Below are 72,089 nucleotides of genomic sequence, written 5' to 3'. Positions count from 1 at the left end.
TCTGAATAACAAGTCTGCCCAGCAAACACATTTCTAATGCATCTGCTTTAATCCTGTATCATCCATTCCTCATACGGTGACAGCTTTCAAGCACTGAGTGAGTTTAAAAATCAATGCTTACACGTGTCTAGAAAACATAAGCTAGTATTCTGGAAAATGAGACTGTGTTTGTAAAATAAAACACATTATCAGCCATGGACTTGCAACACAAATGGGAGCAGGGACTGAAATTGACACTGAAGAATTGCATCTGGTGAATGCTGCCGCTTACAGGCCATAAATGTTTCATATGAATTAATAAAATAGCCTGTTGTTTTGTCACAACCATCTTTTTAAATATGCTCATTTTTTAAAAGTGGTTAAGCTTCGGTTTCTCAGAAGTCATGTGTGCCATTAAATGGTGACGGCTGGCTAGTTTTCTTTCCGTGGCTCATTTATTTACATTGGTCACGCTCTCAGTGATCTCAAGTCTCTTGTGTCTTGCATTGGCTTACTTATGTGATTGCCACCCACGAGAGACCACCTTGTGTATCTGATGCTGCCAAGCAAATTTGACCTTTACTTAGTTATTGTAAGTAACAAATGATGCTCAGTGTTTTTGTTTGGATTTGTGTGTTTTTTGGACACAGACTTTGTTTTGGTGTTTGCCCTTATGGATTGTGTAATTGAACCTCTTTGCCAACTCCTGTATGAGCTTCTGACCTGTTTTTTGATCATTATTTTTAACAATGAATGTGTTTATTTTATTTTTTATAATGCCTGGTTTAATGGCAGCTCTCCCTTTGCATAGCCATTTATGCCTTACTGGGTAGTAACCATGCAGCAGTCTAACAGCTTATCTTTTCCTGAAGTAACGCTGGAAACTAAGGGGATGTGTTGTGTACTCCACTGCATCCAGGTGTGCAAAGGGTGACCAGAGATTTCAGTTTGACCAGGGCAGTCCCGATTTCAGGCTATGTGTCCTGAAATTATAACAATATGTCCCAGTTTTAACAGGCTGCACATCTAAAAAAGTTTGATTGTGCAGCAATAATAGCTCAGCCAATACAGAACTCAAACCACCAATCACACAAAAGAAAAGCAACACACTGTATGCTTGGTACAGCTGTCAACCACAAATGGTAATTTACATTCCAAAGAGGCTTAGATGTAGCCTTTTGGTGTTTCCATCTGCTGGGAAAAAACTAGATGTTTTTAATCAGAGGCTGAAGCAAGTGTTCTCTTTTTCTCAAAACAGTGCCAAATGATGCAACTAAAGCTTTGTGTATTCTAGAAAGTTGATTCAGTTCATCTGGACATGACATGAGGGAGATACGTTACATCACTCATCCAAGTGACTTCCTCAGTCTCAGTTGACTGCAGGTTTCTCCAACCTTATAAACAGTACCTTTGCATATTGAGCGAAACTAGCACCATTGACTAACAATGAGCCGTGTGATCAATGATATGCAAATTGTCCATTGATCAATGGCCATGAGAACCATTCACAGAGAGTTGGCGAATGGCTGATATCACAGCATTGTAAGATGATGAAAGATGTACCCTTAGGCCCCCTCCTCGGTTCAGAGATGGTTGTTCCTTTTTCACGTAAATGGCCTCCTTGACTCTTCGCTCAAACCAGCGTTCCTCCCTGTCCAGGATGTGCACATCTTCTTCACTGAAAGAGTGACCACTGTCCTGTAGGTGTAAATAGACTGCAGAGCCCTGGCCTGACAAGGTAGCTCTTCTGTGTTGTGCCATCCGCTTCACCAGTGGTTGTTTGATTTCCCCGATGTATAATTCACGGCAATCCTCTTGGCACTTAACTGCGTAAACTATATTACTCTGTCTGTGCCGGGGCACCCGATCCTTGGGGTGGACCAATTTTTGTCGTAGCGTGTTTTGGGGTTTGAAACCACAGAGACCTGGGGCCTCATGTATAAACGGTGCATACGCACAGAAATGTTGCGTAAGAACGTTTCCACGTTCAAATCGCGATGTATAAAAGCTACACTTTTCCACGGTACCTCATACCCTGTCGTACGCAAGTTCTCCGCTCGGTTTTGCAGACTGGCGGCACCCAGCGTCAAAGCAGTGCCACTGTTCCTGTGTGGTTACCCTTTCTTAGATCCACATCCACAATGGCGGCTTTAGCAAATACACTGAAATTAACCGCATATCGTTCAAAAATGTAATGCATTTGATTGTAATTAACCTGTAACAATATAATGGTCCACAGAATGGTCAAACTATTCTAAATACCATAACTGCTTTAGCGTTGTTACTCTCACTGCACCTTTTTCTTCTTCTTCTGTCAGCTGCTCCCGTTAGGGGTTGCCACAGCGGATCATCTTTTTCCATATTATTCTCACTGCACCACTCGAAGTATTTATATCACTGTATCTGAGTGTGAATCACAGATTTACAGCGATTGGAAAGAGAATTATCGATATACAGCATCAAGCACTCGCTGCCTTAGCCATTTGCTATATGAACTGCTCTCATCCGGCCAACGCTTCACAACCTTTCCTGTTCGGACCTCGCGGTTCACAAACAGTTTCATCCCAAGAACTATACAGGCACTTAATAAGTCCATCAAGTGCTCCTTGTAGAACTGTTTGTACTTGCAAGTTACCGTGAGGTAATTGTACTTATGATACAGTTATAATATTGCACAACCTGAGCCACTTTATAAAGCGCGTATTTACAGATGATGACGATATCATTTTTAAGATTAGATGCAGCAAAATATCTTTATTATATTATACAGATAAAACTTTAACTACACGGTGCCACAGCGCTAGCGAGCTTGAGCTTTGTTCACAGTTTGTTCCTGCCTCACGCTGTATTCATGCTGTGGCTGGCGCGACACTGGAAGGATAGATGGATAGAATACTTCAACATTACGAAGATATTTCGAAGTTCCTTAAAAGCCTTTTCACGCCGACTTTGATATGTGGCAACTTTTTTATTTCGGGCACTGTGCGACTTTGTGAACTTGAGCTTTCAAGTTTCTCTGACACGCTATGTCACTCGATCAGCTTCCTTTTGTTCCTTATATAACTGTTTAAACCAACAAATAGTACGTTTTTCTTTGCCTCCATTTGGTATTCACTGAAATTCTTCTATTTTTCCTCGTACTTTTGCCATTGCCTTTTCACAGAACGCTGGGCTTAAGGGCTATTTATATTGATTTGCATATTCAAAGAGGCGTAATTCTGGGAGGAGTTGGGGCGGGACAGCAAGCGTGTGCACGTGCATTTATTTCCACGCTGAGCAGGATTTATGTAGCGGAAGAATGCGGAAGTTGGCGAACGCACAGATTCCTGCATCTGGATTTTTCTGTGCGTAAGCACATTTCGGCTTTTGTGCTTTCATCATGTTATAGTGCAAATTCTACGCACAGCGTTATGCATGAGGCCCCTGGATTGCTTAGAGCATTCTTTAGGCGTCTTCCCTGCTTTCACAAAAGTCCAGCTGGGATAACCACTATTACTTAGGGCCTTTTTGATTTGATGTTCTTCTGCTTCCCTGGCCACTGTGTCTGTGGGTATGGTGTTTGCTCTGTGTTGTAGAGTCCTGTAGACACCTATTTTGTGCTCTAGTGGATGGTGAGAGTCAAACCTTAAATACTGATCCGTATGCATTGGTTTACAGTACACATCAACTTTCAAATGTCCCCCATTGCTGATGGAAATTTCACAATCTAAGAAAGATAGCCTGTCACGTTTCATGTCCTCCCTGGTGAACTGGATGTGTTTGTCCACTGAGTTGATGTGTTCAGTGAATTTTGGTACCTCCTGAGATTTGATTTTCTCCCAGGTGTCGTCCACATACCTGAATCAATGGCTCGGTGTTGTCCCACGATAGGATAATAGCGCCCTCTTTTCCACTTCTTCCATGTACAGATTGGCCACAATAAGTGAAACTCACAGCGCACCCATGTTTCTGCCTGTAGTACTGGCCTTTATATAAAAGATGGGGATTGAAGACACAGTTCCAAGAACAGAAACACTGTTTATAAGGTTGGAGAAACCTGCAATCAACTGAGACTGAGGAAGTCACTTGGATGAGTGATGTAACGTATCTCCCTGGAAAAGAACTATGTCCAGATGAACTGAATCAACTTTCTAGAATTTCCTTACCTGGATTATTGAGCATGCATCGAGACAAAGCTTTGTGTACTCATTGCAAAAGCTTTTTTTTTCGGTCGTGCACAGAGGAAAGTCACACATTGATGGCCACCTGCCCACTTCCAATCCACAAAAAGCTATTGAGAATCATCCATTCATCAGGCAAATATTCAATTGCACCAAGTCAATAAATTAAGCTAAAAGCTGGTCCTGATGTTTACAAGAGGATACACTGTAACTCAATGCTTATAATAGTGCAATAACATTTAATATGGACCTCTGAAAATGAACTAAATACATTGGGTTTCTCCAAAAGGAAACAGTGAAGGTTTATGCACTATGAGATGCACTGAGCTTGTCCACAAATGTAATGTATTAAATGCTCTGAGATGTTAAAAGGAACTTCACAAATGTTTATGAAATATAAAATTTAATTTAAAAAAACTAGAGGGCTTTGCCCCCTACTCGCTTCGCTCACCCACCCCCCCCAATACACCCCCCCACTGCCGCTTGCGTTGTGAAAGGGGGGTCTGAACGCACGCTAAGGAGATGCAGATGCGGTGCGCGTCGATCATTTAAAAGCCTATACAGAAGCTGCTGCTGGCGTGCTGCATAATCTGCATGTTGTGCTGCGCGTCGATTATTTAAAAGCCTGTACAGCAGCTGTCCTTTTGTCTCACTTCCTTGTCTCGTGGGACGCTAAAGTGTCTCTGAGAAATTTTTTGTAAGTAGGGCGTGACGTGCAAGTAGTCTCGTGGGACTTCAAAGTGTCTCTCCAAGAAGATCACATCTCGACCCAAAAGTTTTTTATATAATTTTTTTGCAGAAAATGCTCTTTTCTTCTGCCATAGTTTGACTCTGATGATGATGAGACAAAACAGGCATGAAACAAATGAGGATGGGCATTACCCGTGGGCATGAGATAACACACATACATATGTGTAACATGAGTGTTCCAGTTTGGGACTATGAATATCTAATCACCCTATGCGTGCAAAATATCCTTATCAGGACATGAAACAGTGACAGCAGGTACATCAGGTTGCCATGAAGAACCAGTGTTCAAAGAAACACAACAAAGGAACCAACTGAATTATAGATGTCAAGATCATCATAAAACAGAAAAGCAATGTAACATAACTACCAGATTACAAGTAGGCTACAGTTATGTATCAATGAGAAGATGTAGGACAGAGATTTAATAACCAAAGAGCGAGATTCATCAGTTTTCTGGTCCTACTTAGCCCAGCTCTGACTGGTGCTGGCCAGTGCAGGTTTAGACATTGTTATCAGAAAGTCACTAATTGCAATCACACTACTGGCCCCCAAGGTGACTGAGCAGCACACATAACCATAATGACCATATTAATGTATTTTATATGATCAGAGGTTTACATACTGAATATGTAAAACACAACTGGGTTCAAGACAGACGCTATATAAATGCAAGCCTGAACTTATTTGAACTCAGAGGATGTGCCAGTGCAAGTCACGTATCAACCCACCCATTCCAGTGATGAACCCGAGAACTGCAATGCTTTTTTCTTCCAGCCTCAATTGGCCAGATCAAATGGATTAACAGCTTCAGCTCAAATTCACAGCTTTTTTTGGGACATCCTTATTTGCATCAGAAATAGATATGTACATCTTGGCACTCAGTCCGCGAAAAGTAATGCCTGTGCCAGGATTCTGAGATTAAAGAACAGTAAATCCACCATGGAAAATAGAAAAAAAATAAGCTTTTCATTGGCCTTTATGCCAAAATACAGCTGGCAGAATGAAATGTGCGTATGTGGAGGGGAGTTCTTTGAGTATACCTCCACATTTTACACATTGAGTTGCCAGTTTATTAGGTACACCTATCTAGTAGTGCCTCATTTGGCCTTCAGAACAGCATGAATTTACACTGCCACCACTGGCCTTGACCCCAAACATGATGGCTCCACGGACTCATGTTGCTTGTGTCAAATTCCGATCCATCATTAGCAGGAAGCAAAAGAAACCTGGATTTGTCAAACCAAGCCCCTTTTTTTTCTACACATCAATGGTCTAGTTTTGCTGTTTCTGTGCCCACTGGAGATGCATTTTTTTTGTTTTCCTCTGACAATACTGGTGCCTGTTATAGTGCATTCAAGATAATGTCAGGTAGGTGGTGCAATGAGATGCTATTCTACATATCAATATTGAATTGGTATGATTTGCCTGGTTGTGTTCTATGGGTTTGTTTCTACATTTCTCACCATTCTTCTTTGATCCTTCTGATCCACAGACTGTATTTGTCCACGAAATCAACTATCATTACTAGTTTCTTGCTTTTTGCACTATTCTTGATAAGGGCTTGATCTAGTTGTTCATGAAAACCCAATAATAACAGAAAGTGCTGGAACCAACATGCCTTGTGTCAACTATCATGTCACTTTCAAACATCACTAAGTTGCCTCGTTTTTTTTTTTCATTCCAATACTTTGGTGAACACTAAATGATGTTAGAAATACTGGTCTGCCAGATTTACACTACACATATCACTATTGCATGATATGTCATGTGTTGGAACTGTGACTGTCGAGACTATTGGGCGGGGACCAGGGAACCATTTAAACACAAGTCCAAGGGTTTATTAAATCAGGCCAATTACTGTATTAACTGCTATGTCTTTAGTAACAATATCTTTGGCCTTCAGAGTCGCTTACTCTGAATCATTTTGGCCAACCTCTCCTGGACCGTCCTTTTCTCTGTAGGTCTGGATATGCTCCCTCCCCCAGTCCTTCCAGTCAAAAGGTGGAGTTCCTCTCCTATCTGCAGCCAAATCAGTATTGCTGAACCCTTTGTTTTCTTCTTTCATGATTACGGTGGCTGGCATCCTAAAGAAAATGGCATTACTGCCACTTGCTGTGCATAAGTGAGTTTAAATATAGTGTCATACAAATGAGCCAGAGACACAGAAAAAAGTTTGGGGCAGCCACCCATATGTTATGTCCTGGCTGCAAATGGGTAAATGGTTGAGTTGTTTACAGAACAGAATCCAAAACAGAACTGATTGTAGGATGAGAATATGGCAACTTTAAAGGCAGGAAGTGACGTAATCAGGACCAGAACCGGAAGTGATGCCATCATAGGCGCCATATGTGAGCGGTATTTCCCATGGATGGTCTGTAGAGGATTGAGAGAGAAAGTCAGTGTAGCTCGCCATACCCTGGTCTGGTGTGGTATTTCCATTATTCAGGCCACCTACCACCTATCTGCTTTAACTAAAAATTTCATAATAGCACTGCACACCTTATTTAACCCCTCATTTTCTCTAAAACTTTACTTACTTCAAATACTTCAGTCCTTCCTTTATACTCTAATGCTGTGTTCATGTGCTATTGAACAGACAGTAAATACGAGTTTCTGAGTCACAAAGTTCACACAAATGTCCTGCAAACTCGGCTTAACAATTTGGACAATTCATAAAAAAACAAAGCTATTTGAATTCTCTGAGTTGTGACATAACATTTACCTTTCATCTTAGTTTATTGTATAAAATAAAAAATATAACATGGCCAGCCAGAAATGCATTTTTTTAGTTAAATTGCATTTGAAGAGAAGCAATACACATTTAATGCATTTAGTTTGCTCTTTATTTTCTTTAAAAAATAGTTTATTTCTTTTTGTGCAGGTCAAGAAACAAATCAACATTAGCTTCACATTTCTCCGAAAAATCCAACTAGAAATTCATGTGAATGCGCTGAAGTGGAAAGGTGAAATGTCACAAGTTGGAGTTTTGAAAATGGCAATAGCATGTGCACACACCATTACCCAGTGTTTAGGACAATCGATTAAAATATATTTTACAAAACACATAGTTCATTACCATATCCCTTCATAACAACCACTGAACCCTTTTCAAGTTTTCCCCTTTGTTGTCTTGCGTTACATGACTGGAAAAGGCAGTCCTACTTGTTTCTTCCAGGTATCTCATCAGGTGGGTCCTTATTTGTGTGGTTTTCTTGGACCTTCTGGGGCTTGGCATTTTCCTGCAGACTTCTGGTCCTTTCCTGAAACAACAACAACATTTATTTATATAGCACATTTTCATACAAAAAAGTAGGTCAAATTGCTTTACATAATGAAAAAAATAAAAATAAAAGACAAAGTAAGAAATTAAAATAAGACAACATTAATTAACATAGAGTAAGAGTAAGGTCCGATGGCCAGGGAGGACAGAAAAAACAAAAAAAAAAACTCCAGACGGCTGGAGAAAAAAATAAAATCTGCAGGGGTTCCAGGCCACGAGACCACCCAGTCCCCTCTGGGCATTCTATCTAACATAAATGAAATAATCCTCTTTGTATTTAGGGTTCTCATGGAAGAACTTGATGATGATGATCATGCAGACTTTTGGCTTTTAATCCATCAATTTTGGAACATCACGGTGCTTTGAGTAGATGGTGGTTGCGCAAGCTGCCACCACAAAGAAACCGGAAAAAGAAACAGAAGAGAGAGTAGGGGTTAGTACGGATTTTAGAGCCACCATGAATAGTTTTTATAATGAATTGAATATACAGAGTATCAGGATTAAATTAAAGTGAAGTTATGAGAAAGCCATGTTAAAGTAATGTGTTTTCAGCAGTTTTTTGAAGTGCTCCACTGTATTAGCCTGGCGAATTCCTATTGGCAGGCTATTCCAGATTTTAGGTGCATAACAGCAGAAGGCCGCCTCACCACTTCTTTTAAGTTTTGCTCTTGGAATTCTAAGGAGACACTCATTTGAGGATCTAAGGTTACGATTTGGAATATAGGGTGTCAGACATTCCGATATATAAGATGGGGCAAGATTATTTAAGGCTTTATAAACCATAAGCAGAATTTTAAAGTCAATCCTGAATGACACAGGTAACCAGTGTAGTGACATCAAAACTGGACAGATGTGCTCAGATTTTCTTTTCCTAGTTAGGATTCTAGCAGCTGCATTTTGCACTAGTTGCAAACGATTTATGTCTTTTTTGGGTAGTCCTGAGAGGAGTGCATTACAGTAATCTAGTCGACTGAAAACAAAAGCATGAACTAATTTCTCAGCATTTTTCAATGATATAAGAGGTCTTACTTTTGCTATGTTTCTTAAGTGAAAAAATGCTGTCCTAGTGGTCTGATGAATATCCATCCATTTTCCAACCCGCTGAATCTGAACACAGGGTCATGGGGGTCTGCTGGAGCCAATCCCAGCCAACACAGGGCACAAACCAATCCCGGGCAGGGTGCCAACCCACCACAGGACACACACAAACACCAAGCACACACTAGGGCCAATTTAGAATTGCCAATCCACCTAACCTGCATGTCTTTGGACTGTGGGAGGAAACCAGAGTGCCCGGAGGAAACCCACGCAGACACGGGGAGAAGATGCAAACTCCATGCAGGGAGGACCCGGGAAGTGAACCCAGGTCTCCTAACTGCGAGGCAGCAGCGCTACCAATGCGCCACCGTGCCGCCCCAGTCTGATGAATATGCAATTTAAAATTCAGATTACAGTCAACAGTTACCCCTAAGCTTTTTACCTCCGTCTTGACTTTTAATCCTAATGCATCCAGTTTATTTCTACTAGCCTCATTGTATCCATTATTGCCAATCACTAAAATTTCAGTTTTCTCTTTATTTAGATTTAGAAAATTACTATTCATCCATTCTGAAATACATTGTCTTGATTGGGAATCAAGAGAATCAGGGTCATCAGGTGCTATTGATAGGTACAGCTGTGCGTTATCAGCATAGCTGTGGTAGCTCACGTTGTGCCCTGAGATAAACTGACCTAATGGAAGCATGTAGATTGAGAAGAGCAGCGGACCCAGGATAGAGCCTTGTGGAACACCATATAGGATATCACGTGTCTTTGAGTTGTAATTACCACAACTAACAAAGAATTTTCTCCCTGCCAGGTAGGATTCAAACCAATTTAAGACACTGCCAGAGAGGCCCACCCATTGACTAAGGTGATTTCTAAGAATATTATGATCAATGGTGTCAAATGCGGCACTCATATCTAGGAGGATGAGAACAGATAAATGACCTCTGTCTGCATTTACCCGCAAGTCATTTACTACTTTAACGAGTGCAGTTTCTATGCTGTGATTTGTTCTAAAACCCGACTGAAACTTATCAAGAAAGCATGTTTATTGAGGTGGTCATTTAACTGCATAATGACTGCCTTCTCTAGAATTTTACTTAAGAAAGGCAGGTTAGAGATGGGTCTAAAATTTAAGAGCAGAGGAGTCAAGATTATTTTCCTTCAGCAGGGGTTTAACTACAGCAGTCTTAGGACAGTCTGGGAAGACCACCGTATCTAATGACGAATTTACTATGTCAAGAACATTATCAATTAGCACTCCTGATACTTCTTTGAAAAAACTTGTTGGTATTGGGTGAAGGACGCAGGTGGAGGGTTTCGGTTGAGAAATTATTTTATGTAAATCAGGTAAATGTATCCTGGTGAAAGAATTTAATTTGTTTATAACGGAATACTGGGGTTTAGCAGGATCCTCAGTGTTGGGGAGATATACTATGTTATTTCTAATATCATTAATTTTTTGATTGAAAAATACAGCAATAGCCTCACAGGTTTTACTGGAAGTACTTTGGAGACATTCTTTTGAGTTACCTGGGTTTAGTAGACGATCAATCGTCGAGAATAAGACTCTGGGATTACTAGCATTGTTATTTATAATCTTAGAGAAATAGCAGCGCCTCTCAAGAAGGACTGTGTTATTGTATTCTGTTATTTTAACTTTTAATATTTCATAGTGGATAGTTAGTTTAGTTTTCCTCCATTTACGCTCAGCTCTATGGCATGTTCTCTTTAAATCAGACACTCTTTGGGTCTTCCATGGTATAACAATGCTAGAGGATTTTTTAACTGTCTTTTCAGGTGCAACTATGTCAACAGCAGCCCTCACTTTAGTATTAAATCTTTCCACCTTACTATTTACATTATCCTTGCTATTATAGTTGGCACTATAAACAGACTGATTGCTTAGAATGTTTGCAAGTTTTAAAGCTGTTGATGAGTCAAAGAAGCGTTTTTTAACAATATGCTTCTCATGAATGTTTTCTATCAATATTTCTATATTAAATAGTAGAAGAAAATGGTCTGATAGACCAATATCAATGACCTGATTTACATCAACGTTTAGTCCTTTAGTAATCACTAAGTCTAACGTATGACCTGCTGTATGTGTAGGCTGATTAACGAGCTGTCTCAAATCAAAAGAGTCCAGGAGGTTCATGAATTCTTTTACTTTTTGGTCACACTGATTATCTATATGAAAGTTAAAGTCGCTGACTATTAAGAGTGTGCCATAGTTCGTAATTAAAATTGACACCAAGTCAGAGAATTCCTCAAAGAAAGACACATTAAATTTAGGAGGTCTATACACGGATAATACTAGAATGTGAGAATCTCCATGAATAACAACGGCAAGATACTCAAAGGACTTGAAAAGCAGACAGAACACACTTGGAGCCATCTGGAGCCATTCTACTTGTGTCTAGGTTTATTCTATGTGCCCTCTATTGAACATCTCATTGGGGTGGAAGCAACAGTGACAGAACATAGAAATTTGTGTGAAGGTAGTAGTTGTACCTAATAACCCAATACTCCACTTAAAGAATTATGCTCAATCTGTTGTCTTGCTAGGCTACAAACAATAATCTCTATACTGCCTTTTAGTCATGTATTTTTCTCTTTATGATAATGTCACACTGAACAAATCATAAATAAGGGAGATGTATCCACCCATGTTTAGGGAACCGCCATTGTCATCAAAGAGATAACTATCCAGCACCATAGCTCAAATGGCCTTCTATCACAGCCCAGAAGATTTCTTCATTTTTTTCTCTTCTCACAGATGGTGAGATAAAGAATATTATTTTTTATAAATGTAAAGTATAATGACTATTGAATAACTTATGGGTACTTGTGAAATGGAAAAAAGAACTCTTTGTGGCTTTGAAATCTCTTTATAATAGATCTTATAAATGATCTTTGTTTCTCAACCCTGACATGATGCTGGTAACCCCAATACTATTTACTCCTCATAGCCTTGATGTTAAAATGTGCCCTAAGGAGAATTTCCTTAATAACTATGCCCACTTTAGGACAGGTGGTTTCCCAGTTACGCACATTAGCATGCATTCTATTCTGTTAGACATTCCTGTTGGAGCTAACTTCGCATTTAATCCCATAATTGCTTTTGGGCTCATATTCTTCTGAGGACATCCTATTGACTCACTATCTATTTTTGTGTATTTCGCTATTTAGTAATAGCAGTTGTAATGTCATTGGCACTCTGTAGATTTTCCAGATTTCTCAGATTTTCATTTTGTTTGTGTCAATTTAAATAGCAGAATGCACACTAGTCAGAAACAATTGACGAACTTTACTTTACAGTATACGGGGCTAAAAACCCCAAACCTTTATCATTGTTTGTGTCCTTATTCACAGTGGCGTAGCCAGCAGGATAAAGATAGTCTGAAAAGATGACAGAAGGACAGGACTTGAACGCAGTCCTCAACACCCTGGTCGCGGAGCTCCAGGCCGTCAAGATGGAGCAAGCGATGACCAAGACGGAGCTCGCGGAGACAAGGAGGCGGCTAGCAGTGGCAGAAGCAGTAAGGCTGGAGCCCGCAAGGCCTCCACCCCCTCCGATGCTACCTCTCACAAAGGACGATGACATTGAGTCGTACCTCTCTATTTTCGAGAGAACGGCCACCCGAAATCAGTGGCCACGGGCAGAGTGAGCGTCCATCTTGGCACCTTACCTAAAGGGGCCCACACAGCGAGCCTATCACGACCTTCCCAAGGAGGAAGCCGCCCAATACGACCTCCTGAAGACCGAAGTCTACCAGTGATACTGGTGCTTTGACCCCGCACTCCCGGCTAGGGCCCAGGCATTTGAGTACTGGGGTAAGCTAGGGCGCTGGCTACAGCCAGATAAAAACCAGGCTCACCAGGTGGTAGAGCAAGTGGCTTGCGAGGGTCTTATATATGCGATGCCAGATTATCTCGCCCAACAGGTCCAGAGGCACCCGTTTAAAGACATGAACGGTCTTCTGGAGGTTCTAGAGAGACAGCTGGCGGTGACCCAAGTCGGGGGGTCTGAAGGTTCCACTCGTGGGTCCCGGCATGGATGTGTCGCTGTCTCCGAGCCCACTCGCCGCGCCATGGAGGCTCTGGCCAAGCCGAAAGAACGAAAGCTTGCACTACCATGGTGTTTCAAGTGCGGGGAGCTGGGACACATGCTGCCAGCCTGCCCTCTCAACCAAGAGCCAATGGACTGCAGCTGGACCCGAGAGGAAAGGTACTGTGCACTGTCTAATCCCCTTGCAGTCACAAATACGGGAGTGGTGTTGTTAAATGGGCACTCAGTGGTGGCAATGTTTGATTCTGGGAGTAACATTACCATTGTTATGTCTTACCGCGACAATGGTTTGCTCAACATTTGGGCGTTAAGTGTGTGCACGGGAAGACCAGGACTTATAGGTCCGCAAGGTGTTATATCACCTGGGAAGGGACTCTTAAACAACTGATGGTCGCTGTGATGCCAGAGCCCGGCTTTCCAGTCATCTTGGAACAAGACTGGTCAGAAACTAAAAGCGGTAGGACTGTCACCACTCCAATTCCAAAACTAGGTCTGGTTATGGAGGGTCAAGAGACCCTCCCAGCTGTTCCCACGCCGTGCACTTCGGCGACTTCTGATGACGTAGTAGGTTCGTGGGAGCTCTCTTCAGCGCCGCATCTCGACCCGGAAGTAGACCCGGGTGGAGTTCCAGGGCAGACGGGTGCTCCCATGAGCCCACTTGCTGATGTACTCGCTGGCTTAGTCATCTCAGTACCGGTCTACACTGGCGTCATTTAAACATGAACAATGGAACAATGATTCCTTGAAGTTTGCCAGGAATGCTATCGTGTCTGCTGATGACATATTGTCTATGGCTTCCACACCACACGAGCCCTACTTTGTTCTGGAAAATGACTTACTTTATCGAGTTGCAGAGCATGAAGGTGAGGTGTGGAAGTTGTTGTTAGTGCCGCAGACTTACCGGCGGGAGGTTTGCGAACTAGCTCATGCCCACCTTCTAGGCGCCCATCTCGGGGCCGAAAAGACACTGGAGAGGATCAAGCTCCGGTTTTATTGGCCCAGGGTCAATGAGGAGGTCCGGCGTTTCTGTCACTCCTGCCCGGTCTGTCAGCTGCGCCAGATACCTCGAAGGGACAGTGCTCCTCTGATCCCGATCCCCCTGATAGATATTCCCTTTGAGAGGATCGGTGTCGATCTGGTTGGCCCCCTGGAACCTTCGGTGCATGGTCACAAGTATATTCTAGTGATGGTCAACTACGCGACTCGATACCCCGAAGCAGTTCCCCTGCGAACCACTTATACGAAAAACATTGCATGGGAACTAGTAGGACTGTTTTCCCGGGTGGGCATACCCAAAGAAATCCTCACGGATCAGGGTACACCCTTTACCTCGGATACGTTCAGGGAGGTTGCCAAGCTACTCTGGATTAAGCATCTTAAGGCATCCGTCTATCATCTCCAGACGGATGGACTGGTAGAACGCTTCAACCAAACACTGAAGCAGATGCTCCGCAAGGTAGTTAGCGCGGACGGTAGGAATTGGGACCAGCTTTTACCACTGGTGCTTTTTGCCTATAGGGAAGTGCCGCAAGCCTCCACAGGGTTTTCCCCCTTTGAGTTGTTATACGGACGACAACCCCGGGGCCTATTAGATGTATTAAAAGAAGGCTGGGAAGGGGAGGCACTTCCCTCCACCAACCTATTGGAATATACTGTATCGCACAGTTATGCGATAGATTGACTAAAATCAGACCCTTACTTAAGGATCACATGTCTAGGGCTCAAGCAGCGCAGGTTCGGAATTATAATCGGAACACCTCCCTACGTGAATTCCAGCCAGGGGATTCCAGCCAATGGTGCTTGTGCCCACCTCACACTCGAAATTGTTGGCTCATTGGCTGGGGCCTTACAAAGTTAAAGAGAGAAAAGGTCTTGTCGATTATTTGGTGAGTCAACCAAACCGTCGACTGAGTGAGAGAGTATATCATATCAACCTCCTGAAACCGTGGAGAGCTAGGGAGAACGATTCGCCTCCCGGCCCCACTCTCTCCCTTTTCTCAGAAAAGACACAGCTTAACTTTGGTACTAATTTTTTGTCCCACCAACAACAGGAGCTCGAAAGAGCAATCCTGTCCGTTCCAGAGGTGGTCAGCGAAGCACCTGGCCGGACCTCGTTGATTAGGCATGACATTGTGACAGACCCGGGTGTGGTTGTCAGGGAACGACCCTACCGCCTCCCTGAGGCGAAACGTGCTGAAGTGGAGCTAGAGGTTCAACGAATGCTTGACATGGATATCATTGAGGAGAGCCATAGCCCCTGGTCCAGTCCTATCGTCCTCGTATCCAAGCCAGTCGGGTCGTGGAGATTTTGCAACGACTTCAGACGCCTTAATCAGGTCTCGAAGTTTGACGCATATCCCATGCCCCGGGTGGATGAGCTCCTAGAGAGACTAGGGACGGCCCACTATCTGACTACTCTTTACATGACGAAGGGGTATTGAGAAATTCCTTTAACGGCATCCGCAAAAAAGAAAACTGCCTTTAGCACCCCTAGCATTGGCATTATAAGGTACTCCCATTCGGGCAGCACGGGGCACCGGCGACCTTTCAACGTCTGGTAGATAGAATGCTACGGCCCCACCAGTCCTATTGTGCCGCCTACCTGGATGACGTGGTCATCTATTCCAGCACCTGGGAGGAACATGTAGTGCAGGTTTACACCGTTCTCCTAACGCTAGCGAAGGCCGGGCTTCGTATCCACCCTCGCAAGTGTTACTTTGGGATGAGCGAAACCCAATATTTGGGCTACCTAGTAGGAGGGGGGCTGGTGAAACCACAGTGTACCAAAGTAAAAGACATCCTGGAATGGCCCCGTCCGATGGTCAAGAAACAGTTGCAAGCCTTCTTATAGCTAGCAGGCTACTACCGCCGCTTTGTGCCTCACTTCTCTGAGAGAGTAGCACCCTTGACGAACTTGACAAAGAAAAGGGCCCCTTTACATGTGGTGTGGACCGATGAGACGGAGCAAGCATTCAGTGACTTGAAACGGGCCCTTACTTCGGCACCTATATTGAGAACTCCTAACTTCTCTCTACCCTTCATTCTCCAGACTGACGCTTCGGACACAGGTTTAGATGCCGTGCTGAGCCAAAGCATCGATGGTGTCAAACACCCTGTGATATACCTGAGCCGGAAATTGTTGGACCGGAAGACGAGGTATGCAGCGGTGGAGTGAGAGGCCTTAGCCATCAAATGGGCAGTGACTCACCTGCGGTACTACCTGTTGGGCTGAGAGTTCACCCTAGAGACGGATCATGCAGCACTCCAGTGGATGGCCCTTCATCGGGATTCATGGTTTTTGGACCTGCAGCCGTTTAAGTTTACTGTCGTTTATCGCTGGGGCACCCTGCAAGCCAATGCTGATGCACTCTCCCGTGTGCACGACCTCTCGGTTTGGGTCGCCTGACCCGATGGGTCTGGGCTAAAGGGGGGGTCCTGTCACGCACGAGCGCTTGGGGAACAGCTGAGCGACCCGGTTTGCTTCGTAAAACGTCCCGCGGTACTAATCTATCTTTCTTTATTTCCTTAGAAAGGCAGAGACGTCGCAACCATAAAGGGTGCCTGGAAAGCTCTAGAAAGCGCACACTTCCGGGTCTATTTCTCCCCTCTGCTGACCCGTGATGCTCCCAGAATCCACCACAACACTCCCAGCATCCTTCACGTTAATATCCGGTCCGTCCCCATAAAATGTCCGCCCTCCCTCCCTTTAACGTCTTTTGAGTTTTGAAAGAAACAATTGACGAACTTTACTTTACAGTATACAGGGCTAAAAACCCCAAACCTTTATCATTGTTTGTGTCCTTATTCACACTGTATATCGTCTGCATACAACGGCGTAGCAAGGTTCACAGGGGCCCGGGTGCAATCATCATTGAATGGGCCCCCAAACCTGCGCGCTTCGTGCGCTCGCAAAAAAAAAAAAAAAAAAAAAAAAAAAAAAAAAAAAAGAGGCCTGATGGGCCCTCCCGAGGCCCGGGGCCAGGGTGCATTGCACCCCTTGCCCCATTGTAGCTACGCCACAATCTGCATAACAGTGGAAGTTACAGCCATATCTGCGAATAATCTGACCCAAAGGAAGGATATAAAGTAGAGAAAGTAATGGCCCAAGGACTGAAACCTGAAGGACACCATGCGACACAGGTGAGGTGGAGGATTTATTTATATATTTATTGAGACAAAAATGAACCTTTTTGGCATCAGTGTTCCCCATCATATATATTACATAATGGACAGGCTTTAAAAAGTTGAGAAGACAGAAAGCAAAAGATTTTCAGCAAAGCAAAAACACAACCAGGAAGAAAGTCTGCAGCTGCTTGAAAGAGACCCAGGAGCTGAGGCTAGTTTCCCAAAGCATACTGTATATCCCAAACCACACTGGAGAGGTATAATCCCAAAAATAATGTTCAGGAGAGGCTCAGTCCATAAAAACTCAAACCTCAATCTACTGTATCTGAGAAAATGGCCAAGCAGGTGAAAACTGTTGTCCAATAATACTATTGACCACACTTTCAAAGAAAAATGAACATAGATTATTGGGTATATATAGAGTTGTATGGTTTTGTGGAACCAGGGCACCAGTGAGCCCCAAACTCCAAGCATGATGACACAATACAGTCCTGGGTTAAAATCATAGGGTGTTTATTCAACACAATACCTCTCAAAAGTTGACAAAAGCACAAAGTACAGTTACTCTCTCTTCTCACCACTGTATTGTCTTCCTCAGTCGAGTGTTGGCTTTCTTCCTCCCAGCTCGGACTCACCTGGACAAATGAGTGCGGTCCTCTTTTATTGCAGACCTGGGGGTACGTCTGGTGCCAGAGCTGCTGCCCGTTATAAATAATTCCAAGTCATATGGAAGTCCAACATAGCAAGGCGCACGTCTCCCTGCAGTGCCCTCTTGCAGCACCCTCAGACCCCAGCAGGGCTGCTCTGCCGGACTACAATCTCCCAGCATGCCCTACTGGTTTCCGACTGAGAAGTGAAATCCAGGACCTCTGCCATTTACAGTCCTGGGGGAATCTTCTTCTTCCAGTTGACTGTCCATCCATTCATGCTGGCCATCTCTTCTGGGTGTGGCACCTTTCTCTCTCCTGGCTGGGATGCTTGTCTGCCTGCAGGGAGCCTCCCGTCCGGGTAAGGAACTATCCCTCAAGGACTTTGTTAAATGGTGCGACTCAAACCACCTACACCTGAACATCAGCAAAACCAAGGAGCTGGTGGTGGATTTTAGGAGGCTCAGGCCCCTCCTGGACCCCGTGATCATCAGAGGTGACTGTGTGCAGAGGGTACAGACCTATAAATACCTGGGAGTGCAGCTGGATGATAAATTGGACTGGACTGCCAATACTGATTCTCTGTGCAAGAGAGGACAGAGCCGACTGTACTTCCTTAGACGACTGGCGTCCTTCAACATCTGCAATAAGATGCTGCAGATGTTCTATCAGACGGTTGTGGCGAGCGCCCTCTTCTACGCGGTGGTGTGCTGGGGAGGCAACATAAAGAAGAAGGACGCCTCACACCTGGACAAACTGGTGAGGAAGGCAGGCTCTATTGTAGGCATGGAGCTGGACAGTTTGACATCCGTGGCAGAGCAACGGGCGCTCAGTAGGCTCCTGTCAATCATGGAGAATCCACTGCATCCACTAAACAGTGTCATCTCCAGACAGAGGAGAAACTTCAGCGACAGACTGCTGTCACTGTCCTGCTCCACTGACAGACTGAGGAGATCGTTCCTCTCCCAAACTATGCGACTCTTCAATTTCACCCGGTGGGGTAAACGTTAACATTATTCAAAGTTATTGTCTGTTTTTACCTACATTATTATTACTCTTTAATTTAATATATTTTTTTTTGTATCATTATGCTGCTGCTGGAGTATGTGAATTTCCCCTTGGGATTAATAAAGTATCTATCTATCTATCTATCTATCTCCTTTTCTGGTCGGGATGCCTGTCCAACCCATGTGGCACTTACAATGGCTGGATCTTTTGTCCAGATTGGCTCTAAGTGATATTGACCCAAGAGCTGTTTTTTAATTAATAATCATTTTGGAACCATCTGTAGAATTTAGTTTTTACTTTGATATTATATTTTTTTTTTTTTTTTTTTTTTTTTTTTTTTGAATTCATTCTAATATTTTTATTTTATTAATTTTCATTGTAATCATTCCATACAAACAGATCAATTTATAACCCAACAAATTTGAAGACAAATCAAACCCCACCCCTGAGAAGGAGAGCTTAGCTAAAGGAAAATTGCTTTAAGCTTTTTAATAAGGCAACATTAGACAAAAGAAGGGGAGAAGTAAATATCTATATAAATAAGAGATGGAGAAGGGAGTTAAATGCAATAATAGTTAATTCTCTTATTCTAAAATAATATTGATTAAATCCTGCCAAGTTTTGAAAAAATTTTGTACAGATCCTCTAACTGAAAATTTGATTTTTTCCAATTTCAAATAATATAAAACATCAGTTTCCCACTGACTTATAAGAGGAGAATTAGGATTCTTCCAATTTAACAAAATAAGTCTGCGTGCCAAGAGTGTAGTGAATGCAATCACCGTTTGTTTGTCCTTCTCCAATTCAAGTCCATCTGGAAGGACACCAAACACAGCTGTTAGTGGGTTAGGAGGGATTATGATACTAAGGCTGTCTGAGAGGCACTTAAAAATTTTTGTCCAAAATGATGTTAGTTTGGTGCAGGCCCAGAACATGTGACCCAGTGAGGCAGGAGCTTGGTTGCAGCGCTCGCAGGTTGGATCCTGGCCTGGAAACATTTTGGACAGTTTTAAGCGAGACAGATGAGCTCGATATATAATTTTTAGTTGAATAATTCTATGCTTTGCGCATATAGAACTCGAGTGAATTCTCTGCTTTGCTACCTTCCACTCCTTTTCTGATATATTGATTAAGAGATCTTCTTCCCAATGTCCTCTTGGATCTTTGAAAGGTAGGGACTCTAATAAGATTTTATATATTGCGGAAATAGTGTTTGTTTCCTCGGAATTGAGCAGTATTTTTTCCAGCATTGTGGAGGGTGCAAGGTGGGGGAAATCGGGCAATTTCTGTTTAACAAAATTTCTAATTTGAAGATAGTAAAAGAAATGTGTAGCTGGGAGGTTAAATTTTGAACGTAATTGTTCAAAAGATGTAAATATGTTGTCTATATAAAGATCTCTGAGCATTTTAATTTTACTTTAAACTAGAACGTGGTACCAGACAAGGATGTCCCTTGTCGCCACTGTTGTTTGCAATCGCTATTGAACCACTGGCGGTTCACTGCCGAAATTCTCATCAGATAAAGGGGATTGTCAGAGAAGGACTGGAACAGAAAATCTCTTTATATGCAGATGATATGGTCTTATATATATCGGACCCAGAAAACACTGTCCCTGCTTTTTTAACAGCACTAACAGAATTTCAAAAGATATCTGGTCTTAGAATTAATCTGAATAAAAGTATACTCTTTCCAGTGAACTCACAAGCATATAATAATAAATTAGACACCCTACCTTTTACCATAGCAGATCAGTTTAAATACCTAGGGGTAAATATCACAAGTAAACATAAAGCTCTTTATCAACAAAATTTTGGCGTCTGTATGGAAAAAATTAAGCAAGACTTGCATAGATGGTCAACCCTTCATCTCACTCTAGCCGGAAGAATTAACATCGTTAAGATGAATATCCTTCCTAAACTTCTCTTTTTATTTCAAAACATTTCAATATATATCAATAAATCGTTTTTTAAACAGTTAGATTCAATAATAACCTCATTCATTTGGAACTCAAAACACCCACGTATCCGAAGAGCGACCCTACAAAGACCTCAGGCAGAAGGTGGCATGGCTTTACCTAATTTTCAGTTTTATTACTGGGCAGCAAACATACAAGCCATAAAAACCTGGACACAAATAAATGCATATACACAGGCTTGGTCTGCAATAGAAGTAAAATCCTGTAGTACTTCTTTATATTCCCTGCTCTGCTCTCCAATAAATGAAAGTTATCGCAAATATACTAATAACCCAATTGTGCTTTACTCACTCAGAATATGGAACCAAATTAGGAAGCATTTTAAGATGGAAAATATTTTATCAGTGGCACCTCTGCAAGGGAACCACCTCTTTCAACCTTCGCAAGTATATCCAGTTTTTAATACCTGGATATTATATTTTTTTATGTTGATCAAAGAAAAAAGTCTCAAAAATACATTAAAGGAATACTCCACCAAAAAATGACAGGCAATTTCTTATTGGGATGGCAGACTTAAAGGAGGCTTGATTTTTAACCAGAGATTTTGAACAGTACATCTAAATCTACTGGCTAAGGCAGAGGATCAACTGATTGACTCCCTTACATGTTAAATAAATGAAAAAGGCACCAAACATTGGTGTCATGTTTCCTTTTTATTCCCTCACACTCTCTTCTACATGTTCACACGACCAACACAAGGTTCTGATTGAATCCTGTATTGAAAATGTACTGTATAAGACAAAAAAATTACAGAGAAGGCAAATATTTTTCCACAGGTCAACTTTAAGGAAAGTTACATTTTTTTGACTTCCTTTAAAAAGATGTGAAATATTTAACTTTTTTTTTTACAATGACTTGAAGTACAATTCAAAATGATAAAAAGGTGTTGAAAACTTGGCCACTAAAACCAGGAAGATTCAGACTATTGAATTTTCAACTCGCTTGTAAGAAAACCTTTCTATTGAACCTGTCAGATTACGCTCCCTGTCAACACAGGCTCTGTTGTGCCATTTCTGTTTCTGAGGTGTGAAAACAAATGTCATGGTCATCCTTACAAGGCACAGCAAAACGCAAGGTACATTTCAATTGTGTTTGTTCTTGCTTGATATCTTTTAAACAGTGTGGCGTACGGCCGGGACGCCTCCACACTGGAAGGACCCCAGGGAGAAAGCATGTTCAGAGCAGTACCACCCTGGAACACTAGATGGCAGCTTCCTGGCTTGCAGCGGTGCCTTGAACTCCCACAGGGCTCCATGGGAGCTGGAGTTGGATACAGCCCTGTTGGGATTCATGGGCGTCGCCAGGGGTACTGCAGCAGCTGCTAAGCCCTTATGGGCAATTCTTCCGCCACACCTGAAAGTGCTGCCAGAAGTGGAACAACAAGCACCTGGACCACTTCTGGGTGTCTTATAAAAGGGGCCAGCTGACACTACTCGGGGAGCCAGAGTTGGGAGGTGGAGGACCAAGGTTGCTGGGAGCGGAGTGGAGGCAGCAAAGAAAAAGAGAAGGAAGAAAAGAGAGAGAGAGAAGGGACAGAGCAGTATTGCTGGGCTGGGTGACTGTGTACTGCGCTCTAAAGTGGGGAGCAGGAAAGACAGCTGCCCCACGAAGAAATAAGCAGTGTGTTGTTTTTGCACGTGTGCCTGCCTGTGTCAGGGTTTGGGGAGCTGTACATTCCTGTGGTTTTCATAACAGACACCACATCAAGCGTACATGTCACCTTTAAAATGTTTCCGCTGCTAGTATTAAGTGTAGCAGTATCACTATGTCAAGGTGACTTCAGGACACATAGGCCATGTAGGATACAGTGCTCAACTAGAAATTACTGGATTGGGAAAAATGAGGAGAAAATTATTTATTTAACTATTTTTAATATAACAGTTTATTTATTTATTGAACAAGAGAGTGGCAAGTGGTGATTCTCTGACTGCTATAGTAACATCTGTCTGACAAGCAAAAAGGGGTTTTATATGTCTGATGTACATGGCTCAGATCATACGATATGAACTGACAATAACACTAAGAACAGAAAAGTCACAAGCATCTTGGAACTGGGGCCTTACGATTTGAGAACACTTCATTATTATATCACACAGCAAAATTAAGAACCCAGTGTTGGTGTGTAGAGTTGACTACTGAGTTGCTGTTTCATATTTTATAGCAGTGTTGTTTTATAGTATTATGAAAATACACCTTCTAAGTGTAATTTACACTTCTGGAAGGTAATGCTATGTTCCTTTTGCTCACTGAAATGGCAACTTCTGTCGTGTGAGGAGTGAAGGTGGTTTGTTTTTAATGCACTGATTTCTACTGGGATACGTGATACGAAAGTGAAGATCTGCAATGTCATTTTTTAAATTGTCTTCTGAAGATAACTGAATAGTTTTCTCAAGATCTTCAGAAAACAAAAACTTGTTTTCTTCAGATAACTGAATACATTTTCTTAAGATTTTGCAAAAACTAAACTTAACTTTTGCTCCTGGCAAAATTGCTAACATAAATTACAATAATTGATAACAATGTTAGCAACTGATCAAAACCTCCTGTGATATGTACAAAAATGTAAGTCTGTTTGCCTCCTGCCTTTTTCCTAGCTGTGTAATTAGATGAATTTTTGCATATCTGCTTTGTGTTTCTTTCTGCCAGACTCATTCAGCTAATGTATGTTTTTATTAAGTAAATTATATTATTAAATTAATAATTAAATTAAATTAAATTAATAAATACTGTTTATATCAGCTGCAGTGGGCTGGCGCCCTGCCCAGGGTTTGTTTCCTGCCTTGCGCCCTGTGTTGGCTGGGATTGGCTCCAGCAGACCCCCGTGACCCTGTAGTTAGGATACAGCGGGTTGGGTAATGGATGGATGGATGGATGGATATATATATCAGTATAACACAGTGGCATTTTTGGCATGAAGACTCTGGTGGAGTCATACCAGAATTTTATTATATGTGCGCAGATTTTTCTAACATAAATATTAACTCACCTCATAAGGTTTTTGCTCATGACTAGCAAAACAGTCAAGTTCACACACTTGTTTCCTTCACAAAAATCAATCAGACAATGGGTTGTTTGTGCCTGGTCTGTCCTGCCTGGCATCAGATCATTGTGATACCATCTGACAAAATATAACCATATAGATTTAAATATTGAAGTGAGAGCCTCACACTCATCCACTGATCTGAATATTCTATTGGTTATGAACTGCCCAAATTGAAACAGCAGCACCTCACATTTAGAATTGTACGGCTTTGAAGAGGAAAAGAACAAGCCACAATAACCCAGAAAGAGCGTGCAGACTAAACACACTACATGACTTGAACACAAGACTTGGTAGCAGCACTGACCGTTGTGCAGCCATGTGTTAGAAGGACAGCATGAGGCCAGCAAACAGTTAAAAAAATAATTTTCAACATTCATATACCTGATCTTTCTTCACCAGGACTCTGTGCTTCTTTGAAACAGGGCCATCATACTGTTGGCTTCTTTTGCACAAGGTAGAAGGGCCACTCATAAAACTTCCTTGCTATATCTTTGTATCATTTTTGGCTGACACTTTGTCATGTGTAACTAAACAACTTGGGTCTCAACTTACACCTATGGAACTGGATTTTAGATTTTCTTACTAACAGAAAACAAACTGTGCGCATGGGTAAAAACTTCCCTTTATCAGTAACACTGAACACTGGGGTACCGCAGGGCTGTGTACTGAGCCTTCTCCTTTACTCCCTCTTCACAAATAACTGCAAACCTACCTATGATACTAACATCATAATAAAGTTTGCAGACGACACCACAGTGATAGGCCTGATCTCCACTAATGATGAAGCAGCCATTAGAGAAGAGGTCAAGAATTTGGAGAGTTGGAGTCAGAACAACAACCTTGCACTCAATTCCAAGAAAACAAAGGAACTGATTCTGGACTTCAGTACACTGAACTACAGTGGTCATCATCCCATAAGCATTAACGACAAGACGGTGGTGACAGTCCAGAGTTTCAGATTTTTGGGAGTCCACATCAGCCAGGACTTGTCATGGACAACAAACACGACAGCAATGGCCAAGAAAGGTCTTCAGAGGCTTCACTTTCTGAGGAAGCTGATAAAAGCACAACTCCCACAACAGCTGCTGGTTAACTTCTACAGGTGAACCATAGAGTCTGTGATCATATACTGCATTACGGCGTGGTACACTGGAAGCAACTCTGAGAACAGGACGACCCTCCAGCATATCATTTAAACAGCTTAGAGAATTACTGCTACTCAGCTACCATCACTGGATGGTATGTTCAATACCCGCTGCAGCAGAAAAGCAAAGACATTTGTAAGGATCCAACCCCCCCTGGCCATAGCATTTTTACTCCTCTTCCCTCTGGCAGGCGCTTCAGAGCCCTGCATCTCCACACTTCCAGGCTGAAGAACAGCTTTTACGCCAAGACAATCAGCCTATTAAATGCACAGCGGTCACTGCCCCTTCCTATAACAGAGACCACCACTGAACTGAACATCTGCCTTAACCACACATAGTCACACTCTTATACTTGAGCAATGTGGAACTCATGACCATTACATTGATTTTAACCTTCACTGTGATGTCATTTATTATTTACCTATTTATGCTTACATGTTTACCTTTACTTTTACTCTGTGTATATTTGGAACTGTTAATTAACTATGTTAACTGTGCGTCTCATAATGTAATGTTTACTTAGTTTATTATCTACTCTTATATACTTTTATCTAAGACATCTATAGGCTTGCTCCAAACAATATCACATCAAATTGTACAGTGACAATAAAGATATCTCGCATCTTGCATCTAATGTCATCTTAAGTGTAGTTGTATAAATCAAAGTGATTTTAAGTCTACTTCAAATAAAGCTAGAGTGGACTTGACTCACATGCAATAGTCATTTGTGTGCATGTGTGTGCTACCCTATATTGTGCAGCTGGTTATACATTCAGGATACTTGCCTGAGCTAGTTTTATAATGTACTGTAGTATGACTTGTGAAACTCATTTGATACTTGCTGTGAACATTTGTCAGGTACTTCATCAAACTCTTTAAAGCAGCAATATACCATTATACAAATAGCAGAAAATGCCTAGAAAATAAAACACATAACTACTCAGAAACAACAAAAACAACAAAATACATAAAAATATGTAATACCGTAACAGTGGCAAGTGTTGAGTCTCTTTAACTAGATAATGACATTCCTAAGCTTATATAGACATTGCTAAGAAATGATAGCTAAATAGTCCTGTTGAGTGTGAAAAGAGCTAAAAATGTAAAGTAATAAACTTATTACTATATCAAATGTACAGCATTATTTAGGTGAGGCTCAAAGAAATCCTCAATTCTATAATAGCAATATGTACTGTAGATGTATATGTATTATGCATTACGCATTTTTATATATATTACTAAGGATGGCAAGCATGGGTTAATGTTCCCAGCCACAATGGTTTAAGTCCTCTTACCCAACAGGGAGGCCACTATGATAGAAGGACAGGGGAGACAACCTGCATGGATTATTTGCTCCCCCAACACACTAGGTGGCAGCCTCCCTGGGCTGAGGTATCCATATGGACATTTGCAGAGCAGGCTGGGAACTGTAGTCCTGTGGGGCAGCCCTGTTGGGTTCCATGGGTGCTGCTAGGGGCACTGCAGGGATTAGTGGTCCCTAATCTGTGAGGCGTCTGCCTTGCCCAGAAATTCTTCATATGAAGAATGTCCTGACACCGGAAGTACTTCAAGGTTCAGTATAGGAGGAGCAGCCATACCTCGCTTCAGGGAGTCATAGTCAGAAGGCAGTGGACAACACACACCTCGAGGAGCAGAATCAATCAATCCTATTTTTCAGCTCCTGGGCAAGAAGGCCGTAAGGCCTTTCAAGACTTGAGCAGCAACAACGCTACTGTAAATCTGCTACTGAGGACACTGAATGTACAGCTGCAGAGACCTAGAAGAAAAGACCTTGGGTAAGTGAATTTCCCTTTTCTCTTGAGGATGACAGCAGGACCCAGAATAAATGTTTAGATTCTGTTGATAAATTATTAGAGACAGAACAGACTGGCCATACAGGTGGCCTCCCGGACTCCAACTCCCACAAACCCTCAGTATATCTGACTGAGCATGCACAAAGGTGGCACGTGCCGACTGATACCCAGCAGGTAGTCAGAAAATCCAAAAGTTCCTTCTGACAGCAGGAGAACCAGCCTAAATGCCAAATGGACCTACGAGAATTGGAAAAATTACTTAAACTTTTGTGAATGCTGCAATCAGTTCTAAATACCCTGGAGACTGCAGTTAAGTGGATTGAATACACAGCAGAAGTACCAACTGAAGTGGTCGAGAAATATTTATGGAGTCTGGGAATACTGTAGGACTGTTGTCTGGCATGGATTTGGACAAATAGGTAAGTGATCCCTTTATAGTACATCATAATGGAACACAATGTAAAACAGTCCCTGATAAAGCTGATTGGAACCAAGCTGCACTTGTTCCAAGACCAGTGCTAAATGTACTACAAAAGTTTCTCACATCTGAACCTCAAGTCTCAGAGGCGGCTACTCAGACTATTGAGGTCAGCGTGGCCATAGAAAAGTGGATACAGGGTGAAGGGGTCTTGGACACATGTGAAAGGGACAGAGTAGCGGTCACTCCAACAGTTTTAAGAGAAGAATCTTCCATACCTGAACCTCAAGTCGTTGAGATTACCACTCAGACTTCGGAGGTCAGGATAGGTAAAAAAACTGACGTTCAGAGCATAAAGGGCATTTCTATTAATATGGAGGTCCAAATAGGTCTGCCTCCTACAAAAGAGACTATGTGCTGTTTAGAACTGGGTGATTCTGGTTCAGTATATCCTCACGGTTTGGTAAAGGCCACAAAGACAGTAAGGGGCTCCTCTTTATAATTCAAAGAGGGCCAAGTTCTACAAAGAAATATGGGCAGCCTGTCCATGGATAAATTCTCACCCAACAGTTGGAAGATTACCAATCCAGAAGTCCCCTCACGTTCATGTGGCCAAAGATCCCCACCTACCCTAACCACATCGTCTTGGGGCAAGCAAGAACAAGATGGAGAACCCAAACAAAAAAAGCAGAAAAGACACCAGAGGGGGAGAACCCTTTGAAGCTCTCTCTCTGTTTCAAAAAACAGACTAAAAAGCACACCAAACACAGAGGGAGGTGTGTTGAGTGTTAGGAACTGGGGCACTGCTGGAGGCACTGTGCACTATGGAGGCTGCCAAGGGCTCAGGTTCAAAACAGCAAGACCCATTCCTACAAAGGCCAGAGGCTGTAACAAGTGACAGCTGCATTATATATCAACTACATGTGGTTTGTTTTGCCCCTACAGAAATCGAATGCGTGGACAATTTAAACCCCCTTCTTTAGTGAATCGGATTGCACCTACATGCTGAGGGAGGGGCAGTGTAATGGGCAGCCAGCGTAGCCTGGTGTCCCTGCTGGGATGGTTCAAGGTCCTTTACCCAGCTGAGAGACCAGTATAACAGAGACAAAGGGGGAGGCAACCTATCTGGATTCCTTTCTCCCTGACACACTAGGTGAGTGACTCCCTGGGCTACAGTACCCATATGGACTCCTGCAGGGCAGGCTGGGAACTGTAGTACTATTTGGCAGCTCTGTTTTGCTCTGTGGGTGACGCCGGGGTGCACTGCAGGGATTAGTGGTCCCTAATTTTGTGAGGTTTCCACCTTGAAGTACTTCTAGGTTCAGCATAAGAGGAGCAGCTTTACCTCACTTCAGGGACTCAGAGTCAGGAGTCAATGGCCTACACTCACCCGGAGTGGCAGATGGAGAGGGAAAGGACTGCATATACTGGTTTTGGTTTGCCCACTTGTTAAGGTACTAGGAAAACAAACAGACTTTATTTGAACCCAGAACTTGATGTGATTGTGTCATGGGTTTTGGGGCTCAGTGGTGCTCCCTACTGGTGATATATAATATATAACTACATTTTAAAAGTTCTTTCACACTTTTGTGACCTGCCAAGTTTTCATCTATGGCAGAGCATTACTGAATACTTTTGAAATATTAAATAACATTTCATATCCAAAACTAAATACTTGCCATCCCCTAGTATAGCTTATGGGTTATGTAGGGTGGACCCCACATCACTTAAAACTAAACATGCAGTGCAGTAGATCATCCATGTTGTCACTAATACATATAGCTACATAAACAACAAAGGTCTGTACCACTTGCAAAAATCTTACGCCACAAATAAGTGCAACACCCTGAGGGACCAGTGTAAATAATGCAGCAAGAACCACTTAAAATTTCTCTGCTACTGTAAGTGGTGCAATCCAGTCTCACACAGAGAGCATCAGTAACAGAGCAGGGAATATTCATGATTCATTTCTTAATATCTCTTTTCAGTACAGGTATCTGCCATAACGTCTTGGGCTCAGAGAGGCTTTCTATTTTAAGCCATAGCAACAAAACTGGGAATGCAGCTGTTAAGGTTCTTACCTGGCAAAAAGCCTGGAAAAGCTAGTTTGTAGGAGATATGATCTGTCTGTCTTGGGTTCCGCTGCGGTTATTCTGGTAAACATGCTCAAATTTCAAAACTTTGATATCCAAGGTAGTTATGACCTGTGTTTGCCAAATCTACATTGGAATAATACTGCAGTAGAAGTCACAATGATGTGGCTCTAAGCGACATGCTGGATACAAAATCTGAAAAAAATGGATATTAGAACTGTTAACAGAAGTTTTTTTGGCCTAAACATTGTTGCAGGTATAATTTTGGTTAGCAAATATTTTCTAATTGTATCTTTAGCTAAAGGTTAGTCAGCCATTCATAGAACGTGTGTTTTTAAATTCTTTTGCAGGAAATCAAAAATGTGAGGTTCAAGTGACAGTTCAAAACAACAACATTTATTTATATAGCACATTGTCATACAAACGCTGTAGCTCAGAGTGCTTTACATGATGAAGAAAGAGAAAAAAAGACAAAATAAGAATTAAAATAAGAGGACACTAATTAACATAGAATAAAAGTAAGGTCCGATGGCCAGGGAGGACAGAAAAAACAAAAAAACTGCAGACGGCTGGAGAAAAAAATAAAATCTGCAGGGGTTCCAGGCCACGAGACCACCCAGCCCCTTCTAGGCATTCGACCTGACATACTGTAAATGACATCAATCAGTCCTCATTGTATTCAGGGTTCTCATGGAAGGACTTGATGATGAAAAAAAGAGTCCACTTGTTTTTTTTTTTTCAAATAATAAGTATACTGTTGGGTAACACAGCCTTTGTGAATGGAAAAAGTCTCCCCATTTAAGGGTCCAAATAGTATTACAAGAAGTTTTAAATCAGGTCACTCTCTAAACTCTCTTTATAAATTATCTGAAATTACTCTTTATTGTGTTTACAGACAGTTAGTTACTTTAACTGCCTTGTAACAGCACTGCACAAAATATATTTATAATTCAATTCCTTGTGTGTGGCATGGTGGTTATCTCCATTATGCCATAGTTCAGCCTCGGCACTGAAAATTCACTCTGGAGACAGAGAACGTCATGTCATTGGAGGGAAAGAATTCAGAGCTTGCACAGCAATTGACAAATACAGGCTAGAAGTATGAATGTATGTGGACTCTTCTGTACCTGTAGCATTGGCACTGGAATCAGAGGAACTCCTTCGCTATAGATGCCCTTTGCTTTACTCTGATCAACTACTTCTTGCGAGACCCTTGGTGCATTTGGGGTCAGTTCTAGCCAACCAGGCTGAATGATACATACTTGGAGTTTGTTCTAATGAATGAGGGGGTTTCCTCGGTAAATCTTTCATGCTCAGATTTTTCAGTGCCCTCTGTTATCTGCCCACAATCTATTCTCAAATGATTTCCCTTTTCCTGATTTGGAATGGTATTTAAAAGAGAGCATGACTGAGGCTTGTCACTTAATTTTTGACCTCTGTTCCTGCAACCCATTCTCAGAACTCTTAATTCTGTATATAATATAAGCTGCACAGAAATAAAACAAACAAAAAGTAAAGATCCCTGTATTATGTTTTCCCTAATCCCCAATCAAAGTCCTTATTTTCTATTTTGTTTTTCTTTGTAGAGGAGCCACCTTTTTTTCACTTGTGCTATGCTTGGTATGGCACCAGGACTGTGATGTCCCATAGCAGTGTGTGCATTTGTATTTGTAGGGGATAGAAGTTGTAGCATAAACAGATGAAGGGTGACGGCGGTGGGACTGAATCAGCATCCTTTTGGATTAAAGTCCATAGCACTACCAAGCCATTATCAGACGTGTGCTTTATAATTTGTTACATCAGCGTTTACTGTGATAACAGCTATATGACAAAGATGGATGATTGTGTTCTGCACATGTTTGTAGCACACTCTACATCACTACTCCCTGTAAAAGGTGCCATATAATCTAGATCAATATTGTTGGTAATTTTTTAAGTGTTTTTTTTTTACAACAAGAGGGCAAGAAGTCAGAAAAGAGAAAGGCCACGGCGCTCCTCACAGTTGCAGTTTACAAGTTTCGATACTTGCTATCAATCTAAATTCACTATCCAAATATCAAGGGATGAAAACAAAAGCCAAAGTCAAAGTAAAAAATCCGTAGCTAGTGGAAAAACAAACTGACAAAAGTGAAGCCCATAAGCAAATGTCCTGAGTTTGAGCCAGTCTCTCTGTGTGAGCGACGCAGACCCTGAGTGAGTTCTGGCCAAGGACTGTAGAATAACCTCTTTAGGGCTTTTTTTCTAAGTGCTTTGCATCATGGAAAGTGACAAAGAAGATCGATTGATGAGGATGAACATCAAGAATGTTCATTGTGAAAGAAACTGTAATTATTTGGTCTTTTATTTCTAAATTTCACTGTAAAACACTATCTGCAGATGTTTTATAAATTAAAGAGTGCCTGACTGATGACAAGGAATGCTTAGTGACACCCATGTTTTACAGCTTGAGGACTATTCTTAGTGCAGACTTTCCCTCACTATTGAGGTTCGTGATGGAACACCACAGAGTATTTTGGGCTCAGATTAACAACGCGACCAGGGCTTGGATTGTCTTTGCCAGAATGCACATTCCTGCAGTTTCTGTTGCATTACTCATGAAGGATATCACTGGCATCCATGGTTCAATAAATAAATGTTGGAATTCCAACCCTATTTTTGGCGGACAAGCATTGTGCAGACAATAGTAAACAAAGGAGGCTGAGGCAATTGGCGGAATGAAAAAAGGGTTTTGTTTCTTGTCAGTTGTCACTTGCCTGCTTTTCACTCTTCTTCTTTCCCACTCCTCTTTTACCATTACCTTCATACCTTACTGTCACACTCATTTAAACTATGTGCTCAGTTCTGGAGAGATCCATAAAGCTCCTTGCAGGTGTAACGCCTGCTCACAAATACTCTCAAACAGTCAAGATGCCCCCTGTCTCATCTGTTCATCTATCGTTCTATCTAATATTCTTGTATACTTCTAGCTCAATTTCTCTCTGGCTTTCCTTCAACCCCATTTTCATCAGCCAGCTATGGTACTGAACCAATTTGTCCTTACTATTGTTGTAATATCCCGGTGTTGTGTTCATTTAAATCACAAGACTTTGAAGTGGTTTCAGTTTCAGTGGTTTTGTGGGCTTTTAAGGCAAGAAGAAAGGGAATATCATTAAAAAAAGAAGAAGTCAGATACACGTGTCTTTTGGATAGTGCATCAAAACGTAGACATTAAATAAAAGCTTTATTCTCTCTCCTGTCCATTTTATTTTTTGTTTTGAAGAACAAAGAAAAAAAGTGCAATCTGGTGAAGAAAAAACAAAATATCAATGTCAGAAAAAAAGAAAGTAAAATTCTCATTTGGGCTACAGAAAGAAACATCACCCCAAGCCATAAGACACATAAACCTCCAGTAACATGAAGAATCAGTTCTCACCAACATTCTGCTTCAAGCGATTTAATATTTGTAATATCCAAAGGGTCTACTACTGGGAAACAAAAGGAAGAATCACTGAAGATAAGCAGTAACAATTCCCCCTACGAAAATGCCACAAGTAAAGAATGCATTTTGGGAAATGTCCAATAAATCAGTTTCAATAAAGCAATTTGCAAATTCTGTGCATCTCAAATTCTTGTTTTTACAAAGTCTTGCAAATTTATGTGCGTTGTTATCCATCCATCCATTATCCAGCCCGCTGAATCCGAATACAGGGTCACAGGGGTCTGCTGGAGCCAATCCCAGCCAACATAGGGCACAAGGCAGGAACCAATCCCGGGCAGGATGCCAACCCACCGCAGGCATTGATATCTTGTACAAGATTATATTCCCTGTGTTGTCAGTTCCAAGGTATTTTGTTTGTTTCTCACAGATGACAATTCTATCACACACCCCAATCTCTAAATAGATGTTGTCAGACAGACGGCCAGCAGCCCAACCTGGCCAGGGTGACCAAGAAGTGGAAGGAAGGGGGAAGGCAGCCTCCTTGGGGCACTGCTTCCTCCAGAGCGCTAGATGGCAGCTCCCCTGGATTGCAGTGGTGCCCCAGATTTCCACAGGGCACTATGGAACTTGGAGTTCTTTACCTCAGCCCTGTTGGGTACTGTGGGTGCCACCAGGGGGCGCTGTAAAAATGTAGGTTTCTGCCTAACCCAGAAATGCTTACAGACCACGTGGGCAGAAGAACAGAAGCACTTCCAAGTTAGACACTATAAAAAGACTTGCCAGCCTCACTTAGACGAGCCAGAGTTAGGAGGTAGAGGACAAAGCTTGGAAGGAGGATTGGGGGCAACAGAGGAAGAGAGAGAAAGCAAGAGGAAGAAAAGGAGTGTGATAAATTAGTTAGCTTGTGTACTGTACTGTGAAGTGGGGAGCAAGAGAAGAAACGCTTCCTCGCCTGAATAAAATGTGTGCTATTGGGAAAGACTTGTGTCTCAGCCTGTCTGTGTCAGAGTTTGGGGAGCGGTACAGCCCCTGGTGATCCACAGTGTAGTGTAATTCATGAGGTCACTTGCCATGTTGTGCAGATCATAACCTCCATATCATCCTATTCTCTGATGTGCATTGCTCAGAATATGCCATCACCCTTTGCTTTGTTAAATAGTGAAAAAGCCATTTCAAGTAGACGGATTTTTATAATCCAATAAATCATTCCTCTAATGAACAGTACTGCATATAAAAGTTAGTGCTTAGGAGCTAATTTAAAATGAAAACCGGCAGATACAAATGATGAGAGTAGTGAAAAGTGGAATTGCGATTCTGTTACCTTAAGTGAATAGCACATCTGAAGTAAAGATGTCTACTACCACATTAATGATAATGCTAGTCTCTCTCTACAGATGCACATGAACTAAAATTCTATTTCAGTTATGCTTTTTGTTCATTTTGAGCTCCTGTTTTTCAATAAAATCAGTGTGTGCTTCATCGTCAGATCTCTTCTCACCAGCTTAATAAATGATCCATGGGCCCTACACCTCAGGAATACAATACCTCTGCCTGTCTTTATGAAGACATGACAGACTCTCATGGCCTTCCGGTCATTCCAATCAGCTTAACTAACTGGAGTCAGCATCACGATGAAAGCTTCAACTCAAATGTGTACACCCTGAAGTGGACCACTAGAGCTACGTGCAACAGTAAGCATCCCGCCGTTGAGAAATTTATAAACTGACAACAGCTTTATATTTAGAGCAGCTGCTCTGGTGTCAGTATGCAAACTATGAAAAGAAGGATCCAGCATTTTTTTTAGGTTACAGAGTGAAAATCCCTTTAAGGATCTCTTAGTAATATAAGGAAAGCCCACTTTGCATGGCAATGTTCTTACTTGGCCTGTCACAGTCCTCTACCTATAGGAAAGTAATGGATACAAATACCTAGGCCTGCTCAATAGGAGAAAAAGTCATAAGCAGTATGCCCTACCATTTGTGGTTTGACTCGCTGTCCACCCTTTCAGTGAAACAGTTGAGAAGGTGAATGGTGTGAGATACTAGGAGGCTCAGTCCTCTTCATTAAGGCACATGCTCCCAACTGAGATTATCATTTGTCAAATTTTTAAAGTATCTAAAATTTTAATTTATAAAAATTAACTATGAATTGAAATGTAACAATAAAATAACTTTTGAGTAATGACAATGCTACAAGGTCAAAATGAAAATGAAGAGAATGGCTTTTACTCTCTGAAAAGAGAGTGCATTTATCTGAGGGTGAATCAAAGTAGAAGTAAACAGCAATTAACATAAAAACATCAGACAGACAGACAGACAGACAGACAGACAGACAGACAGACAGACAGACAGACAGACAGACAGACAGACAGACAGATAGATAGATAGATAGATAGATAGATAGATAGATAGATAGATAGATAGATAGATAGATAGATAGATAGATAGATAGACGGCATGCTGAAGCTGGCATCCCAGCCAGAGCAGAATTGGATGTTTACCTAGCAGGGACGCCAATAGCATGGAAGAACAGGGGAAGACGATTTATACAGGACATTGTCTCCCCCAATACCCTAGGTGGCAGCCTTTCATTACATGAAAGAAGCAGCCCCCTTCATCCAGGGAAAGAAAGAGCCTTGAGCATCATTCTGTGTGCGGTGTGTGCCTATTGAAATCTGTTTGTGAAGGTAGGTAAAGGATTAAAACCTTTATAATAAATCAGGACTTGTGTCTGTGCCTTTGTGTTGGAAGAGTGAGAGGCTGCAACGCTCCCTGGTGGTCATGATAGATAGATAGATAGATAGATAGATAGATAGATAGATAGATAGATAGATAGATAGATAGATAGATAGATAGATAGAGTAGATAGATAGATAGATAGAGTCACAAAAATGAGACATACTCAGATAAAGGTTTGGGGCAGCCACCTGTATAATATGGTATCCTGGCTGCAAAGTCGTTTTTCATCAAATAAACAGCACTGATGTGCATACAACTGAGTCCAAAACAAGACTGAGGAATTAGGAAAAAGGGCAGGCTTTTAAAGGGGAAGACAGGAAGTGAGGTCATAAGGATCAGGCCCATGTTCTTTAGCCATTGGTTCTAGCCCGGACGCGACGTCAGAGGGGCCGGAGCTGGTAAGGTCTCCTTCCATTGGCTCGGTCCCGGAAGTGACGTCAAGAGAGCCAGATGGAATCTCCCGGGAATGGTCTACAGGAAAGAGAGAAAAAGAGTCAGTGCACTCTGCCAGCTCCCGGCATGTCTCAGAACTGCCATCAATCAAGCCCTTTAGCTGCCTCCCATGCGCATGTATGTGACAATAGATAGATAGATAGATAGATAGATAGATAGATAGATAGATAGATAGATAGATAGATAGATAGATAGATAGATAGATAGATAGATAGATAGATAGATAGATAGATAGATAGATAGATAGATAGAAAACTTTGCAGTCACAGTCAGTTACACATGTGTATTGTTATTGTTATTTTGTCCCAGTAGTGTTTTTTGACACACTTCTGCTGCAAAATTAATTGGCTGAAAATACTCAGTGTTAGTGTATCAGACAAAGGATGTGCAACGTTGTGCATAGTGGCACTCAGTTTTGTTTTAATTCTCTCCTTTGCTGCTACCTTACAAGGGGTCCCGAATGCGTCCCATAACTGAACCTGCCTTTTTAATTAGCCATTCTTGAAGTGATGTTACCAGCACAGCACACTGCAGCATAGAAAATCACACTGGTCATCGCAGAGTTGTAGAAAATGTGAAGGATGTCACTTCCCACATTTAAGGAACACAGTCTCCTAAGGAAAAAAGCCTGCTCTTCCCTTTCTTATATAGTCCTACTGGGTTACAAGGCCAGTGCAATTTGTCATTGATGTGGATCCCCAAGTACTTGTAGGAGTGAACCACCTCTACATCAACTCCCTTGAAAGTGATCGGACATAGAGGCTCTTTGGTGTGGCAAAAGTCAATAACAAGTCCTTTGCTTTTGCAGGAAAAAACAAAAATCTCATTGATGACACATATGTTTCTTCCATCACATACACTTAAAGACTAACTTATCCTTAAAAATACCACGGTCTTCCTGAGCAGTCTTAGAGGACACCTATATTTTGGTGACCCCCCCACCTACTTAAAGGATGAGCTCCACCCTCATGCATCCAAAAGAGTAAGGTCCCCTAAATGGCACCCATGGCATAACTCACATTCTGGATATGTTCATAAGATGGGAATGGAATAAAACTGGGAAGTTTGAGCCTTTTTTCTGGTCATGCACTCTTTTGCTTCTTCAGTGTTTCCATCCATCCATCCATCCATTACCCAACCCGCTGAATCTGAACACAGTTGTCACGAGGGTCTGCTGGAGCCAATCCCAGCCAACACAGGGCACAAGGTAGGAAACAAACCCTGGGCAGGGCACCAGCCCACCACAGTCAGTGTTTCCACTCACAAAATAAATATGCATGAAATTTGGCAAAAAAAAAAATTTGTCTTCTTCTTCTGCTCCCATTAGGGATCAACACATCTTGCTCCATATCTTCCCGTCCTCTACATCAAATAATATAAAATGGACTTTAAGATGGTGGACTTTAAAGTTTGGGCTTTGGACTTTAAAGTCCAAGGCTGATGGTTCAGTTTCTGCCTCTGACTCAACTGTGTGATTCTGAGCAATCCCTTAATGCACTAGTAAAAATAATAAAACAATACCATATTCTTGTAAGTCACGTTGAATAAAGATATCAGCCAAATGGGCACAAATAATTATACTTTGTTTTACCACTTTGTCATTTTCTTATCATTATTGTCTTTTATATCTATTATTCCTATTTATACATTTATTTCAAATAACTACTGGCAATGTCAAAAAGAGTAAAATGTGTGAGATTTCTTTCTTATGTTAATTGACCTTTGTTATGAAAGAGGTTGAGGTGAGTGGAGCAGAAGCGCTTGAATTAATAGGTTGACAGACTGACAAAGTGAAGGTGGCTCATGAATCACTTAAATAAGTGAGAACATTTCTGCAGTGCATAACATTCAGGTGTGACACTGAGCCCTAAATGGACTTCAATTCAGAAGGTAGGTTCTAGAACCTTCTCAGTCCATTTCAGAGTTTAAGGAGCCAAAGGCTGCTTCACCAGGACTGGGCAAAAGGCTGAAAACAGGCCTGGACAGGACAGTCCATCACAGGGACCACTCTCACTGTCTTTCACGCACACACACAAAGCAATTTGCAACTGCCATTTAACATAATCTAAATATATATATATTTTTTAAATTATGTAATTAAATCATTCTTTGCTTGAGCATGTCTGGCCATCGTAATTTTTATGAAATTGGACATACAAAGCTATTCAGTTATGACAAATGTTAGGGAATAACAGAAGTAAAAGGCAAACTTTATTATAGTGAGTGACCATTATGGACATTAGGTAAATGTGGTACACTGATGAGGCACTTGTGTAACATATACTGTAAGCCTGAAAATAGAGCCCATCCTCATTTGTTTTATGCTTGCTTTATCCCATCATCAGTGGGATCAGGGCAGGGGAAAAAACAACATGTTCACAGATGAACATCATGATTTTACACAATAGTTGATGTGGAAACAAATAAATGGTAGAACTGCCTGTCTGTTATTATTCTGTTCAAATTTATCAGAAGTTCTTAATCAACCTTTCCCCCTCAAAGTTTTGCTGTGCTATTATAAGTATGTTACTTGAAACGCTGAAAAATGTGTTTCCAGAACCTTCGCTCCTGGCAAACAGACAACCACCAAGCCTGCAGCAAGTAATTGTCCAAAGCTCCCTCTGTGAACCAACAAAAAACGAAATATCTCTCTGCCTACAGAAAAGATGTAAAATGTGTGCTCACATTTATAATACAGACCGTGTAATTATACCACATTGCCCGACTAGAACATCGCATAAAGGGATCATTTTCCTGCAGATCATCTAATGTAGTCTACCTAATTTTCTGCATGAAATGTCCTGACACTGCACTCTCTGTGGGAGAAACTGGACAAACACTCCGCCAGAGAATGAACTTACACAGGTTCCACATTAAACGTAGCAACACAGATGTTCCTGTAGCAGCCCACTTCAACAGCCATGGACACTGTGAGAGGGACTTTAAAGTCACAGTGCTTATGGGCAACTTCAAAACACAGCAAGAGAGAAAAGAATGGGAAGTTAAACTCATGCTAAAATTTAATACATTACAACATGGATTGAATAGAGACAAGAGTTTTATGGCCAGATATGAGGATTGTTTGCATCTTTCGACTGACCCAGACAACCTGTCTACAGATCCATATTGCATTGAAAAACTCATCAGAAACTTCAAAAGACTTTGTTATTATCAAAAGATCTTGACCATCCATTGTTTTCCTCTCTTGCTAAATGAATCTTAACCTAAAGAGGTCTATTCATTTTTTACATTTAAGATGTCTCACTTAAAGGTTTTCCAATGTTGTTATTTGTCCTAATGCCCTTATAAACACAGGGAACTCCAGTTTCTGTATTACATCTTCCTGAAGAATGGGCCTGAGTTGCCTCGAAAGCTCACATATTGTAATCTTTTTAGTTAGCCAATAAAAGGTGTCATTCTGCTTGACTTCTCACTACATTCATAATGGCTAACACGGTACAACACCATAGAACTACAGGTATGTTACTTCAAAGAGAAGATGGGGATTGTTTCAAATATATTGTGAGGATGTTTGTTTAGTCGGAGCAATATTTTGCTAGACAAGCATGCTTTCAAAATCAGGATATTTAGATATTCTTTGGTTCTTTATCAAGATGCATAGCTTGACATGGTCACTCTAGTAAATTATACAAACAGTAAAATAATGAATCATTGTAATCTGTAGATAATGGTGCTGTGAGGGTGGTTTAGTGTAAGGTTAATACTGAGTAAATGTTGATTTGCTCTTGTGCTGCAATGCCACAAGGTGTTCCACTCTTATCTAGGTAATCTTTTGCTTTCCTTACTTGCATTTATTTACATTTAGGAGGATAATTTATCTTACTTGTTAAAAATTAAACCATCAGGGGGGACTGATGTGTTGATGCACTTTGTGACACATGTGCACATGGGGGACATTTTGCAGTTTCAAATATTGTTATTTGTCAGCCAGACCAGAGGCTGTCACTCTTACCTGATCCTTTCTGCTCTAATTCCACTGCAGCCCAGCCGAAGACCCTAACTCTTAATGACATCACCATTGATCCACCCACTGTTGACATCACTTCCGGCCCTGACATCATTTCCGTTACCCAGAATTCCCCTTCTTGCCACATCAGTTTCTGTTCCAGCTGTCCTGAATCCACCTCTTCCTCCTACCCACCATATTTATAGAGCAGTCTCAATCTGTTAGTCAGTTCAGTTGTGAACTCCACTCTGGTAAAGATGTGTTTCTTTTCATTTGCTGATTTTTCAGTATACGGGGTGGCCATCTCCAAACCTTTTTCTGTCTGCTGCCTTATTTTTTATCACAACTTGTTCATGTTTGCTTATGTTGAAGCTGCTGGGAATGCTTCATAAAGTAGAAGCAATTTGGTTGATACAGAGGTTTCTATGCATGTTTTGCTGGACTTGCAATTAAAGGATTGCAGTCCCGCGCACGGTCAAGCAACTTGTGACCACGAGACAGTAAACTACTTCGTAGTTGAAGTCGCACAGAATGTTTCTTCATTTTAAGATAGAGGAGTTCTGCAATGCTTTCCAATGAGAGGTTTTAAAATTTTAAAACTGTGTACAGCCCATTGTGTTCAAGATATCTCAATGAAAATTGAACTGTCTTGACAAATTTCCTTGAAGAAAAGTGTTCCATATTTCAACAAATTCCTCCATGGGGGCTCGAGTTGTTTGATGCAGACAGGCAGATGGACAAACAGACAGAGAGACATGGCTGTTTCAAATGTGATAAGCAAACACTCCTAAAAAGAAATTAAAAGTAATATAAGAGTCTCAATCCTGTTTAACACAGTTCAGGGTTGTGAGAAGCTGGAGCCTTTCCTGGAAGTATTATGTGCAAGGTAGGAATCAACTCTGTATGGGGTGGCCCACTTATAGACACTCAGGGCTTATTTACGATCACCAGTCATCCTAACCTTCACATCTTTAGCATATGGCCAGAAACTCAGAAGGCCTGAAAGAAACCCCACTCAGACATGGAGATGACTTTACATGATTGTCTACTAAATGCGGAATTTGAACCCTGGATGCTGGATCCAGGAATGTAATACTACAGCAGTAATATGGAGGTGACCTGAGACAGGGTATAAATGGCTGCACTTATGCTTATGCAAGCATGAATTAGAAGGAAGAGACTAAATGCTTGCTGCCAAGAAGGAAAACACTACTAGGGTCTTGAAGTTGGGAGTGGGTGTTTGTGAGCTATAAATGTAATGAATTATTATTATTATTATTATTGACAAGTGGACAAGGAGCAAAACTGTCACTTTAATTAGAATAAAAGAGAAAATGGTGGCTGGGGGCCTTTTGTTCTGGATTAATGTTTTACCAAACTCTGCCTTCTCCCTTATTATTTTCACTAACTGTTAGTCAGTCAGTTTTAATCTATGTCTGTCACTATATCTGTATTCATCTCTAATATCTGTTTCACAAATATCCTGCACCCCATCTTCGGGTTGTGATATTCAAATCTTCATTAAATATTTATATTTTGCTGTCTACAATACATCAAATGGCATAATATAAATGATTATATATTACTCTGCATAGCCTTGATTATAAGTAGCAGATAATTAATTTTCATTCTTACACTACCTTTTGTTTGCCACACCATGTTATTTAACTAGAAATCATGGCACCCAATGCCAGTCCTCTTTCACACAGCCTCATAATAGATTTTGTCCAAAGGATAGCATTTCATCTTGTAGCAGTAGTTTGTCTGGGTAAATTAGGCAGTAAACTCCATTGCCATTGGGATTATAAAGCATCAGGGAGTATCATCAAAAAGGAGCGAAGGGGTCTTCTTCTAGCCTTTCTAGTGCTATTTGCCCTTGGTCCTGACTACCTGAATCTGTTGCTTGGTGACATTATTCAGACAATAGTCAAATGATATTAAGCATAAAGAAAACAGAAATGGATGTTCAGCTTTCTTTCAGTGCATGAGCATTGTGCTTGTTATAATTTTAATTTGTGGATAATCTAAAGCAGGGGTCTCCAACCTTTTCTCCCTTGAGAGCTACTTTTACAAAATGAAAATGGTCGAGAGCTACTCATTTTATTCTCATAGCTTATTTCAACCCAAACAAACTGAACAAACTTGTTTTGCCTGAACATTTACAAAATGTTGGTGTCCACAACTCACATTTTGCATTAAAACATCAAAAAAAATATTTAGTTAACCTGCAAGTGCATTTTGTATGTCTGTATGCATTTTCTAGTGTATCTCACACTATTGAATTAAAACATGCATGCTGTCAAAACATCCATCCATCCATCCATTTTCCAACCCACTGAATCCGAACACAGGGTCACAGGGGTCTGCTGGAGCCAATCCCAGCCAACACGGGGCAGGAACCAATCCTGGGCAGGGTGCCAACCCACCGCAGGACACACACAAACACACCCACACACCAAGCATACACTAGGACCAATTTAGAATCGCCAATCCACCTAACCTGCATGTCTTTGGACTGTGGGAGGAAACCCACGCAGACACGGGGAGAACAGACAAACTCCACGCGAACCCAGGTCCCCAGATCTCTCAACTGCGAGGCAGCAGCGCTACCCACTGCGACACCGTGCCGCCTGCTGTCAAAACAAAACAATGCAATTCCAAATACACAGATATGACTTATTCATTTGTCATTTTATTACATGTCACTGTTTCACTTCACAAGAGTATTCACATGTCCAGTTGCATGTGTGATGTGTTTTTTAGTTAGTCAGATGACTGGCACTGCATGGAGTCAACAAGAGAGGTGTATGGTGGAGTGTAGCCACTTAAGGTCACTCTAATGAGTCATTTAAATGTTCATCTCTCAGTCTTGTTCTGAACTTTGATTTCATGACATTCATGTCAGAAAAGGCAGACTCACAGAGGTATGTAGACCCAAAAAAAGCAGACATTTTCAGAGCTGCTTGGTGAAGATTCTTATAGTTATCTGGCTCTGCTAAGCTCCAGAAATGCTGAGAATGCAGTTGAGACTTTAACTGCACATTATTTTGAAGGTTTACTGATATATAATATATAAAATCCAATGTCTGTCTGTCTGTATGTCTGTCTGCTTTAAACGAAAGAACTATTTAATGGATTTAGGTCGGGTTTTTTTCTATAATTTGCTTAAACGTTCCTGTTGATTTTCTCTTCTCTTATTTTGCTGTGTATCATAGTTCACTTGCGCAAATCCAAGAAACATGCAACGGGCCAAGGGGAGGGGAGAGGCCTTCCTCAGTCACTCACCATTTTTGGGGTGTGTTCCTTAACTCCACTTAGCTAGCGAACGAGAGAACAATTGAATTCAACTTTGTTTAATATAAAATAAAGTGTTACTTAGGTCCTGATGAGTTTGAGTCCAGATATTCTCTTAAGTGTATGCCACATTGAAAAGATAGATTGCAATTCAGATTGTGGATCGTGATATGATTTTTTGGAAAGATCGCCCACCCCTAATTTGACTAATCAAGTTTTCAAATTTATGTAGGATTCATTAACCCTTTGGAGAGCTACTTGAAAAGGAGTTGTGAGCTAGCGGCGTGTTGGAGACCCCTGATCTAAAGAGTAAAAAAGCTAAGGTCAGTTATCTGAGTTAAAAATTAAAAAAAAAAAAACTAACATCTAAACAAAAACAAAAATCATAGAGAAACAAGTTCAAATTCCATAAAAATTTTGAAAATTTGTCAATTTGATGTGCAAAATCTTTCCTTTAATAAATGAAATTCAGAAATCAAATTTTATGTGTTGCCATCTTTTCTAGGGGCAGTAGGCAGGGCTGGCACATGCCATTCTGTTCCTCTTGGCAAAACAAAATTGTGCTTCCCATTGAATTAACAATATCATAACTAATAGGCCACAGCACATAAAAAGTAAATACTGTAGCTCTAAGGCATTGTGTGCTATGAGACACCTTGAGTTCTAAAAGACTTCTTAGGTTTTCATGATGATTCAATACACACACCCTTCACCAATGTAAATCTTTCAGTAATGTACAATCTCCTGATTATGCACATCAACTGACAGTCTAGGAGGAAACATTTCCCACAAAACAGACTGAAAAAATATTTACACAACAAAAAGGCATTATTACTTTAATGAATGTTACCTACACATATAAAATGCTAAGGCTAGTGCGTATGTCACATGATTATTTGGAAGCAGCTGGAGGCTAAAACTTTGATCTTGGTCGATTGAAAGCTTGCGACCTGCTACTTTATGGTGATTCAAATATTTTGAAGTCGCAGCAACCTTGGCAAACTAAACTGTACTTGTGAGCTTCTTATGGCAAAATGATACGCAAATGAAGCAGCATGGCAGAAAGAAAAAGCAGACGAGAGACATCTGCTGAGCGTCAAACAAGTCGTTTAGGTCAATGACATAAAGGAGAACACCATAATAAGAACATGGAAAAGAAGAGAAGTGTCATCTGTTGAGTATCATGTGCAGAGTACAGAACGCAAAAATGACAAAGATGGAAAAAGGCATATGCCCGAAGATCTGTGTGTTTCAATAGCTACATAAAATAAGCTTGTCTTTCAGACTTTTCTGACCGCAAAGATCTTAGCAGCATCTTCTATTCCCACTCTCTGCACCAGTTCTTTCTCTATTAAATTGTATCCAGTCCAGTAGTATTTCACTGTAGTGAGGAGCTAGGTTTTTGTTAATTTTTATGTCAGTTTTAGCTTTAAGAAGCTGGGTGGTCCTGAAGCCACCAAGATGAGAAGACTGAAAGCCAAAGTGCACTATTATGTGAGACAATGTATTTTAAAAATGAGTCTTTGTGTTTTTGGAGTGTCTACTCTTTTAACAGTCCCCTCTTTTTTCATTTACAGCCAGACGGTTTTGCCCATTTTCACTTGCCAACCAACAGTGTCCCACCCACTGATCAGAATTACCACAAGTGCTTTAGATTCACTTTGGGCGACCTAAGCTGGAATGACACATTTCTCAGCCATTGGCCATGACTGGAGAGAGCTTGGTTAGATGACATGCTTTACCGTCCAGTTTCTAATAGGATGCACAATATTTTAAATTGGTACATTTGGTTGCCACCCCTGAGGCAATTGACTAGTTCACCTATGATAATGGGCTGGCCCTGGCAGTGGGATGACATCACAGATTGTGAACTATGTGATTTGCAAAAAGGGTCATGGCTACAAACAGTATGGTGCTAGCATGTAAGCCAGCACACAAAATGTTTGTAATCATGAAAAAATAGTAAACAAAATGACTCCTTGAAGTTAATCTCCAAAACAATGTGAAAAAATCACTAAGTTACTTCATGTCCCTTTAAATTTTAGCGTGTGTTTCTTTTTGTCCAATGTTAATCTCATTTGTCTCCATGACCCCCAATACATATTTAGTTCAATTAAAATAACACACACAACTGGCTTGTAATTACTGTACCAACAAATTTCTTAATAGAAGAAAAAAAATGTAGATAGCTATAAATATTAAACAGCAACTATTACACAAAGCATTCAATAAATGTACATAGGAGTTCATAAAGCCAACATTTTCAAGAACTGTGTCTAACAAATGATTTTTTTCTCTCTCAATATCCATCCAATTAATTCAAAAAACAAAGTTCGCAAGATCAAACTGAAAGTCACTTTTAGTATTCCACTTCTTTGATGATTATATCAAGTCCACATCTCAGCATAGAAAAAACAATCTTCTAAAATCAGTCCCATTTGTCCGAAAGTTCTTCTAGTAGTTTCTTCCTCTCAACTTGCCACTCATAAATTGGCGGTTGGGGAACAGCCTGCATACATATCAAGTAAAATTATCTTTTAAAATTACATTAAAAACAGCAAAAAAAAAAAAAAAAACTTCCATGTAATTTAAAATCATGAATAGGCCTTCCTTTTATACAAACTTCTTTTATTGCCCTCTGTCTGTTTTTAACTTATTTTACTTGGTGATGCAGCATTTATTCATTTAATTGTTATTTTACTATGGAGCCCCAGAGAGGACATGGTGTAATGGGTAGCCAGGATGCTTACCTGGCTGGGACACCTCCGAAAGGGAAGGACTGGGGAAAGGAGCTTGCATGGGGCAATACTTCCCCCGGGACAACAGAGGGCAGCCCCCCTGGCTTGTTACAGTGCCAAGGAGCAGGAAAGCTCAACCCTGCTGCTGCCCATGGCCACTGCCAAGGGGTGTGTGGAGAACAGGTGAGCCCTCCTGTGCAGGGCTGCTGTCACACCCAGAAGTGCAGCTGGAAGGTGATCATGGAACAGCTGGAGGACTTCCGGGTGCTCTATAAAAGGAGACAGCTGCCACAACTCAGGAGGAAGGAAGACTGAGCTTACTGGGAGAGGAGTGGAGGCAGCTAAGAAACAAAGAAAGAGGAAGAAGGGACTGAGTATTGTGTGCTGATGCTTATGTACTGTGCTGTGGGGAGCAGGGTGAAACACTTCCCAATTTCAAATAAAAGGTGTGCTGTGTGGCAAAGTTGTGTCTGCCTGTCTGTGTCGGGTTAGGGCAGCTGAATGTGCCCTAGGGGTTTCTCAATGGTTTAATTTTTTTTTTCAGGGAAACTGTCTCGAGTGCACCACATAGCAGGTGGTGAGCATGAGATAGTATCCCAAAAAGAGAGTTGGTCTCTGAAGCGGAGCTCCATTGCAGCAGCTTTATTTTTTCTCTTATTTCTTATTATCCCGAGGTATCCTGTATTTACCCAACCTGAAGAGTTTCTACTACAGTATATAAACATGAGTAACAAGAAAGGGGGTCAGAAAGAAACGGAAAAGAAACCTAAAGATACACCTAAGTCTAGACAGGCATCAAGCCCGTGCAAGGTACGGCCTTTCAGAGACTGACCTGGAACAGGCAGGCGAAAGCACAGACATCCCAGGACCCCGCTCCACTGCATCATCTGCTGTCGAGAGTGAAAATGGGAGCGAAGGTGCAAGTGATGCAGGTCACGATTGCGCGCAGATTCCAGAAGATCACTTGAAACTAGAAATGGCCTTGCAGTCCGCTTTTTCATCTACTCCTCTCGAGCCAGAAGCATCGGCTGTAACAGGGGTTGCCACTTTACCCGCGGAGCGTGAAAGCCGAAACGATTTGTCCAAACTGAAGGAAATGATTGCAACAGTGGCCACAGCCATAAATGAGCTCAAGAAAGACATTCAGAAAAATATGAAGAAAGAAATAAATGGCTTGCTCAAGACAAACGAAAAGCTGCAGCTGGAGGTGCAAGAGCTGCGGCAGGATAATAAAGACTTGGAAAAACGTATACAGTGATCCCTCGCTATATCGCGCTTCACCTTTCGCGGCTTCACTCCATCGCGGATTTTATATGTAAGCATATTTAAATATATATCGCGGATTTTTTGCTGGTTCGCGGATTTCTGCGGACAATGGGTCTTTTCATTTTTGGTACATGCTTCCTCAGTTGGTTTGCCCAGTTGATTTCATACAAGGGACGCTATTGGCAGATGGCTGAGAAGCTAGATTGCTTACTTTTCTCTCTCTCTTGCGCTGACTATCTGTGATCCTGACGTATGGGGATTGAGCAGGGGGGCTGTTCGCACACCTAGACGATACGGACGCTCGTCTAAAAATGCTGAAAGATTATCTTCACGTTGCTACCTTCTGTGCAGCTGCTTCCTGAAAAGACATGCTGCACAGTGCTTCGCATACTTAAAAGCTCGAAGGGCACGTATTGATTTTTGACTGAAAAACAAACTCTGTCTCTCTCCCTCTCTCTCTCTCTCTCTCTCTCTCCCTGCTCCTGATGGAGGGGGTGTGAGCTGCCGCCTTCAACAGCTTTGTGCCGCGGTGCTTCGCATACTTAAAAGCCAAACAGCCCTATTGATTTGTTTGCTAGAAATTGTTTTCTCTATCTATGTGACATTCTGTGCTCCTGACATGCACTTCTTTGAAGAGGAAGATATGTTTGCATTCTTTTAATTGTGAGACAGAACTGTCATCTCTGTCTTGTCATGGAGCACAGTTTAAACTTTTGAAAAAGAGACAAATGTTTGTTTGCAGTGTTTGAATAACGTTCCTGTCTCTCTACAACCTCCTGTGTTTCTGCGCAAATCTGTGACCCAAGCATGACAATATAAAAATAACCATATAAACATATGGTTTCTACTTTGCGGATTTTCTTATTTCACGGGTGGCTCTGGAACGCAACCCCCGCGATGGAGGAGGGATTACTGTATATAATTGTTTTGATGCAGCCTTTAAAAGTATACTGGGAAAAATTGAGGAACACATTCAGGAAAATGCGTCTAAACTGAGAGAACTTGCCGATCAGCTGGAAGACGTTAAGCAGACATTCACGACTCGAATTGAAACAGTGGAACATTTGGCATCTACAGCCGATGGAAAAGCTACAGCTGTGAATTCCAAATGCAAAAAACTCGGAGACAGACTTGCGGCTCTGGAAGATGGATGCAGAAGGAATATTAGAATCAAAGGTCTACCTGAGAATCGTGAAAGTCCAAACCCAGTGAAACTTGTAGCTGAACTATTCTCAAAAATAACTGGAGAGGACTTTATATCAGATACAGAGATAGCGGCAGCTTATCGCATACGTGGATCAAATACCTCTAAACCTAAGACTCTAATTGTCCATTTCGAGAGATTACAATTTAAGCTTAATGTAATGGCAGTTCTCAGACAGAAACAAGGGATTGTATTTGAAAGTAACCACATTCATATTTTCCCTGATTTCTCACCCTCAACAGCTGCTAAACGTGCAGCTTTTTACAACATTAAACAGCGGTTACAGAAAGCCGATATCAGATACAGCCTCTTGTATCCTGCCAAACTGAAAGTGGATATTCAAGACAAATATATCTTCTCCACCACGGGGGAAGCCGATCCCGACACTTTTTTGAAATACGATAGTGAGTCGCATCCTGTTATGACATGGCAAGAAGATATTACCTACTGTTTGATCCGCTTGCAATGATACCATAATCATACATCCTTTTCTCTTCTCAGCCACTTTTTGTTTATGTTTTAATTACAATTACATGCATATGTGTAGAAAAAATTTGAGTAGTTTTTTTTTTTTTTTTACTATTCTAAAGGAGACTGTTTAACATCATACCCTTGGTTTATTGTTATAGTTATTATTGTATTAGGGTTTACTATGCTTATTCAGGGCTACTTTTGAACACCATTCCTTGGGTTTACTGTCTTAATATTTCAAGACTGTTGAAGATTATATTTTATGCTTATAGTATTTAGACTTTATCGGCAATAGATATCTCTACTTTTTAATCCTCAAATGCCGCTGCTGGGGGGCTTGTTTTGTTTTGGACCTGCTCTGTCTCTAGGTATGTCAGAGGACTGGGACTTTGTGAAGTGGGGTCCAGCCTCACATGGGGAGGCAAAATAGGGGGGTAGGGGGATAAGGGGGTGAGAGAAAGAGAGCAAGCTATATCTAATCTATCCTTTTAATCCTTATAATTATAATTACCAACGTAACAATAGGCTGCATGGCAATAAATCGTGGGAAAACTGGAAATTAAAGTTTAAGCTCTCTCACTTCCAGTTAAGACTACAAAATTACATGAAAAATTCAGAATCAATGTCTCCATGATAGGACAGTTAACTTTGTTAACTTTGTGAGCTGGAATGTTAAAGGCCTGAATCATGAATTAAAGAGAAAGTAAGTATTCTCTCACCTAACAGGTCTAAACACTAAAATAGTATTTTTACAGGAGACCCACTTACTAAGCAAGGTTCAGTTCCGGCTGCAAAAAGACTGGACTGGCCAAATGTTCCATTCCAGCTTTACAAAGAAAACTAGAGGTGTGGGAATTCTCATACATAGAGCAGTCCCATTTGTAGCATCTGATGTAGTATCTAATCCTGATGGGAGATATGTGATTGTCATGGGCAATTTATTTAACTGTAAAGTGATTTTGATAAATGTTTATGCACCCGATGTCGATGATAGGGAATTCATGCAAAATGTATTTGCATCCATTCCGGATGTGAACACTTATAAAATTATAATGGCTGGGGACTTTAATTGTGTTTTAAATCCACTCTTAGATAGGTCTCCTGACACAAGAAGAATGACATCTAACACTGCAAAGACAATTACAGTTTTTAACTGACCACAACTTATCAGACCCCTGGAGATTTCTAAACCCAAACTCAAGAACATATTCCTTCTACTCACCAGTGCATTATTGCTACTCAAGAATTAATTATTTTTTTATAGATAATAATTTCTTGCCTACGATTAAATCTTGCAAGTACGACGTTATTGTTATTTCTGACCATACCCCTCTGATCTTGGAGCTGAAATCATTATGCCCCACATACTCATCTCGCAGATGGCGTCTTAACCCACTTCTATTAGCAGACGAGAACTGTACAGAATTTATATCAAAACAAATCACTTTCTTCCTAGAGACAAATACATCCTCAGAGGCCTCTCAGGAATACTCTGGGAAATTCTAAAAGCCTTCTTAAGAGGACAGATTATTTCATATCTTTCCCACAGAAATAAATTAGAAACCAAGAAGGTACCAGAGCTAACCAGCAAAATTACTAGAATAGATCAAGAACATGCCAGGTGTCCAAGTGAGGCTCTTCATAGGAAAAGACAGGTTCTGCATTCAGAACTCAACCTCTTGACAACTAAAGAAACTGAACAACTCATTTTTAAATCAAGACATCATTACTATGAACACGGAGAGAAAGCTAATAAGGTCTTAGCTCAACAAATCCACAAGCAAGAAGTTCGCAATGCAATCCTAGCAATCACCAACATGAACGGAGATAAAATCATTGACCATAAAAATATAATGCACACATTTAGAGACTACTATAAATCCTTATATTCTTATATTCTTTAAAGAAGACAACACACAATCTAATGCATCTCTGGATACATTACAGATACCACAAATAGATACTTTTATTGCAGAGGAATTGGATAAACCTCTGGCGCTATCATAATTACTAGATGCTATAAAGTCACTTCAGAGCAGGAAAGCAGCAGGCCCTGATGGCTACCCTGTCAAATTTTATAAGAAATTCTCCACTCAACTAGCTCCCCTCTTATTAATAACATTTACAGAAGCTAGAGACAATCAAATTCTACCTCAAACTTTTTGCCAAGCATTAATCACTGTCTTTCCTAAACAAAATAAAGTCTTATTACAATGTGCATCATACAGACCAATTTCACTTCTGAATAATGATGATAAGATACTCTCCAAAGTCCTAGCTAGAAGGATAGAGAAAGTGCTGCCTTCAGTAATATCATGAGATCAAACCGGATTTATTAAAGGCAGACACTTAGCTTTCAATCTTTGACGCTTGTTCAATGTAATATATTCACCAGCAAAGTCAAACACCCCGGAGATATTATTATTGTTGGATGCAGAAAAAGCATTTGATATGATTGAATGGAACTACCTTTTCACTACATTAGATAAATTTGGGTTTAGCCCGAACATTTGTGCACGGATCAAACTACTGTATACTAATCCAGCAGCTTCAGTTAGTATTAACAACATTTGTTCAGACTACTTTAAACTAGAATGTGGTACCAGACAAGGATGCCCCTTGTCATCACTGCTATTTGCAATCGCCATTGAACCACTGGCAGTTCACTGTCGCAATGCTTATCAGATAAAGGGGATTATCAGAGAAGGACTTGAACAGAAAATTTCTCTATATGCAGATGATATGGTTTTATATATATCAGACCCACAAAATACTGTGCCTGCAGTCTTAACAGCACTTACAGAATTTCAAAAGATCTCTGGTCTCAGAATTAATTTGAATAAAAGCATGCTATTTTCAGTGAATTCTCAAGCATACAATATTAAATTGGACACCTTCCCTTTTATTATTGCAGATCAGTTTAAATACCTAGAGGGTAAACATCACAAGTAAACACAAAGCTCTTTATCAACAAAATTTTGCCATCTGTAAGGAAAAAATTAAGGAAGACTTGCATAGATGGTCAACCCTTCATCTCACTATGGCTGGAAGAATTAATGTTGTTAAGATGAATATCCTTCCTAAGCTTCTCTTTTTATTTCAAAACATTCCAATATACTGTATATCAATAAATCATTTTTAAACAATTAGATTCAACAATAACCTCATTTATTTGGAACTTAAAACATCCACGTATCCAAAGAGCGACCCTCCAAAGACCTAAGACAGAAGGTGGCATGACTCTACCTAACTTTCAGTTTTATTACTGGGCAGCAAACATACAAGCTATAAAAACCTGGGCACTAAATAGATGAACATACACAGGCTTGGTCCGCAATAGAAATAAAATCCTGCAGCACTTCTTTTTATTCCCTGCTTTGAGCCCCAATAAATGCAAGTTATCACTAATACACTAATAACCCAATTGTGCTTCACTCACTCAGAATATGGAACCAATGTAGAAAGCATTTTAAGATGGAGAATCTTTTATCTGTGGCACCTCTGCATGAGAACCACCTTTTTCAACCCTCGCAAACATAAGCAGTTTAAATATCTGGAAAACATTTGGGATTAAATTGCTTAGAGATCTTTATATAGACAATATCTTTGCATCCTATGAACAATTACATTCCAAATTTAACTTTCCAGCAACACATTTCTTTCACTACCTTTAAATTAGAAACTTTGTTAAACAGAACCTGCCCGATTTTCCTCATCTCCTACCTTCGTCTATGCTGGAAAAAGTATTGCTCAGTTTCGAGGACTCAGACAGCATTTCTGCAATATATAAAATTACTTTACAGTCCCTCCCTTTCAAAGATCCAAGAGGACAATGGGAAAAGGATCTCTCACTCAACATATCATAAAAGGAGTGGAAGGTAGCATTGCCGAGAATTCACTCGAGCTCCATATGTGCAAAGCATACAATTATTCAACTTAAAATTATATATCGAGCACATCTGTCTTGCTTAAAAGTGTCCAAAATGTATCCAGGGCAAGATCCAACCTGCGAATGCTGTAATCAAGCTCCAGCCTCACTGGGTCACATGTTTTGGGCCTGCACCAAATTAACATCATTCTGGACCAAAAAATTTTAAGTGCCTTTCAGACAGCCTTGGTGTCACAATCCCTCCTAACCCATTAACAGGTGTGTTTGGTGTCCTTCCAGATGGTCTTAAAGTGGAGAAGGACAAACAAACTGTGATTGCCTTCACTACACTATTGGCATGCAGACTTATTTTGCTAAACTAGAAGAATCCTAACTCTCCTCTTTTAAGTCAGTGGGATGTTTTATATTATTTGAAATTGGAAAAAATCAAATTCTCACATAGAGGATCTGTGCAGAACTTTTTCAAAACCTGGCAGGATCTAATCAATAACACTTTAGAATAAGCTTTTAAAGCACTGAGGAAGCAGATTCTCTCCGCATTTCTTTTTCTTCGTCATTTATCTTTATCCGCCTATTAAAGTCATCAATTTATTTATTTTTACTAGCTTTAAGTTTTACTCTGTTGGCCATGCTCTCTTTCTCAGGGGTGGGGGTTGATTTGTTTTCAATCCTATTTTTTGTAAAAATGTATCGATTTTATTATGGAATGATTACAATAAAATCAATAAAATGTATAAATAAATGCAAAAAAAAGAGAGAGAGAGAGTATCCCAGAAAAGAAAATATACCATGTCTCATCAGGGGCTCTGTACTTTACCTCTAAGTGATCAACTATTGTTTTTAATAATGTCACTCTCATCTGATGTCAGTTTCTACACTCTGTTTTCTTTGTTTTTTTAAAGAAACCCTCATCGTGATTCTGTCTGTTTAAAACTTGCTCACCGACTAAGTCGGTGTTGCCAGTTGTGCTTTTTTTCAGTGCTCGCCGTTTCTCTCTCTCTCTGCTCATGTATTCCCGCCTGTGTATGGATACTCCCAGCTCCTCTGCCTTTCATTCTAGACACATCCCTGAATTATACATTGGCCCGAACCAGACATCCAGTACTGTTGAAGTAGTCCCACAGAGAGAGGAGAACTTAAAAGGCCTCAATAAACACTTCAAATCATAATAATAATAATAATAATAATATCAGAACAGGCAGGACAACCACAAATGGATGTGGTGAGAGAGGACATGCAGGTGATGGGTGTAACAGCACGAGATGCAGAGAACAGGAAGATATGGAAAAAGATGATCTGCTGTGGCAACCCCTAACGGGAGCAGCTGAAAGAAGAAGAAGAAGAAGATCTTATATTTCTAAATGATGACACCAAAAATGAGAACAAATTACAAGAGCTACCACCTTGAGCAAGTGGTGCATTACATTTCAAAGGCTAGCCTTTACTAACAGAAAAACAGGGAACAAGAGTAATAAATACAGTAAATAACAGAATCTGCTCTTCAATGCTGTACAGTCTAGACTGAGAGTCTTTTTTGATACCTTCACTTGTCTGTACAGGGCAGCCTTTCAGAGAGACTTGATTTTACAGCAGGCTCTTTTTTCCAGTACAAGCTGGCCAGCTCTCTTTCAGCTCCGGCACTTTCTTATTATCGTTTGCCAGGGACGGCTGGCAGAGCTTCCCACACACCTGCTGCTGTCCTGCACGTCTGGGGGCCTGAATTTCCAGTTCAGTGAGCAGAGTAAAGCAAGTATTAGGCATGGGGCCAAATTTGAAGGCCACTAGAAACAAACAGGGGCTGACTTGTCTGTTGTACACATACATCCCTGAGAAAAATGCTCATTTTACAGCCAACTGATGTTTCTCCGGAACTGTAATAAATTCTAAGCGAATAATCATAGTTACAAGATAGATTAGTTTGAACAGATTTCTTTCACAAGTATAAAAGTGCTAAATTCTGTGTCAAAATCATAGTATAAAAGACTTTCTCAGTCACTTTTTAAATAATATCACAGTTTGAGGATGCAACAGAATGGCTGCCAGCACAGACACCCATTGTTAGGTTTCTTAGGCCCCCTTATCTTACTATTCAAATTCAAAAATGCATTAATTCTCTGACTGAACTCAGTATAAAAGTTCAATTTTGGCCCAGGATGTAATTTCTTCTTTGCATCTTATGTTTAAGTGACATCCATCCATCCATCCATTTTCCAACCCGCTGAATCCGAATACAGGGTCACGGGGGTCTGCTGGAGCCAATCCCAGCCAACACAGGGCACAAGGCAGGAACCAATCCCAGGCAGGGCGCCAACCCACCGCAGGACACGCACAAACACACCCACACACCAAGCACACACTAGGGCCAATTTAGAAACGCCAATCCACCTGACCTGCATGTCTTTGGACTGTGGGAGGAAACCGGAGCGCCCGGAGGAAACTCACGCAGACACGGGGAGAACATGCAAACTCCACACCGGGAGGACTCGGGAAGCGAACCCGGGTTGTTTAAGTGACACAAACAATTAATACAGTTAGTTATTGTTGCCTTTATATAACTTACAGAGTAAACTAAAACCCTGCATATAAGGTTGACTGGTTTATACTGATTGTTTTTTTATGTCACCCACAAGTGGCCCCTTATATTGGGATGGTACAATTCATCCAAGCGTGTGTCCATTCATTTCACCCCAACCAATGTCTTTCAAATGCATTCTCTTCTCGATCACCTTCAAAGAAATTCCATCCCTGAAAGAAGGCAGGGATTTGGTGCGGTATATATTTCCCCCTTCCTAAAAGAGACATTTCTGCAAATTATTCACCTTTATTTTCTAGCTGGTATATACTTCTTTTAGTCCTATGTTTCTTAAACTATGGTCAAGGAGGCATCTGTGGTGAGTCACCACATGATTGAGTAGTAAAATTAGCAGAGTCCCTCTAGCATACCATCTTCTGTTTACTGCACAAGTCTGTGAATTGAGACATGGCTTATAAACAACACCAATGACAGATCACAGAGAGCCTTCGTTTCTGTGACACAAAAACATAATAAACAGTCTCCACAACTCCACTACCACCTCTCCCACATCCAGTGAAGCGATCAAACTGAGATGAATGAAAGGCAAAGACACATAAGAGAAACAGGGAGGATGAAAGGATTTTCAGGGTGTTAGGGGTTCATATGTTGCTAAATGTAGTTTTAGTGGCCATGGGTACCTGGTCTGTGCCTCATCACGTGTTCACCGTTGCTGCATACATGTAATCCAAACTTGCAACAGAGGTGCAAAGAAGATTTCATATTAAGCTTAATGTGTTTCAGTGAGGAAAAATTCCTTCTTGTAACCTGTATTTTAAAAGTGGTTTAATAAATTTCAATGTAATGGAGGTGCGAATGACATGTATGTTGGACCACTGAGAACTGGTAGAACAGTAGAAAATATCTAAAGGGTGAGACAGGTTCTAGAGTGCAGAGCCTTCAACATTCTACATGGTCAAGGACCATCGGTATCATTAAATATTTCAGACTGAACTGTTCACCAAATTCTTCATCAAGATTCATCTTATTACCAGTAAAGAATGCAAATAGAAAAAGCTTTTAGGAATAATTTAACTATCTACCTTTTTACTCAGTTTTTTGAAATGTTAAATAAAAATGTGGATATGCTAAATAATTTTAAACTGCTACTGGAGGAGCATATTTGAAAAATGTTATAAAAAATGTTATTTAAAACAAGGTAAATAAACTACATTGATTCATTATTTTTTGAATACTATGTTCCTTAGTCAAGTGACTAAGTCAAGTGACCATTCATACTATCCTTTCAAAAATCACCATATCCTCCCTCCACACAACTTAAAAAGAAGAATTTATTTCTCTTAGCCTTACTGAAGTTTACAATACATATTCACACTGGCAATGTTATCCCTCAGGAATCTATTCCCAGTTTTAAATAATAATTATTGTTTTATTAACAAATAGTTGTGCTGTTCCCTCTTTTAGACAGGTTGAAATCTACAGTAAGTAAATAATGTAGACCTCAGTGTTAACATTTGCAATGGATCATGCAGTGCACATGTCTCTGTAATATGTCATTTTGTATGGGATTTGTGAAAGCAGTGTGTGACTGGCACCCACAACCAGCTGGATGGAAGGACTGGGGGAGAAAGAGGATTCACAAGGCACTACCTTCCAGGGATGCTAGAGGGCAGCCCTCCTGGGTGGCTGTGGCACCATGGATTTCTGCAGGGCACCCTGGGAGTTGGAGTTTGGTACAGCCCTGTTGGATTCTGTGAGGGCTGCCAGGGGGAGCTGCAGAGCCCTACATTGGACTTCCACCACAGCTAGGAGTGATTCCAGGTAACGCTGATGAGCCACCTGGAGCACTCCCAGGAGCTGAATAAAAGAGCCGCCCCATTCTATTCGGAGAGCCAGAGTTGGGTGGAAGATGGCGAAGCTCATCAAGAGGAGTGGAGGGGGAGAGAGAAGAAAAAAGAGGAGGAAAGAGAAGAGAACAGAGGAGTATTTTGTGCAGGGAACTGTGCTTTGGAACCGTGCTGTGAAGATGGGAGACAAGAGAAAGCGTTTCCCACGTCGAAAAATAAAAGTGTGTGTGTTGAACTTGTGTCCTGTGTCTGTCTGTGTCGGGTTTGGGCAGCAGAAGCACCATCTTGGGCCACACAGTGTTAATATTTGCGATGTATCATCTGTTTGAATGAAGAATGCAACACATTTTAGTAAAAAAACGTTTCTGATGCGCCCTCTTTTGGAATAACAGAGACATAGCAAACGGATTAATGCACACATACACACGTGGACACACAGACACACACACAGACAGACAGACACTCAGACACTTATATCTTTTTATTAAGGTGGATTTGCTTGCTTTGCACTTTCCTGTTTTAGTAATATTCATGTTAGAATTATGCTTGAGTGGAAACAAAAACTCACATGGCCATTGCATTTGCAATATATGGCTCCACTGTCACTATGATAATTATCATCTTCATGAGTCCTGGTTTTCTTATTTGGATCATTAGGTTAAAAAGTTTAAGAACCCCTTTTATAGGCTGTGGGAACTATTAAACTGTTTGTTATAGATTCAGTTTTTCAGATTTGAACTGCTTAATCCTGGGTATGTCATTAATCTGCCTCCAGCCCTGCATGTAGGCCCTCCAACCTGCAGGGGAAAAACCTGGGGGTTGGTGGCAGAATTGGCACTCCAGCCACCATAAAAAACCTCACACCTGAACTAGTGTGGTGCTGAGGTGTCACCCATTGCATGGCTGCACTTGGGTCCTAATCTGGGACCCTGAGTTGGTTTGTCATGTGGTGGGTGCAGAAATGCGCTGTATCAGCACGTGCTCCTAACCTTTCCTCTCTTATTGATTCAGCCCACAATTTCAGGATGTCATGTATGGTGTTTGTCTTCTTGTCATTTGGCCTGTTTGGCTAACTCCTATAATTTTCCAGATTTTCAAGCTGACTGTGTCCATGCATGATGGCACCACTTGATGACTGTTTACACTGAATGACTGCACTAGCATGTGACAGTGTTGCATCCAATTTTCCCCATTAGAGAAACTCAAGAATGGTGGGGAATCTGCCAGCACAGAATATTACCAGTATATACAGGAAATTATGAATACATTACACGCTGCTGTGAAAAGACTAAAGGTATTATTCAGTATTGATACATGTCCGTTCTTGCAAGTGGTATGAGACATTTAGATTCAGCATCAGTTTTTATCCACCGGTTATAAAGCTATTCAACAACAACTGTCACTGATAGCCGCTGTAGTGTTTCCTGAACATATTGTCTAATGTTATATTTAATGTTTATCTTTGTTCATATTCATTGTCTGTTGCTACTGTCACAAGTCTGTGGGAGGGATGTGGGTAAGAATTTCATTATAGTAAAGTGAACTTTTCACTTTCTAGCACAGTGTTGGGCGAGTGTTGTTCAGCAAGAGTAGGGGTCTCCTCACATATTGAAACACATATATAGTAAGCCTGCAACTGGCTGAGGGAACTTCCCATCAACTGCCTCTTTATTTTTATTTACAATAGTAACAAAAATCCTTCACAGGTGATTTTTAACAATCAACAAAACATTTTCAGTACCTGACATTTAGAGAAAAAATGGTGTTATATATTACCCTATGTTATCATGTAGTTATCAACCTGTCCACATGCCAAAACACACACACGCACACTTTGATAACACTGATGTATTTTTTTTTGTCCAAATCTGCTATTTCCAATACACAGTGCATAACAGGAGCATTGCATTAAACCACGCATGTCTAAGTAAACATGCTGTGACACCAAACGTGCCAGAAGTTCATTACATAGGTCATGGCCTCTTTCATTGCTTCATGCTACTTCAAAAACTGAGGTCATTCTTGAGCACCTACTTCTGCCCCACTAGAAGTATTGATTCATTGCTGGACACAAGCACTAACAAATCCACGCTTACTCATGCCAGGACGGTTTGGAGTTGCCAATCACTGAAACCTGGGTAGCTCAGGCTGTGTTCATGGATGCTGGAAAGAATTGCACATGGATAAAGGAAGAGAGTTAAAACTTCACACATGGGTAAAGTTCAGGCTCAGGGATCTGAGGCCGTCAGGGAGCAGCATGAAATTTTGTTCCATCCTGTGTCGCTTCACACAAACATTTATGCAGATGAAGTTATGTGCTTACAAATGAATGAAAATATACATTCCAAGGAATTCACGCCTAGGAACATCAGCTACATGTGTATATGCAGTTCTAAGCACTGCTACTGTAACATGTGTCTGCTTGGGGGGCACGTGACAAGCCATATGAAATGACTCTGGGGGGGTATTCATTTTAATCCAGATTTGCATGCCTGTTTACTAATGGAATTTATAGGGTATTTCTTTTTTTTCTGGACCCGATCACCACTCCTGACAGATGTATATCCCCTCCGAGGTCTCCCAGATAGAATTATTTCTCCTACAAAGACAACAGGCAAACTGCCCTTAGCTTCCCTCCAACTGTTCTTAGCCTTGCCCCATGGCCTTCTTGTGTGGAGCTCTGGTTCCTCCAGTTGCGGTTGTACTGCCTGACTATGTCTGAATGCTCACACTTCCAGAGTTGACCTATAACAAGAAGTGTTCTCAATCCCCTTAATAGTGGTCTCCCCTGTGCATTCAGCTTGACAATGTAGAGCAGAAAATGACAATACATTGTGGCCAGCAGGGAGCGTGCCAACTCCCCAAACACCCAACACAGACAGGCTCGGACATAAGTGTAAAAGCACAAGAGTGTTTATTTGTGGGAAACTCTTCCAATAAGTTTTTCCCTCACCACAACCAAAAGTACAATAAGCACAGCACAATGCAATACTTTGTCTCTTCCTCTCTCTGTCTTTTCTTTGTCTCTGCCTCCTCCACTCCTGCTGCAAGCATTGTCCTCCACCTCCCGACTCTGGCTCCTCAGTGTGAGGCAGACAGCTCCTTTAATCTCCCATCTGGGAATACCCCGTACTCCACGGATGTGGTCCGAAAGCACTTCTGGGTGAGGCAGAAGCTCCATGAAGTAGGACTCCTCGATCCCTGTGACACCCTCTGGCAGCACCCACGGAACCCAACAGAGCTGAGTCGAAGAACTCCATGTTTCAGGCTGCCCTGTGGGAATCCGAGGCACCGCTGCAACCCTGGGGAGGGTACCATCTAGCGCTCCGGGAGAGATAATGCCCAGCACACGTTCTCTCCGTCGACCCTTCTGATCCAAGGGGATTCCCAGCCAGGTAAGAACACAGGCGCCATCCCTCACAACAAACAAATAAGAAATGCACATAAGTACAGTATACCAGCAGCCATATCCATGTGAAGCCCTAAACGCTGTTTCTCCATTAAAATGATGTGCTCTCTGATTAGTTAGTTTACTTTGTTACATTTCTGTGTGCACTTGTCCACACTCAAATAACACGGCAAAACATTTGCTGCTGGCATATACTCAAGTGAAGCTACAAGAATATCCATCTCTTTGTGTACATAGACACATTCACATCCCTTTACATTAAAACAGAAGTACACATTGGAACTGATGCTCACTGCCCAGACTCAGACAGCTACTTCATATGGGCCCAACCACACCTCCAACTTGCCTTGTCTTTAAGTAGCAGCAAATTAATTATCTACAAAACAACATGTGACTCCTGCCACCATACTAAGAAATCTTTGGCATCGGCCTGTGCTTAAATACTGGGCGTGTGACATCACCATTTTGGGTTAATCTCCTCCCTCTGGCTACTTTAGATGCAGCACAGCCACAGAAGCCCAGACTGAACTGGGAGGAAGAAAGTGTGTTGCTGGAGGGGTATCAGCTCTCTGCAGTCTCTAAGCACGTCAGCCGGCTCATCTGCTAAGGTAAGGGTCTCATATGTGCATGTCAGACTCCTCCTGGTCTTATTCTGAAGGTGCAGTGAAACAACAAGGGAGCTCAAACCTCAGAATTAATCATAATGCATCTAAGTGATATCTAATGCCAAGTACAAATCTAGAAGCAGTTTGAATTTATTTGTTAAGCATGCTTTGTAATCACAGAGAGTCGTACAATCCGTAAAGGATCACAGTGCATTTGTCTCACCAGCTCAGTATGTAAGTTTACTGAAAAGCAGTGCTGCCATCATCCACAGACCAAGTGGACTCCAAATTGAGGCAGGGACACGTTTACCTCTGTAGCCTTGTGAGAATCTGGGGGTCTTAAAAAACACGCAGCAGAGGAAACATCAATGTGGAAAGCAGGAATCTCATGAAATGCACTGTACAAGCCTGTCACACGGAAGGGAAATGTCTGGAGACTGTGCACTGGGTGTCAGCCACTAGGGTGGCAGAAGAAATGATACCTTCTGATTTATTACCTTGCTAAAACAGATGATTTTTGAAATGTGATCACATATTACACCTGTGGACAAAATCAACCATGAGCTGTTGCTTGCAAAGCAGCCCGTCATTAAACAGATCTGAAAATTGACATGCCACCACCTCTGCGTATCATCTGCCAGCTGGGATACAAGTAACATTTATTTTTAGACTTTAGCCCTGGTCCAAATGGTAAATACTAAAGCAGCTGTCTCATCTTTTAATGTAGCATTAGGAGGCTAGGGCAGCTGGATGAAATGTGTGCTAATGTTGGAATCCTAGCACCATCATCATCACTTTGATCACAGCTCCAAACTCTCACATATTAATTTACCTGTGCGCAAGTAATTGTAACAATTAGATAGGAATGGATTATAATAACCATGCTCACTTTATTCCTTCAGCAAATCATATTTTGTATATAAGATTAACTCCGAATCGGCCTGTTCTAGAGTATGTATGTGTGTGTGTGTGGCGAGATGCCATGTGATGAGCTGGCATCATGTCCAGAAATAGTTCTCACCTTGTACTTAGTGTTGTCAGGACAGGCAATAACTCCTCACAAAAGCAAACTGGACAAGTGGATTAGAATGGATGTATTTCAGTGTATTTTCAACCTAAATTAATTGCAAAATGCAAGTAAACTGTTAACTTTCATTTTAACTTTAACCGTAGGTTATTTATTTTGTAACTCATTTAACTTCTTTTTTCCAAATTGACAAATATGTTTTGGAGTGCTGGATAACTGGATCATTATCAAGCTGTCCTCACATTTTCCCTTTTCTAGAACTGACTTTTCCACCCAAGTTCAAAATTAGCTTGAAGAATGTTTTATCGAATTTCTCAGTTCAGATAAATTATTCTTCCATCGATCATGTATCCCACTTTACACACTTCAAGACTGCAGTGACCACATTCTATCCATGCAACAGCTGGTGTAAGGGTAGAGCCAACCCTGGATGAGGGACCAGCCAAGTACAGCAATTTAGTGGACACAATTAGAAACACACATCTTTGGAATGAGGGAGGAATATTTGTGTATGTGGAAAATATCCCACTCCTGCAGGGAGACACACAGAGAGGGCCATCTATCATACGCTTACTCATACTGGATCAGTGAGTGACCCACAAAAGCACAGGAAGAACACGTCAACACCACAGAGGCAGTGCCCAGTCTACAGCAGGGCACAGCCACAGCCACGTTCACTCCTATCATAAGCAGACACTGGGCTCACAATTGCTGGCTCAGTCGTAGCCAGTATATTACAGTGAGCAATTCACTTAACCTTTCTCTGCTCCAATGCAAATATGTGAACAATGGTAATTGGAACTGTACAATGCTTATATGTCGCCTTGGACAAACGTGCCATCCAAAAAAATAATAACAACAAAACCGGATCAATGCAGAGTCACCAATTAACCAGATAAAAACACATGCAGACATGAGTAGAGCATGTTAACTAAACACGGACAATGATCAGGATGAGATTTGAAACAAGTCCTCGGTAAGCTCTGAGGAGGCACCATGTTGCCCTAAATTAATAAAATCTGTACTAACTAAATTAGTTTCTATCACCTTTCCTCCCAAAATAAGCAGAGTAGTAGAACAAGTAGGTCTGCTGTCTCACATCACTTTTTAATGTTTACTGGGGTTCCTTCCATGTGATATTTGCATGTTTTTTCTGTGTCTTCCCAGTGGCAATTGTTAATTGTATATGTGACCATGTAGGTTTTCTTTGTGCACTCCAGCTTTATGCCACATCTCAAAGAATTGTGGTAAGCGGCATTTCTAGATAGGCCTAGTGTTTGTGTGTGTGTGTGTGTGTGCGCACGCGCGTGTGTGTGTGTGTATGTGTGGGTGTCCCACTAATAATAATAATAATAATTCTTTGCATTTATATAGCGCTTTTCTCACTACTCAAAGCGCTTAGCAATTACAGGTTAAGGGCCTTGCTCAAGGACCCAACAGAGCAGAGTCCCTTTTGGCATTTACAAGATTCGAACCGACAACCTGCCGATTACCAGTGCAGATCCCTAGCCTCAGAACTAATGACTAGTATCCCATGCAAAGATGATTCCTGCCTTAGGTCTAATGCTGCATGGATAAGTTCTGGTTTGCCAGGACTGCACAGAAGACCACAATCATTCAGAAAATAGATGGAAGAACGAATGGATACCATATGCTGGCATATGCAAGCTGAGTAACTGTTTGGGGACATACGACAAGTGTTTTGGACATAAGTAGACATAATAGTACACCATTTAGAATCCAAAAAGACAAGAAACCACCCAGAGTCCATCAGTTTTCTAAATCCACCTCATTGAGATAGATTTGTCTTGTAAAGTTGCACTTAAAATGTAAATGTTGCAAGGAACCGCATTTCAGATATCCTGCTGGAAGGCACAAAAGTGCACAGTTTCAAATTCTAACATGACTGCTGAAAAAAACAATATTTCAAGAATGCCACTTTGCATATGCCACTAAGTTTAAGAGTACATTAGAGCCACCAGCATATTTTGTGATAAACCCCAGATCCTCATGTAAGTATATACAAGTTGTCACAATCTTTTAGATATTTCTATAAAAGAAAGCTCTTAGTTGTTGTTCTTAACAGTGAACAGTGTTTAAACTGGAAACATTAAGGCAGGGTACACTGAAATTTGTGCACTCAACCACCCCACAATTTTTTGAAAGTGAAACCTCTAAAATAACCCATCCAATCATGTAGGTTATGTCAAAAGTACACAAACAGCATACAGAATATAATCCGATTCTCAAATAATGCATTTTTTGTGTTTTCTTTCACTAAGAATTCTTAAAGCTTTTTTGTGCACTTTTGAATATCTGTGAAATATTTATGTTCTTTCTTAGTGAAGTTTCCTAACTAGCTTTGTTTGCTAGTTCACTTATTACATTCATTTGACAGATAAAGTCCTCTGCACATAGATGAACATTTAGTGACTTGCACATTCCTATTAGCCAGTTGTAATGTTTTTTATTTAAATAATCAAACTTCTACTTTATCCAGCACTCCAGATGATCACCTTGCTCAAACGCAGTGTCATCATTGTTGTGGCTTTCAGAATTTTCTGTGTCCTTGCCATGATGAACACAGAAAGGGGGTGATGAGAGATCTCTGTCGTTTGTGATAATATTGTAGTCTGGCTCTGCTTCTTCCATCTTCTTTCTGTATGCAGAAGCTCACATTACACTGCTATGTACATACTGAACAATTTGAATTCTACAGGCTTCCACATTATCAATATTCGTCCATCTGTGAATGAATGTTATATTACAAGGTTGACTTCTTCTTACATATCCTCTATAGATCTGACACGTGAGAAAAACAAAGCTGTTAACTGTAAAACTGCAAGGTGCAAGATCATCCCTTGGTATACTGTCAGGTGTTAGAATGTAAATAGAAGGTGTAAGAAGTGAGTGAAGCTTAAATGAAAAGTTCCTGGCTGCTCCCACCCACTTCACATACTGACATTGAACAAAGTAAAGCTATTCTGCTAGAAAACTACAGAGAACTATTTGAAAATGTAACCAGGAGAAAAGATGTAGTCAAAAGCTGAAGAGTCAAAGATCAAAAGATTAGACCAACTGTAACCAACACTAAATTGGAAAATAAAAATTCGGATTTGCGTATCAGTAGGCTTTGTGCCCTAGGAACCAAGTTACCCGAACTATTCTCTAACATTTCAGTTATTATTGACCACTCTGATACTGATTTTTCTGATCATAAAATAGGTCATTACGACATCAAATGACGAGAAGAATTCATAATTAATTGCAGAATTACGATCTTTGAGGGTTCCTCTAGTGTGCCTCTTTCTCATGCATGACTTGGCTCAAAAACTAATCAGTACATACTGTAGCCACCTCATAACAGGCTTGAGAAATATTATTATTATTATTATTATGTTTCCAGTTTGGTGTTTTTCCATCCAGCTGTTTTAGCTCTAGACGGTCCTCAAGAAAATGTGACACACAGATACCCAATCAGGAGAACCTAAAACATCGAGATCCATCGAAAGTGGAAAGAACGAAATTTTTAACGAATCAAAAGTTTTGCCGGCACAAAGCAAAAAACAAAGTCAAAAATACAAGTGTAAATCAAACCCTTAAAACCTTGCAGAAAAAGGATTTGTAAAACACAATAGAACAATGGCCAAAATAGGGTTTTGGAATTTGTCAACTTCTTCAACAGGAAACTGAAATTTCTGAGCAGGTTCTAACCCCACAGTACAGTTGGGCAGAGGTCAAAGGCACAACCCTAGAACACAGAAATAATCGTAGATATAGAAACACAAGATAGTTATGATCATAAGCAAGTGATAATGGTTGAAATAAATTAACAAAAATAAAAGTAAGCTTTAAATAAAAAAAAAAAAACTAATGAAAGAATATTAATCTACAACATTAAAAAAAACACAGGATCAAAACCCTGAAAACAAATAAAGGAAAGACAGGCTAAATAAAAATAATTGGCCCAGTGTAACAAGAGTTAAGTACTTAAAGGCAAGGACAAAACGTAATCAGGGATCATTATTGAAAGGACTACATTACAAAATCACAAAGTCAAACAGGTGTTCTGTCTTAGAAGAGAGGATTTTCATAAAACGATCAGGGAATATAACACGATCAAAAACAAGTATGTGCAGGGGACAAAACCAAAAAGTTCATCTCATTTTTTTGGCAAGTCAGAAACATAGACAAGAATCAAAACCATAGGATGAAAGTAAAGTCAGGTTGCCAAGATCAAAAAGCAAAAAGAAACACACATAAATTCTTTGGTTTATTTGCACGAGGATGCCTGAATGGTGTGTAATATGGCCATTTATAAGGTTGCCTTGCTCTCTTCTCTCTTGCTTTCTGAAGACATCATGTAATGTACATTCCTGGGTAATTCTAAGAAGTTACTTCGGCAAAGGCCAACATGAATATCTCAATATGAGGCAGGCCATCAACATTCAAAATGGAGTTGTGAAAAGATGGTTAAAAATTATAACTACATCAGTTAACAAGATAGGGAATAATAAATCCCAGAGATTTATGATTAGCTGCAAAAAAAATCCCAGAAGCTTACTAGGAAAGCCATAAAAAATCAATTAATTACACCAATGACAACAAAAGGACCAAAAGAAACTCAAAAGAAAGTTGGGATAAAATAAAGGCAAAGCCATAAAACATTCTTAGTAAGTTTCTTGCGCCTTTATTAACAAACAAAATGCAGATGCCCTATGAGAACATGGTCCATTCTTTAAAGGCATTTTCGCACTCCTAGTCCTTGTGTTTGTTCCAAATCTGAGGATGATTTATTGCTTTGCTTCAATTTCCAGTTAGTTCAGTTTTATTTCACACTGCAAATATTCAAGTGAACTAAATATATCAATAAACACTCCACAGGCGTGTCATGGACTTCATTCATTGAACAGAAATATTTTTTTTTCCAGGGAAAAAATATCATTGAGCTTCGACAAGAGCTTCGTGTTTGTTCACAGCCACATTTTTCATAATTATTTGGTTTACTAAACATAGCTGTATGAATAAAATGTCTATTATTGAATAACTGGAAAATTACTTGAAAAACATGTACTATTACACATGGTATGAAACGGGCAAGTGTACAAAAGAAGGCAAACACTGATGTGCTTCAGATTTACAACTGCAGACATATCACTTGAATCTGTTTAACTGTATGAGGTTGAATATTTACTCCCCAGCAGCCACCATATGAACGTAACTTTAATTTAGATTATCTCAAATGAAATGTCTGCTGTCTTAACTTTTATAACTACTTGTTAATATTGTTCAGTTTGGAATGTTTGATTAACATTTATTACAAATGTCACAGTTAATGCATCCAAATCATTCGCAAAAGCCACTTACAGTGAAAGGATGCCCTACCTGCGTGCATCATTTTCGTGTTGTAACATTAGGGGGTTTGATCATCTGTCTCACAGGGAACTGCTATTCATTTCTCTTCACCTCTCTATGTGCTGTGATCAACCTTGATCACAAGTGAATTTATACTATTTTTTTTGTTTTCTTTTATCCACTGATATACAATCGTGTGCACGAGGAGCATTTATCAGGTCCCTGATCAGGCGCTAGACTTGCACTGATTGACTTGTAATTGTGCGTGTTGTTTTTGTGTATCATTTTTATGCCAATGTGCATATTTACTTTTTATTGTTGTTAATGCTTTATGTTAACCCTTGACTCATTATGCTGTGAATGAGATTTCTTAATTATAGACCGTAAAGGCCTGGAGTGACAACCATAGCATGCACAATTTCACCTGTAATGCACAGACTTTCATGTACAGTCAAAGTAAAAAGTATGTGAACCCCTAGGAATTATCTATATTTATGTCTAATTCCCATATAAAACATGGTTGTATCTTCATGTCAGTCACAATAATAAACAAACACAGTGTTCTATAACTTAGATACACAGATTTTCAGAGAATTTTTGACCATATTGAATAAATCATTCAAACTGTGAAACTGAAGGTTGGAAAAAGTAAGTGAACCCTAAGCTAATGACTTTTTAAAAAATTGTTAATCTAATCTACATAAGGCTGGAAAGGGTTACAAAGTCATCTCAAAGATTTTAGATATTCATCAGTCTACTGTTAGGCAAGTTGTCTATAACTGGAGACAATTTGGTATTGTGGCTACTCTGCCTAGAGGTAGGCGTCCTGCCAAGATGAGCACAATGCAAAGTCAGCAATGAGGTAAAGAAGAACCCTAGAGTGACAGCAAAGAACTTGAAGAAGTCATTAGAACTGGCTAACATCTCTGCTCATGAGTCAACTACAGTATACGCAAAACATTGAACAAGAAAGGAGTCCATGGCAGGACACCAAGAAGGAAGCCACTGCTATCAAAAAAGTACATTGCTGAATGCATGAAGTTTGTGAAAGAGCACTTGGACATTCCACAACGGTACTGGGAAAATGTTTTGTGGAATGATGAAACCAAAATTGAACTATTTGGGAGGAACAAGCAGAATTTCATTTGGTGTAAAAAGGGCACTGCATATCAACATCAAAACATCATCCCTACAGTAAAGTATGGTGGAGGGAACATCCTGATTCGGGCCTGCTTTGCTGCATCATGGCCTGGACAGCTTGCCATCATTGAGGGGAAAATAAATTCACAAGTTTATCAACAAATTCTCCAAGATAACGTGAGGGTGTCTGTCCATCAACTTAAGCTCAGAAGAGGCAGGGTGATGCAACAGGACAATGACCTCAAACATCGCAGCAAATCAACAGCACAATGGCTTCAGAAGAACAAACTCCGCCTTTTGGAGTGGCCCAGTCAGAGCCCAGATCTCAGTCCTATTGAGATGCTGTGGAATGACTTGAAGAGAGCGATACACAGAAGACAAACAAAGAATAAGGAAGAGTTAAGGCAGTTCTGCAGGGAAGAATGGGCTCAAATTCCCTCTGCACGATGTGCAGGTCTGATCTGCAGTTACAGGAAGCGCCTGGTTGAGGTCATTGCTGCCAAAGGAAGGTCAACCAGTTATTAAATCCCAAGGTTCACTTACTTTTTCCACTACCACTGTGAACGTTGAATGTGTTTGTAAAATAAAAACATGAAAGAGTAGAATTTTTTATGTGTCACTGGCTTAAGCTCATTGTGTATATCAGTACCTGTGACTTAGATGAAGATCAGATCACTTTTTATGACCAATTCATGCAGTAAACCAGATAATTCCAAAGGATTCACATACTTTTTACTTTGACTGTATTTAGATCAGTCCCATGTTGGATCACATTCACACCTCATGCAAACTGCTCCTGGGTTTGCTGGGTACTGCACCATGACCACGCTTTCCAAAGGGTCTTGATGCAATTGCTTTGTTCTACAGCAGAGTGCAATTGGTGTGTTCACATCTGCTTAAACAAACCAGACTTTCAGGGAAATCAAACCAGAGTTTGAAAAAGACACACCAAATGAACTACCGTATATACTCATGTATAAGTTGAGTCTTGAAACCTGAAAAATCGATCATAAAATCAGACCCCGATTTATACGTCTATTCAAAAATGCGACCCTTCATATTTTTTTTTTTACATCTTATTGCTTCCTCCAATCTCGCACCAGTTTCTCAGACATATTGAATTTTTGTTGCAGCAGCGTAGTTACCAATTTCTTTCGCCACTTCAACGACTTTTAATTTGAAACCAGCTTCATATTTTCTTCTGATCAAACGCTCCATCGTTGATAAGAGACGCTCTTATGATAAAGGTGTATGAGGGTGTGAGATACAAAAACAGTACAAAACATCGCTTCGGAATAGTTCAGGTAGTACCATGTGGTCATATAGGCACAATACATAGAAAAAAAGGCTGTGTGCTCTGTGGTTACTCTATCAGGTGGGCATTAGCATATCATAATATCTTGGACCAATAGCGTGAGTTTTCCACATTCAACTTACACAACTGGCATTATAAAATACCAGAAAGTATACAGTAAAATCAAGCCCCGACTTATCCATGAGTATATATAGTAGGTGTGAAAACACCTTTAAAGATGGCAGCCATGAGCATGTGACCACAGCCCTGTGACATCACACACACTCAGGTAACTCCTAGCAATGCATAGTGTCTTAGCAACCAATTCCAAAAAAAACAGAGTGTCACAACTTTACAATTAAACAACTAAAGGAATGTTGAAAGAAATGGATAAAGATCTGTATTTTTTACTTAATTATAACAGTTGTACAGACTTTCTGTTGTTGTGTTGTTTTTTTTTCTTATACTGTGATGTTTGACACTGTTTTTTAGCACTACTGCCTCAAAACTTTTAAAGTCTGGGTTCAAATCTTAGACAGTTCACTGTGTGTGGCATTTGCAGGTTTATGTAGGTCCTTCAATTTTCGTCCAATATGTCAAAGAGGTGCAAGTTAGAACAAATGGTGATTGTAACCTGGTCCGGTGTGTGAGTGCACCCTATGATGGACTGCCATCTTGCACAGAGCTCAAGCATCCTGTGACCTCAAATGAAAGGAGTTTGAGAATGTTATATTTATTATATACTGTATCAATTACAAATTTTAATTTGAAACATACCATATAATTTCATGTTGTTCTCCCTTTCAGGATTTTAACCCAGGACTTCCTCACAAAGTCCCATCAGATCAATTGTGACCTGATTCACCTACAGAGCATCTTGTGATCCTACGTCCTAGCACGGTGAAGAATGGACCGCTCCACACAAGAACTCTTCTTAAACTTTATGATTGTCTTAATCACAGTGCTGCTCATGTGGCTGCTGGTGAAATCCTACCAAGAATAAGAGCCTCTTCGAACCTAACAAGATTCCCTGCTGCAGAAGCCTGCATCTTTTGTATCGATTATTGAGTTAGGATGTGAAGGCGGTCTTCAGAGCAAAAATGAGTGTCTGACAAAGTCTGCAATGCCTCTTTGGGAAAAATGGAGGCTTTAAGCTTTGTAGCAGCTAGAATGCATTGCTGTATCTGCACCCTCATGTCTTTTTGAATAAAATAAAATGGTCCCATGTTGTCTTGTTGACATACACTGAGCTAATTAATGGTGTTTGAAATCAATACTGCTAACCATACTTGAAAACAGTTTTTTAAAAAAAAAAAGCTTACAATGTTTGTCCTTCAGATCAATATTGACAAAATAATTTTTCTGCTAGTACTGAAAAGGCAGATCACAAAAGCACAAGATCAAAAAGTAAGGGAAAAAAAAAAAACAAATCAAAACCAAAGTCATAATGCCAAAAATACCAAAGCCAAATAAAAACAAAAACCAATAAATTGTATACTTGTATTGTTTCACCACCATCTTTCATAGATTTGACATGATGACATCACACATTGCACTTTCTAGTGGAACCATGCGTCAGCAACAGGGGAGTTATTAGGTGCTCTCCCACTGAGGGAACTGTTTTGAGGAACCAGCAACATTTTTAGATTTAGAAACTCATTAACTTTTTTAGTATTCCTATTGCAGGGACTCAGGCCATTTGTAGATCCTGGTAGGTAGTATCATGGGTGAGGTTTGGGCAATGAATTATGTTGACTGGATGACAATTTTAAAATCTGTTAGTAGTGTGGATTTTGGAGTTGGAGGACCACACTTTACACTGCATCACACTTTGTAGCCACCTTCATGGTGCATTGTGCCATGCACTGCATCAAAGTAATAAGTTGT

At 40.6% G+C, this 72,089-nt stretch overlaps 1 protein-coding gene across 1 annotated transcript; it reads left to right on the top strand.

The window, feature by feature from the left end:
• Window positions 1-61,239: 61,239 nt before the first annotated feature.
• LOC114651434 (sarcolipin) lies at window positions 61,240-71,427 on the top strand. Its single transcript, XM_028801315.2, has 2 exons — window positions 61,240-61,389; window positions 71,010-71,427. Exon 2 carries the CDS (start codon window positions 71,110-71,112, stop codon window positions 71,203-71,205), a length of 96 nt encoding a protein of 31 aa, XP_028657148.1. The 5' UTR covers window positions 61,240-61,389; window positions 71,010-71,109; the 3' UTR covers window positions 71,206-71,427.
• Window positions 71,428-72,089: the final 662 nt, after the last annotated feature.

This window comes from Erpetoichthys calabaricus, chromosome 4 (assembly GCF_900747795.2).
Source record: "Erpetoichthys calabaricus chromosome 4, fErpCal1.3, whole genome shotgun sequence".
NCBI classification, from domain to species: domain Eukaryota; kingdom Metazoa; phylum Chordata; class Cladistia; order Polypteriformes; family Polypteridae; genus Erpetoichthys; species Erpetoichthys calabaricus.
The sequence above is the reverse complement of the archived record's forward strand: the minus strand, read 5'-3'. Positions and strand labels throughout refer to the sequence as shown.

Coding starts and splice junctions, on each gene's coding strand:
- LOC114651434 (XM_028801315.2), top strand. CDS start 71,110: ATGGACCGCTCCACACAAGAACTCTTCTTAAACTTTATGATTGTCTTA.